Source organism: Oenanthe melanoleuca, chromosome 3 (assembly GCF_029582105.1).
Source record: "Oenanthe melanoleuca isolate GR-GAL-2019-014 chromosome 3, OMel1.0, whole genome shotgun sequence".
Taxonomy (NCBI): Eukaryota; Metazoa; Chordata; class Aves; order Passeriformes; family Muscicapidae; genus Oenanthe; species Oenanthe melanoleuca.
Window position 1 is genome coordinate 50,324,975 of NC_079336.1, and position 72,089 is coordinate 50,397,063.

The 72,089-nt window shown below is 39.2% G+C and overlaps 1 long non-coding RNA gene across 1 annotated transcript; it reads left to right on the forward strand.

The window, feature by feature from the left end:
* The first annotated feature begins 20,093 nt into the window (after window positions 1-20,093).
* LOC130251572 (uncharacterized) lies at window positions 20,094-58,053 on the forward strand. The gene is made up of 3 exons (XR_008840181.1): window positions 20,094-20,167; window positions 21,819-21,961; window positions 57,925-58,053. It is a non-coding gene; the product is annotated as an uncharacterized LOC130251572 (long non-coding RNA).
* Window positions 58,054-72,089: the final 14,036 nt, after the last annotated feature.

Genomic DNA, 72,089 nt, shown 5'->3' on the forward strand with positions numbered 1-72,089 from the left:
CTGACTCTGAGGGACTTAAAAGTACTTTACTTCCTTGTGTGGTGGTCTGTTTGTGAGACAGGCAACAACCTGTGGTGTGTTTTGTACTGGGAATCTTAAAGAGGACTAACAAATATCTGACTGCTCTGGCAGTCCAGCAAAACACTGGCAGTCTGAGAAAACACCACTGAAGGAGGTATGGATGTTGTGATTTTTTTCACTCATTCTGTGAACATAGAGGCTGTGAATGCTAGAAGGGTGTCTGCAAATAACATAAAATGGGGAACCATCAAATCTTTTCCATGGAAGGGCTGGGCTCTAGCTCTGCCACTGGCTCTCATAAGTGGGGGTAAGACTGTGACTCTGAGTTCTTAGCCCTGTGCCTGCAGCTGCTCTAAAGAGGACAAGTTTTTCAGCTCTGCAAGCATCGTGGCTTCTTTTTCTGCCCACTTCTGATTCAGCTGGTGGAAGAGACCTGTCTTTTTCAGGGTGAAAGGAGCTATGGAATCAATTCCTCTGTGGGAACAGTGACAAGATGGGCAGATCTAACCCTCAGGGCTTGCACCCAGCTGTATTGCAGATTACCAGATCAGCTTACCAGTTTGACTATGCATTGCTCAAAGCCTCACTGTAGAGAGATTTTCCCTTTATTTTTGTGGAAATTTATTTTTAAAAGTATTTGCTCTCAAGTTAAGACTTTGCCTGCCAAGTTTCGCCCAGAAAACATTTTTGCAGCCAAGTTATAAACCCAAGTAAGGGTACACAGGGTAGCAATGGAGAGAGCCTAAAGCATAATGGCACCAGTTAGCTCCCTGAGAATGCCACCTTTATGATCTGTTATCTTCTTTTGCCAGCTTCACTTTGACATTTCATGAGACCTGGGCTGGGCAATTAATTTTAAGCTTAGTTTTGGACTTAGTTATCAAAATAGGACAGTAAAGTTCTCAAACATGCTGTATGTTCTTGGAAAACATTGCAGAAAGACAAATATTTCACTTGGACTGAAAGGCGATATAAATCTCACATAGAACGCCTGTCAGCAAATTTAGCTAATATGCTAATTGTCTGAGGAGTGGACTGATGTGATATCCTATCTTAAGACCTTAATGTGGAAAAATATGCATCTGTCTTGTGCTATGAATGTCATGTTAGCAAGATTCATATACCCTCTGAAATGTTTGTCTAATCACAGAAATAGTTTTGGTATTTATTTATTTATTTTTAAAGCACCAATTTATTATCTGTGTCTGTTGGTTTGCCCACAGAGTTTTCAGAAACTGAGTTCTGACTGGGGTTAGCATGGGGACCATTAAATACTTTTGAGCATATTGTTTTAATTGATGATAGCTTGCTAGCAGAAGCAATATTTATCTAATATTTATCTAGTGATTATAGGGCCAATACTAAGGCATGGAGAATTCTGCAGTCCTGTTTCCATGGATTATACAAATGCATCCCAAGGGGTGCAGTGATCAGTCCCTGCTTGTGTAGCTGGAAGTAAGGACTCCACCAAAGGCTGTGGGATAGGCAGCACGTGCAGGTTAGCTCAGAGGAGATGCTCTTACTCTTGCTGGGTACACCCAGCCTGCTTCCAGCCAGACAGCTGCTGCTCTCTGAGTGCTGCAGAACTGGCTGTCTTTTCACCCCTGAGAGCTCACCTGTGATACACATAAACAGAATGTGATTGACCTTCAAAACATATACAAGGGCCCTGGATAAACCCTGCTGACAGTGTGTCTCTCAGGAGGCAACTTAGAGACAGGAGGTTAGGGCAATGCATCTACATGCATTTTTTAAATTCTGCAGTGGTGTCAGCATGGCACTCACTGGGGACTGGGGAGAAGCTGGCTGGGAGCTGAAGAGCTAACTATCCTGGTAGCAGTGGACCATATTTTTCAGTCACTTCATGTCCATTTTCACAGAATCACAGAAAACTCTGAGTTGGAAGGGCCCCACAAGGATCATTGAATCCAACTCTAAATTGAGTGGCCCGTACAGGGATCAAACCCTCAGCCTTGGTGTTACTAGCACCATGTTCAACCAACTAAGGTAAGGCATTCTGGCTGAAATTTAGAAGTTTTCAACATAAAGTCAGCAGAAAACATGGAAAGAATGTCATGCCACTCGCATGCCCAGTACTTCAGGAGCACCTTGTGTTGCAGAAATTTCTAGGTGTCTTATTTGCATGTCTTTCCCTTCAAGGACTGTGTATCAAACACTGTTTGGAGAATAAATGCCCAGGATCAGTGTGCTATCATTGTGCACTCCTCACAGATAGTTATATTTCTGTTGTAATTTCTTCTGATGGAGATAAGTCTGCATAGAAAACTCAGATTTCTCCCAAAGCATTGTGGAGATGACAACTTTGCCTAAGGGGATGGTGTTTAGAGCTCATAAGCAGTGCAAAAGGGAAGGCAATCTAAATATTACAGATGTACAAATCTCTTTTGCTGTGAGGACTTTAGGTCACTGGTCCCAAACAAACATGGCCAAAGTCTACTCTTTTTTGCCCTTGGTCAGTCACACTGATTTTACAGAGATAACTTCCAAACTGAAGTCATTCAAAGAAACCATTCCTCTTGGTGGCTTCAGCATCACTGTGTTAGCATCTTCAAATTTGTCTTTCCATAAAAACTGACTGCACACCTGAAGAAGAACCTAGAAATAAAATGTAGGAAGCCTAGTAGCTATAGGATAATTGCTGTACTGGATATTTTGCACAGCTGTGCTTTAGTTGTTGACTGGAAAATTCCTTGTAACATCCATTTTAATAATGGGGGAAAAAGGGTTATCTGTCGTACAATGGACTATATTTTTTGGCTCTGTGGATATGATAACTAGCTATAGTATTATTACTGTGATGGGGTTTTTCCACAGCTCCATGAAATTTTAAGAATTTTTCCATTTCTCAGAAAGAAATCCCTTATTTGATCAACTTTACTAATGTCTCTAAAGAATTTTTTTTTAAGTCAAGAGGTTTTTGTCTGAGGATATACAGAATATACTATCAATTGTTTTTCATTTATAATGCATAAATGTTTTCAAAGTACTTTTTTATTAGTACAGTGGGTCTACTTCAGTGAGAAACACAAAACTCTACATCTGATAAACAGACACCTTTCCCAAGCCTCAGCTATGACCAGTTTTGTGCAAGATTGGCAGAGAAATAGAAGGAATTAATTTCCTTTAGCTGTGGTGGAAAATGCTTTAGTTGTGTCATGTATGACTACTTCCAATATAGAAAGATTCTGAAAGTTTTAGGTTTTGTTTTGTTTTTGTGAAGAAAGCAATATAGGGTTGTATATGAGGCTTTCAGCCTAATTAGAATTTGTATTAAAATAAATTAAAATAAAGGTGGATGTCCTGCAGGACTGCCATTTCATTATATTTATTTCTTCTAAGTAGCCACCACATCTACTAGAGCAGACAGTAGATGTCAAATCCTTTTGTTGCTTCTTTTCTTTCCAGAACAATAATAGCAATGCGGAAACAGCACATGGTTTTTCTAAAGTTATATTAGACATATCTGATCTTCATGTTTGCAGTAATCTGACTTTGGCAGGCTTTTTAAAGACGGGTTAGGGAGTATTACATTAGACAGTGGTGCTAGGCAGCCAAACTTATGATATTTTGCAGTTCCAGAAAAGAAAGTCCAACACAGCCAAGATCTGAACAGAGCAGATATTGTATATTAAAACAGTCTGGAAAACCTAAGAGAGAAACATCCAAATGTTGCCCAACAAAGCGATTGCATTGGCAGCTTGCGTGGAGCTGAAGATCTAAATCAGATATGCAGAAAATGGGGAGATTGTAATCCCTTTAATAAGGGAAGTATGCCCTGTGGGGGACTACTCCTCCCAGCATGCAACTGCAAAATGTCATAGATCTCAGCTGCCCCTGAGCATTTCGGCTGAAAAGCATGCAAAATTGCTTTGACACAAATAATCCTATATACTAAGTGGAGGCCATTGCCTTAGATGCTGCTGGAAAACAAATCTCCTGTCCCTGTCCAAAAGAGATGGCAGAGATGTAAAATTATGCTAACAAATGTTTTTGTCTAGTTGCACAGCATTTATAAAGCTGTTTTGGAATCATAGTGCTATTTGAGTTATGATTTTCTCTGTAGGACAAATTTATTGCAAAAGGACTGACACTAGTCAGTAGAGAAAGTAATTTTTATTTTTGGAAGGGAGATCATTGCAGGAAATGGTATATTGTAAAAACAAAGACAAATAAATGGAATGGGCAACAGCTACACTTAAAATGGAAAATAGTTGATGTTTCTAAATAATAAATTGAAAATTAAGGGATGATTCAACAAATGCAAAACATTTAGGAGTGTAGATTTTCAAATTAAATTAAAATCTGTCAAAAATGCAAGAAAATTTTGAGCTGTATATCACCCTTTGGCTGAGGTAACATGCTGATGTCACCTTCCCAGATAACTGCAGGGACAGACACTGACTTCATGTAGAAATGTTTTGTGCAGTGAAGGCCTTCTCCAGATGCCTGTCTGCAAACACCTTTTTACAGGAAGAGATTGTAACTCCACTTTGATACTGAACATAAGTTTCCTGATGGCTGTTTAGCTGTTCTGCATCAAGTGACTGAATGCACACACATATTCCCAGATAAAATCTATAGTGAGGTTGAGAACATACATAGCAGTGATCTGGCATAAAATCCTTTTATGAGACTGTTATGATAATCCTAAAATAAACACTGTAAAATCAGAAAGTCTTATAAACTTATAAACTTATAAAGATTAAAAACACCAAAATAGAAACAAATATATTTTCACATGAAAAGTCACCAAACAACCTTACCTCAGCCTCAATGTAATACGATGTATTAGGTATGTAAAAGGCATCTTCTTAATTACAATCTGACCAATGATCTGACCAAAGGATTCTAATTTTTTCCTTTCTATGTGTCTGGAAAATTAGGTTTACCCTTCTAGGTGTTCTCACATAAAACAGATGCAGTCATATTAATTTCAACCCACTTTTGTAAAATGATTGAGATAATGTTGCTATTTTCCTTAATTAATTCTTACAATAACTCTAAAGTATGGTACCTTTTTTCACAAAAGAAAAAATAACAATAATAAAAAAGTAAACACAGCACAGCTTTAGATGCACTCTAGAGCTTCTTTTAAAAACACCTGTATTGCCACTTCATAGGAGAATGCTAGAGGATTTGTAGCAGAAGGCTTCAATGTCTGATTTCATGTTATTTGACATGCAGTGCTTTTGACTCCTTTATTAAACATTTATTTACTCTTCTAGATTTCTTTGAAGAAGGCAGCAGTCAGCAGCAATTGGCTTCAGGTTGGAGTGCTGCCAACATTTCTAGAGTCAGCTCCCTGCCCCTTGCATGGTCCCCTGTGCACCCACAGACCTCAGTGCTTCCCCTGGCAGGTTTTCCCCAGTTCTGCACTCCAGCTTCTGCCCTTCAGAGCAGAGCTGACTGAAGATTGCTTCCTTCGCTCACTGCTTTGTTAGCACGCAGAGGGAAGCTGCGGTCAGAGTTAAAAGAAACCCTTGGAACAGGTTTCCAAAAAAAAGGGGGGGAAAGCCTCCCTCTGCTGAAATGGCTGCCAGCTGAGGAATTTCCTGAGGAATGACAAGGACAGCCATTGTGGCAGCTCCTTGGGTATTGCCTCTACCCACAACACTGCCAGCTCTGTTGGTGAGGGAGGTTCACGGGGGCTGCTCCGTGACTGAAGCTGGTTTGGGCACCAGTGCTGTGCTGGGTTTAATTTCAGAAAATTGACTCTATGGGTAGGCAGCTTCTATAACTGTCAAGAGAAAGGCCATAGATTGGGCGTTTAGTCACCAAACCTTTCCATTTGAGAAAAACAAAGTCACCCTGAGTCATTATACAGAAGGTCCTGCGGTACTGAGTGCTTGCAGTCCTCCTGGGTTTTGCTGATGCTCATGGTTGGTAAGAAGGATTTTAGAAATATAAAAATGGAAAATTGATCTTCAAAATGTCATTTTTAAGTTATCTGATCTATAATTATGCCTTTCTTTTTGAATCCAGGAGCTGGTCAGCCTTTCTCTCTGTGGACTTTATGTGAGCATAAGTATTGAGCAGCCACTTCAGGCAGGGCAGACACACTCAAGCCAACCAAACTAAAGGGGAGATTTCACATTATAGACATCTTTGCTGGTGGTTCTAGATGTACTGCAAAGCTACAGGTAAGTTTCTGTTATAAACAACCTTTCAAGCAGCCCATCTTTCCACCTTTACTGAGAAAAACCCTTGGCAAGATATTTTTGTGACACTCTCCCAATTCTGGTATGCTCTGTATCATCTAAAGCCCTTAAATGCTTTTCTATAATGCATATCTACAATCCTATGAAGGCCTCAACTCAGATGCTATAAAGTTCAGTTGTTTGTCTCTTCTCTACTATCATGGTCCCAGGTGCTGTAAACTAAATGACTTTGAAAGTACAGAAGCTCACAGCTCTGAGGGAAAAAACCCCACAAGATTGCTAGGTTTTATCAAAATTCTAAGGATACAGAGATACATTTCAAGAGGAGTCTCATTTTTAGCTGGCTGTCAAAATTTTTGCTATATATCTGATGGTACTGAGTCCAGCATTAAAGACAACAGATACGGCTATTTTAATCTAAAAAAGCCCAAATGAATGTTGGTGATTAGAGTATATCAGTACTCCAAATCGTTGTCACACTCAAGCTGGAGGGATCCTCTGTGCATTTATGTCACTTAGGCATAGGTAAATCCCTCACTATAATTAATCACTTAATTTTTCATAAAGGCATTACAGTGTGAGTTTCCAGGGAAGGGCTGAGTATCAGCCATTTGCTGAAACACTCAGAAACAGAGGGGCAGGCAGCACAAGATAGCTGTGCTTTGTATTTTGTTCCAGAATAAGGGTGCTTCTTGAGAGGGACCCATAATAAGATTGCATGAAAGATAATTCATACTGTATATATGAAACACTTTGTTCATGAAAAGAAAATCAGTTAAATATTTTACCATGGTTCACTGCAGAGCCTGCCACATGGAATGAAGCTGAGAGAACAGTCAAACCTGTTCTTACTTCAGATGCAGAAAAGGCTGACTTAAACAGACTTTTCTGGAGGATCTTTAGTGTTTAAAAACAGGGCTTGAAATCACAATAGTAGCAAATGCAATGACTATATTTCCTTTGACTTTAATAAATGAAATTTTATCTCAAGGAAACTAGTCAGATACCACGATCTTACCTCACTCATCTGCAAAAAAAAGAATAAATGTTTCCCCATATATCATTATAATAAATATGAAAAATATGCACCACCTATTCAGATAAAGCTCTGAAGTAGGTTATCCTCTTGATAGCACTGAAGGTAAATTTCTCTTTTCACAGCAATCCAGTAGAAATGTTGCCAATACAATCTTTCCTTCTTATGGAGATAATAGTAATGAATGAAAGGTCTATTGTGACTATATAATATTTTAAAATACAGCTTTGTCTCTCTTGACATCTGCATAAACTAAATGAGTTGTTGAAGGATTTGAGGAGTTTTACAGAGTATATTAAGTTTCAGGACTTACACACAGAAAATATTCATTTGGTTGCATGTTGAAAACATGTAGAGCCAACAATAACTTTGGAATTTATTGAAAGCAGGCCACTGTTTTAATGGGAAAATATTTTTATGCTATGAGCAGTAATGACTTTTTTATAAGTCTTGTAAAAAACTCAAAGAAGAGCAGTGAAGATACTTGTGATGGATGAATTTTACTGCTCTTGAGTCAATTTGTATAATAAAATATTTGTTTTGAAATGGACACAGCACCTGTTTCATTTACTAGCAGGAAAGCTAGGAGTTCATTTACTATTTTAGTTGTAGAAAGAGGCTATAAAAAGTAAAGATGAGCAGGTGTTAATTGATGCTCTGTGACATGCTACTTGTGGGTATCCTGAAATTGTCCATTTCACCAGCTACCTGGCATGATTTTGGCAATACAGTTACTACACATTGTATTTCACTCAGTCTGTCACAATGCATTAGTCTGCCATTGTTGTGTCTCTTGGAACTGCCCTTTTGTCTGGATTTCAGGGGAAGAAAGGGAAGTTTCAGGGAAGTTTCAGGGAAGTTTCAGGGAAGGGAAGTTTCAGGGAAGGGAAGTTTCAGGGAAGGGAAGGGAAGGGAAGTTTCAGGGAAGGGAAGTTTCAGGGAAGTTTCAGGGAAGGGAAGTTTCAGGGAAGGTTCAGGGAAGGGAAGGGAAGTTTCAGGGAAGTTTCAGGGAAGTTTCAGGGAAGTTTTAGGGAAGTTTCAGGGAAGTTTCAGGGAAGGGAAGTTTCAGGGAAGGGAAGTTTCAGGGAAGGGAAGGGAAGGGAAGGGAAGTTTCAGGGAAGGGAAGGGAAGTTTCAGGGAAGGGAAGGGAAGGGAAGTTTCAGGGAAGGGAAGGGAAGTTTCAGGGAAGGGAAGTTTCAGGGAAGTTTCAGGGAAGTTTCAGGGAAGTTTCAGGGAAGTTTCAGGGAAGTTTCAGGGAAGTTTCAGGGAAGGGAAGGGAAGGGAAGGGAAGGGAAGGGAAGGGAAGGGAAGGGAAGGGAAGGGAAGGGAAGGGAAGTTTCAGGGAAGTTTCAGGGAAGTTTCAGGGAAGTTTCAGGGAAGTTTCAGGGAAGTTTCAGGGAAGGGAAGGGAAGGGAAGGGAAGGGAAGGGAAGGGAAGGGAAGGGAAGGGAAGGGAAGGGAAGGGAAGGGAAGGGAAGGGAAGGGAAGGGAAGGGAAGGGAAGGGAAGGGAAGGGAAGGGAAGGGAAGGGAAGGGAAGGGAAGGGAAGGGAAGGGAAGGGAAGGGAAGGGAAGGGAAGGGAAGGGAAGGGAAGGGAAGGGAAGGGAAGGGAAGGGAAGGGAAGGGAAGGGAAGGACCTATATTTTGGCAGGGGATTTGACTAATTATTGTTTTTACCTTAGCATTTTATACTCAAGGCATTTTGTTTCCTCATTTCTATCAGAATTTGACCATTCACCACAATATGTTTCTGTTGGGAGACAGTTATTTCATTACTTTGCTTGCTACTGCATATGAAATTTGGACTGTAATGTGATAAGCTTCTGTTTAGCTTTTGCTGGATCCATTCCACTGTTTTGTCCTCCATCTACACTCTAATGCTAACATGTCTGGAGAAATGTGGTATTCTGAAATTACAGAACACTACATTGTTGGTTTGGTTTTTTTCATATTTGTTGGAAAGATATTGAACTTCAGAAAAAGCTGCAGTTGTGGTGAGAACACTTAAAATAGAGCAGTGTCTGCTACAGCTTCTGCATGTGTGGGTGGTGTGGGTGGGAGTTCCCCAGTAACTGATGCTCTGTGCAGCCCTGAGGTGTTAACTCCTTCTCATATGGTGACCACTGTGTGCATCCTATTCTATACTGCAGCTCCTCCAGACAAATCCTCTTCTGCCAAACGAGCTTCTACCTTTTTCAGTGTTGAAATGTACTAGTTTCTGCCACCTTCTCTGCCCCATAGAATCTGTGTCTATGGCCATGTGGATATAGCACCTCAAATCTTTCATGTGCAGTTCCTATGGATGATCACTTAAACTGTGGCAGATGTTTAACTCACCTGAATCAAACAATCTAGTTCCACAACCAAATATTCACAATGGTCAGAACTGCTATACATCCAGCTATCAATTATGGGAAATTTTCCTAGCTTCTACTTCCATTCTCTTTGTCTCTTCAAGGTCCTTTGACTTGACTGTTAGCATTTTTTCCAATGTTTCTTTCATATTCCTGTACTTCCAAGGAGAACTATTGCAACATACACTTGTAACGCCTTTTGTCTATCTATAGCTCATCAGGGTAAATATTTCAGCTGTCCTTTAAATTCTAATTATGGCCTTCTCTCTCCTATCTGAAGCTACTGTAAAAAAATTGCCTTTTTTGGGAAGGGTAATTTTGAAACTCAGAGGGATCTCTCTTGCTCCTTATATTCCCTAAGGGACTTAGCAGGGTAAATTTATGTCATCACTTCCCAGAAAAATAATAAGTCTTATAGACTCTCTTAATTGATTCACCTCTTTCCATCTGACCACAAATCACTGGCACATCAACAAATATGGTAAGGTTAGATGGGAATTTTCCAAAAAAAAGGTATTCTTCCCAATAGCTGTTTATCAGTTTTGCACCTAGGGATAAATGTAGGATAAAAAACAGTGCATGCTTGTGAACAGCTCTTGCCAGGCAACTGATCTGAAATGCCACCATGGTGATTTGTTTGTTTTCTTGCATTTTTAAGATACCATTGCTACTTTCTATATGCAAACAGGGATAAATATTTAGTCGTGTCAGATGCCAGAACTGTTTCTTTAACAAAAGGCATTTCTCCTTCAGACTTTTTCAAAGACTTGATTTGTCTTCCTGTGGGAATGAATTTTGGCATATCTGCAAAATAGATAACTTTTGTACTCAGTGTAGTCTATTTGAAAATACCCAAAGAACTGGGCACATTTTAGCCTCCCTGCTCATTGCTACTGAACAGGAGAAGGACATGGACCTGGTGCCTGGGAGATGCTCTCTTGCTGCTTTCTCACTCAGAATTTATCTGAGAGAGAACAAACACCAGGATCAGTTTTTACAGCTACATTTTAAAGGCCTTTTGGACATTTACAGTTGCACACCAATACTCTGTATGCATAATATCCCGAGGCACATCATCTCTATTCATTTCAATGGAAGTTAGGAGATTTTGGAACTCCCTCTGCATCTGTTTACCCATACACCCCATGAAAAAATGCATTTTATTCAGGCCATTGGGCTAGGGGCACTGTCAATGCACTTACCTGTATCTAATCCTCCCCATGGCATATTAAAATTGCAAACTCACCTAATATTCCATTGTGTATGAAAATGTGTGGATTTATATAATGTCTGTGTTTGTGTATTTCATATAGAAATATGCTGAATGTTTTTTAGATTACAAAGTCACAAGCACAAAAATTAAGGCAAATCAGTTTTATTTAAACCTTTGCTACTCAGTGTATGACTCCAGACAATTGTTACAGCTTGTATTTGGAAGCCTGCATATCCGATGCAGAAAAAACTAGTTCTTGGACATCATGCAGTTCTCATCACCTTGAACTTCAGAAACTGAGATGAGGTAGCAGAAATAATATAATAATTATTATAATATTAGATTACAAAGAAATAACCAACATTCTTCTCATTTTTTGTTTGTTTATTTTTGTGTTGGATTTTTTTTTTGGTGGGGTTTTTTTTTTGTTGTTGTTTTGTTTGTTTTTGGGTTTTGGTATTGTTCTGTTTTTGGGTTTTGGGTTTTTTTTTGGTTGATTGCTTGGTTTTTTGGTGGAGTTTTATTGGTTTTTTTGGGTTGTTTTGTTTTTTTTGTGTTTTCTTCTTGGAATTAAGCAACACTGGGGAAAATGAGGGTCTGTTAAATAATTTTATTTTTTTTTTTAACTCGAGTATCACATTTGAATACCTTCATCACAGTTTATTTTATATTACAATGTATGGAGATACTCAATCTACAGAGAAGCTATAGCCAAAAGAAGTGTAGTAGAAACATGTAGGATAAGTAAATTTACAGTTAACTCCTATATTTTCACATGTTAATGTCTTTGGGATTCTTAAGCTTAACCTTAACTGTATTTTCTGAATTTAGAAAACTAGTTTAAGATAATTGCACCATCTATAGGATTAATTTTTTATTTCTCACTCTGTATTACTGATATATGCTTCTGCCCATATATCTTCAAAAGAGAAAGCAGCTGATTAGTTCTTGTTTTCTATTTAAACACAAATATGCTAACATTAACACTTGACCCATGTCAAGACAGAGTTAAGGTAGACTGCAGAGATGAATAAATATAAGGCAAAAACTATGTGCTTTGGGATCATGACATCTTTTCAATATTTGAAAAGAACTGCTGCCAGAACCTCCAGGCTGATTCTCAAGGGAGAGGTGTGGAGAAACTTCTGGCTCTTGATTGAGACTTCAGCTCAGTGAAAATTAAAACATTGAAGCCCACAAGGAAACTATTGCCAAAACCACAAAAATTGGACTTTTTTGCTGAATAGAGCCTATAGAAAGTAATCGTTCATTCTGAGTTTAGAATGCAACAAATAGTTTGTTTCAGCTGAACTCAAGTTTGGAGTTATACATATTGTATCTTTTTACCTGCTTGAAAAAGGAATCCTTAAATGACAAAAAACTTGGCGCCCTCTCTGTGACCTTCATGCTGTTTGGAACAGTTTCCCACTGGTGACAAATAAAACATACATTCACCCCATTACACCTGTATAGCCCTACTCAAAGTAATATACTTCTTTGTATATCCATAAAGGCCACAAGTGCACATGAGATCTAAAAAGAGGAGCTTAGCCAATGAAGTGTGGTAGGAGCCTATAGCTTACCAAACCAAATAAAATCTCCAGCAATTTGAACAAATCTTTTGCTGGGATCTTCAGAAGATAAATACTCATCCATCCAGCTCCCTTCCTGTTTTGTAATGTCTCCCTGTCTAATTTAATAAATGCTTTCTGGCTGTTTCTTGGCATCTTCCAGGACAAGGAATGTAAACTGAAGAGACCATGGAGACTAGGGTTGGCCCAGGACTGCACAATGAATAATATCAGGAGACACAGAGACAAGTCTGTCAGCCCTTACCTCTTGCCATGGCCTCTACGAGGGAAGGTTGCTCAGTGCTCCGTGAAACAAATTTTGTTATATTTAAGGCACACAAAAGCCAGAAGATAAATGCATGCTCTAACAGGTCAGCTGCTAAAACTACTGCAGCACAGGAAAAAAAATAATAATTCCAAAAGTAACAATAGGAAAGGTAATGCCAGAGAGAAAATAGTACAGCACAACAAGGATCACCAAAGAATTATTGACACTATTTTATGACCTTCAGTCAGGTAGAACATGCCAGGAAAGGACAGTAGCTGCTGGACAAATATATTTTACTTATTTATAGTCTGCAGTTGTCTATTATTATTTAAATTAATGAAACAGGATTTGTACTGTGGCAGTTGCTCTCCAAAATGAGCACCCAAACTTTTGATGTCTAAATTGTTTAAAGTTAAGATAATTCCTTTTTAAATAGTATATCTCAAAATATACATGAAATTCATCTCTATGTGAAGTGGACTTTCTACAGGAGACCTGAGATTTATTTTCTATTCATTCATGGAAGAGCCATTGCTGTAGATGCACATAAGAAGGTATACTTAAAACATTCATTAATTCTGCTTCTGGGTGGCCTTGGAAAATTATGAAAGCTCTTCAGACTCTAATATTTTGGCTCCATGCAGTTTTGCCTTTCAGAAATAGATCTCTATTGTCTACATGTCCATACAACCTATTACTGGATTTTTTAACTATCACAAGAAAGTATTGTATTTTTTAAAAAAAATCAATGTTGAATGGCAGACCAACAGCAGATTGCCACTGTGGACTGCCAGTCCTTTGGGAAATAGGTAGCTGGAGTTTATGAGGAAATCACTTGTATGATTGAAAGACCACTAAGAATAAGGTGAACAGCTTCTTTTATTGTGATATAATTAATTACAAAAATAACCAGCTTGAAAAATAAAAATAAATTGAGTTAAAACTAAAGGTTATATCTAGGGACATGGAGGTATCCACAGCCCTACTGACCCTGGCCAGCCCTCTCAGGTGCTCCCAAACTGTGCCCTCAGCCCAGGGCCCGATTCAGCCCCCCAGGGCCATCAGCCCCTGCCCCAGAAGTGCCCCAGCAGGGCAGTTTCCAGCTCCTCACAGCCCTGCCTTGCTCAGCTGTGCATCCACTGAGCCAGGCTCACCTGCAAGCTATTTGTTGCTATAAGTTGTTTATTGCAAAGGTGGGTTAGTCTTGAAAGGTAAAGAGTTACAAGCGTTAAAGTCCACGTTAAAAGTTTTTGATATAGAGTTTTAAAGAGAAATCCCAATTAGATTCAGAGAGACCCTTGATTTATAGACTCCAACAGTTTTCATTACTGTGACTGAATCAAAGGTCTTTTTTAATCTGTCCACATCACTCTACAGAATCTTTTCTTACATTTAGCAGTCTCCACAATGAGCTTGTGAATCAAACATTAATCTGTTGCATTTCTTGCGTTTCATTTTCATTTTGGTTGACTAAATAGTCAGGGGTTAGGTTTGGCACCATAAATGTTAATGATCTCCACACAGCAGGAGACCAGCATTTGTTTGGCCAGTACTTAAAAATCTGGTTTATTTTCTTATGTGTCATCCATTCACTGGTGTCTCTCACTGTAGAACTAAGTAATGGGGCTGTGGTAATACCTTGTACAGACACATTAATAACTACACCAAACCCACGGATGAAAACAGGTTCAGGTGATTTTCAGTTCTTTGGTGTTTTAAGGGCTTTCCTGGTTATTTCTTTCTTTTGAATGTTAATCTTTTCCATTCAGCACTTCTAATCCTGATCTAAATTTTAGGAAATTATTTCCCACAATGGCTCATGTTTTACTGAAGTATGCACGCTTTGTTTTCTCATATTGTTCTTTCTGACTGTGGGAAAAGCACCAACCTATTAATTTCTGAAGAAACATTGTGACTTCATGAATTACATTATTTGTCACTTTTTTGTGAGAAAACAACAACCTAGGTCTTCCCTTCCAGGTCTACTGTATCCCTATGAGATGGGAATCTGTGAAGTTCATGTTGAAGGAATAACTTTGTTGTTTATCTAACTTTAGGCAGTAATTTTGCATCCCATTTAACATTTTCCATACCCATATACTGGCCTCTTAGATATTCTGAATGCTTTTTGCAGAGAAACAAATAAATAAACAAGTAATTACAAAGCAAAAAACTATGAAACTGAGATCAACCTTCCTCAAACTGTGGTAATTTCCACCAAACTGAGGACTCCAGCAACATGTAGGAATATTAGACCTGTATAACATGAGATTCCCTCATCTGGATCTTGGTAAACTTGAAACAGATGAGGAAACACATCAAGAAAACATCCAAACTTTCCCAAAGAATGCTAACCAACAGCCTTTACAGCCTCCCAGGTCACACTATCAAGTATTAGATATAAAAATCCCAAATTTTAAAATTTTGCTTTGAAACATCACTGTGGGAATTATTGGATTGGACTTTAAAAAAACTTTGGGTATCATTCACACTTAATTATCCTCAAAATAGGTGTTTGATGCTCTGTGAGTGTTGATAGTACCCTCTGGGTTCAATGTAATATGGCTTATTCCTGGGTAGACATGGACTTTAATATCTTGTGATAAGTCAGAAATACTCTTAAATTTTTCCTTGTTTCTTCTTCCGATGGACTTCCCAAAAGCCCTTTAAAATTATTACATATTTGCTGTGGGAAAAGCTAGTGACCTAAACAGACCTGTAACACACAAAAATGAAAAAACATTTAAGGAAGAAAATTTAAAAATGAAGCTTAAACAATGAGCTGGATTTATAGATGAATTTGTTTAATATATTTAGAGTTCGTAGATGTTCAGAACCAACATGTAACTTCATGAAAAATGGCTAGTAGCTTTCATTTAACTCTGAATAAGGAACAATATTTAACAATAACAGTAGAGTTATTCTACATCTTGTATTCTGTTTCAAACCATGCCTTTTGCCTAAAACATTCTCTTGCTCCTACTGCTTAGCTTCCTTATTGCTTGTTATCCAAACAGTGCAGTTCTGCTTGAGGATGAGGGATGGATTAAAGAGTAAGACTGCACTGAGGTTAAAGATGTTTGAGAAGAGTGGTGTGTCATATGGGTGACATTTATCAGGACTCAGGTGCTGGGGCAGTTGGAGCTTTCTGAGCCAACTTCACAAAATACATCTTTCCATCCACTTGATGTTTCAGCTAACACAGAGGGCAGAGGAGGAAGTGTTCTCTTCCCATCTTATCTGTGCCTTCCCCTGGAGCTTGCCAGCAGTCACCTAGCACGTACCACCTACTGCAAACACACAGGGCAGAGATTTGACTACAGTTTCATTAAAAACCAATATTCATCAGTCAGTGCTGCCTCCCATTTTATGTGTACTCCACCCTGAAAAGCCTCCACTCCCTTGGGGATTTGGTATATCTCATCATTTTTTACGCAGACTAATTTACACCTAAAGGATGACTTTGGTATGACTTGGCAATGCTATGAAGCCATTTTAAAAGGATGCACTTTACAGGCATTTGTACTTCAGTACTGAATCCTATTCAGCACTGATGAAAGATTCCTACCTATTGTGGAAATATCCATATGTTTTCCCTTTTCTTTTAACAGGGGACAGATTCTGCACCTCTGCTCAGAGAAATACCAAATCTTCTTCCAAGTCCTTCAAGATCTTTTCACAGTGGGCACTGTGATACCAGCTATAAAACAGCTGAGGTTTTGTTGGTGGGAGTTTTGTTCTTCCTGACAACAGATATAGGAAGCAAGTTTCCTTCTTTACTTTTTAGTCTGTCCTTTTTGGTCTTCCATCTTTTCAGCTGGCCTCAATTTTTCTTCTTCTGCTCCATGGTATCCTTTGATTTCTTGTAATATTCTGTTCTAAGCTTCAGTGGTACTTAAGACAAATCTTGCCTCTTTCCTTCTGAAATAAATGGCTAGGGCTTTTCCTTTTGGCAAGAGGGAATGGTTGAAAGCAAAAATGAACTGGGAATTACACATTTTTCTTTTCTTTGTGTGCCTCAGAGAAAATGTTTGCCAGATTGTGTCATCACAATCTCTAAAGCATTTTATCAGTTGTCAGTGAACAACTGACAATTAAAATATGCAATTTTCCTTAAATAGGAGGCATATTGTCAGGCAATCAAAAAACCAGAAATATGATGCCAGTGCATTCAACACCTTCAAGTTGTAGATTTGAGCCTTCTTAAATCCTGCAGCCTTAAAAATAAGTGTTTTTAGCCTCTATCACAATACCTGGGTGAACACTACAATCTGTGAGAAAGCTCTGTAATTTTTGTATATTTTTATTTCTCATTGATGCTTTCAGATTTCTGGCTTCACACCTGACAAATATGTGACCTTCTAGGAAAGTCTGCTAGGGTTGTCTGGCTTCCAGCCTTCCAAGCAGATACCACTAGGGTCAGGTTATGAACCTAAGTCTGCAGGACTAAGCAAACAAGGTTTGCTCCTTACTTCCCTCTTTTCCTCCTTCCTATCCTTCCTTTTTAATTTTGGAGTTAACTTCTTTACAAGTGTGATTCGACCCATAGCTTTAGTTTGATTAACAGTAGGAACTCCTTCAAAGGCTGTTTCTCTGGGTAAATTGTTAGAGCAAGGCAGCCTCAGAAATGACATGGGTTTTCTGACTCATAAAACCAGTTACACTTATGGTACAGTGTAGAGTGTACAGATCTTCTCTCAACTGAGGGCATTTATTTTACAATGTAATAACAGGCATCTTAGAGCCTTAGAGAGAAAGAAATCACAAAATGGTGCTGCTGAAATACAGCTTTTGTTATTTCTAAATTTATACACTAAGTTCATGGTAGTTAATAACCTGCTGTATCTAATTAGGAATAATGAGAGAAGGAGGAAAAAGCTTCCACAACAAAACCCCCATCCCCCCAAATAAAAAAGAAGGCAGTTTTGCCAATCTTGCACAGTTGTCTCAAAGCAGGAACTGAAAGGACATAATACAAGTGACTGAATGGTTTGGGGATTTATAATGTTTCAATGGGAAACAGGGAGTTCCCATTCCACTTAGAACTTATCAGTTTTAGTCCTTGCCATGCAAAGAGGTGTGGACAGGCTGGAGAAGGATCATGAAGATGATCAAATGACTGGGAAATCCCTCATATAAGAAAGGATGAGAATGCTCTCAGCCTTGAGAAAATAAGGCTTATGGGAGACTAGGACCAGCATTTAAATGGGTGACTAATTTAATGCTTTAATTTAAATTTAACATTTAATTTTATTAAACATTAATTTAACATTACCATTTGATGTTCCAGCATTTAAAAGGGTGGCTACATGGAAGATGGAGAGTCCATTTTACAAGGAGTCACATGGAAAGAGAAAGAGTAAAGGTTGCAAGTTAATCCTGGGAAGATTCACATGAGACATTAGATGATTTTTTATTTTGCAATGAGAACAATCAACCACTGAAATCTCTCCAGGGAACTGGTGGGCTCCCAGTGTTGGACACTTTTAAGATTCAGCTGTACAGGGTGCTGAGCCATCTTGCCTAGACTGTGCTTTTTCAGGAAAGGCTGGACCAGATGATGCTTGAGGTCCCCTTCCAGGTTCTATGACTCTATGTTATTTTTCAGTATAAGTTTATCTGTTGCCTTTTTATGGCTTGTTTGTGACATGACAGTTGTTATTCTCTCTTGCCTTTGACTTTAGTAATGGTTACACTGGCATCAAGGCATATGTGTGCATTAGTTTAAAATAATACATGTCCATTTTATAATTGTGCTTTTCTGTTTCAATACAATGTAAACAATCCATACGAAAAAAAATTAGGAAGACTGTATGATTAGCCATACAAAAGTATAATTTTTATATATTTCAGTTTTCCAGTGATGGGAAGAAGATAACAGTGGTCTTTCTGTAAATAGGTAAATCTATCAGGTTACAAAACCTTTCCTATTTTTAAATGTTGCAGGGAGAGAGAGGGAGTCAGGGAAGTAAAGCTTTAACCAGAACAGATTTATATCTATATCATGAAGAATAAACAGTTGAAATTACAGAAACTGAAGAGCAGTATTAGAGAAAGTATTTTCAACATCAAATTGCAGCTAGCTGTGTTCTTATGGAATTGAGGAAAAAGAACCCAGACAGAGTGAACTAGAAAAACATAAACAAGGAACTTATAACAACTTTAACAATATTTTTGGAATGAATACCTTAATTTAGGCTCTCAGTAGTCAGAAGTTAAGGCAATTAAACATTCTGAATGCCATTGGTAGGTGTTGCTGGTTTTAAGCAGCTCTGCAAAATCAAGTTGAGTTTTTTCTATATACTGCAGAGCCTAATTTTAGGCATTCAGTTTAGGAAACTGTTCAAATATACGAAATAAATTAAAACTGTATTTTATTATAATAAATGAAATGTAATCTTTAATTCCTGTCCTAAATTTTCATTTTATTAAGCTATTACAGAGTAAGCAGTGAAATATAACTTGTACTAAAATCAATTAAGAAATTCCAGAGCTGCATTCTAGGACAAGAAATGACTGATACTACTCTTTTATGAAACAAACAAACACACAAAGCCCAAAACCCAACAAACCCACAGTTTTCTTGAATTCAGTGTTCTGTGCTGACAAACTTTGTTGACTGTCTGCTAAACTGAATAACCAGTGCTGAAAACACTCTCCAGTTAATCTACTAAGCTTCATTTTATTGTAATTTGACCTGTAATTTACTTTGGTTTTCTTTTTCATTTCCAACAGTAGCTGAGATTCCCTATACTACTGAGACTCAGATTTTTGTTTGTTCATAAGAAGATTTTTAAACAGTGCTTACAAGTGTGGTAGCTGAGGGTTTCTGCAAAGAAATGAATGTTGACACAACACACGACTTAATGCAAAGTTTCTTGCTGCACCAAATATACTGATTCAGCTGTTGTTGCACTTCTCCACAATTCCTGTTCTGCAATGTTTGGAAAATTTGGATTACTATGAAACATAATCTCTGTGCCTTCTGAGAGAAAAGGGCTGCAGGTAAACTTTACAGTTTTCCTTTAGAGAAAACCCAAAAGAAAAAAAAAAAAGGTAAAAATGGTAAAAAGGGTAAAATACAGCAGAAAGCCGTTTCTTGTTGGGCTTGGATGTGATGCCAGGGGGTAGTCTTGCTGTGCTCCTTGAAAGGGCTGCACCTGAGAGCCAGGAGGAGTGATGCCTGCTCCCTGCTCCTGGTGGTGACTGTGGGGATCAGACAGGGAGAAGGGAGATGGGAGGACTGGAATATTCCCTCCAGAACAGCCAATCCAAGCCGTGCCAGGGCAGAAGTGTGGCTGTGCTGGGCTGCTGTGAGGAGCACAGGCTGCAGGCCAGTGGCATGGGATCCGCTGGTCCCCAGAGGAGCAGTGGGCAGAGCCACAGCCTTGCCTCAGGCATGATGGAACAAGGCTGACGTTATCCAGGGTTATGTGTGGAGTATATTGCATGCCAGGAAGCTGCTAAACATTCTTGAGCTGAAAGAAGACTGGGGGAAAGGATCCTTCCCCTGCAATGGCACAGTAGGTAAGGGGAAAATGAGAGATTTCCTTTATTTTTACATTTCCAGCAGGTTGGAATTTTTACTGTTCCAAGGGTGACCTTTTCTTCAGTACACAGTCAAATGTAATGTAGTTGTAGACTTTAAAAATCCCCTTTGTATGCCTATTCTGACTAAAGTGTGCAGCCAGAACCACCTCAAAACTTAGCTGACCCAGGGTCAAAAATAAAAATTATGTTGTCATTGCTACAGATATTTAATGATACACCCTGCCACTCAGCTTCTCTTTAGACTGACACTGGTTAGAATTCTTTGGAATACCTTACAAAAAGAAAGACCATTTCCCTTAGGTGGTTCTTGTTTTCTTAAAGTATGCTAAAAAATCTGCCAATATTTTTGTGAGCCCTTTTTAACTATCTCTTTAACCCACTGCAGGAACAGCTGCATTACCAGAAAGGGCAGGCTCAGCCTTCATAATCTTTCACGTCAATTTGTTCCAGGACTTCACACTGGTTCTTGTTAGAAAGTTCTCTCTGATTTCAGGCTGAAATCCTCCTTGCTGTGAGTTTACCTTGCAGCCCCTTTTCTCATCTTTACTGAACATGGAGAACAGTATATTACCCCTCTCTTCACAGCTGTAATGTGTAGCTACCTGTATTTTACCTTTCATCACGTTTCTCCTAGTTGTTTCTTCTCCATATAATATAGCCCAAATTCCTTTGCTATTTCTGTATGCTTAAAAACCTCTGATCATTCTTGCTGCTGCTCTCAATATGCTCTTTAGTCAATCCACAACCTTCTTTAATTTGGGTCCAAGAGACAAATGCTTTTACTTCCACTGCAGCTTTGTGAACAGAGTGAAAAGCAGAAGAACCAAAGCCAAAGAATTACAGGCATTATCTTTCTTTGTACAGCTCAGGAATAAAATTATGCTTTGCCACAACAGGAAAAGACTATTGAGTTGTGTTCACTAATGATCTGTGATAAATCTTGTATGGATTTTTGTCCATAGATAGATGCAGTGTAGATTGCATATGCAATCTACTACAAGATTCTGTTCAACAACTCAGCAGCCTTGTCATTTCTTCCATCTTACATTTGTGCAGTTGTTCATCCCTACACAGGAGAAGAGCCTGGAAAAAAACTTAATAAAACCAAGAAATTACTTCTTTTTTCCTCCACTAACAGCGCAATTCTTGGCAACATCTCTCAGTATATGGCTGAACCTTTATTCCTAGTGGGAACCTGGTTGGCACAGAACAAGCTCTATTGAGTATGCAATTGCATATTGATCTCTACTTGCTATTCCTTGCATGGTTAGGATTTTAATAATGGTCTGCTCTTCAAGGTTGAGTGGGAGTTGTTTGTCCCTTGCTCCTTCATAAATGCTATCGCAATAACAGATTGACAAGAATTTTCCCTTCAATTAGATTCAAGTATTTTAGGGAAGCAAGCTTGCTACAGAGTACATATGCAAATGCATGGTGGGAAGTAGGAAATGGTAAGAGTCTGGAGCTGCTTCTTCAACACTGTGATTGACAGATTCAATAGGCACATCTGGTAAGCAACTTCATGGCAGGGCCTGCATAAGCACACTGTAAAATTGTAAATGTGGTCTGTGGAGGATAAGGGCTCCTTAGATCTGACATTATGTTTACCAGGCTCACACTTTTCTAGCAGGAGAGGCCCTTCACCATCTACTGTAAACAGAAAGAAATCAGAGGCTCTCACATGCAGGGCTGTTGGCAGATCACCATGAACTTGTTTCAGCCAGAGCACACTTCGTCGTCATGGTCAGTGAAAGCCTCCGAGCTTCAAAGGTAAGTCCTGTGCTCAAAGAGAGACATTGCCATGACCCATGACTCCTGGCAGATTTGGTTTCAGTTACTGGAAGATTCTCAAAAAATTCAAAGGCACTTCAGCTCCCTTCAAACTTCAGCAAAGAGCAGCAGACCTCCTAGACAAAGCGCAAAGTGTAGCACTAGCAGTCCAGCGAGAGTCTGCATCTTGATTTTACTAGAGCAGATGTTATCTGCAAGCAATTAACATACTTGTCATCACCAGTAAAATAGATACAGGATTCTTCGAGCTTTTTTTTTATCCACCCTAAAGAAAAGTGTTTGTGCACAAAGCAAAATTTCCACATTAGTATTGAAATAACATTCAGCGAGGCAAGCGGCATGTGTCACTTTTTTAGTTTCTTCCAGTTCCTTTTTTTTTTTTTTCAAAGAGCAATGCTGTAACACTTAGACCAGAGCTAGAGAACACATTTCATCACTGAGCTATATCTTTTAACAAGAGAATCTTTGATGTCTGTAGTTTTTTACTTCACTGTTTTTATTTTCAAATGTTACTGTTTGTTTTGTGTGGAACCAGAGTGAGTATGTATCCCACTCTTATGAGTGTGGTGGGTTGACCCTGGGTGGACACCAGGTGACCACCAAAGCTGCTGCATCACTCCCCTCCTCAGCTGGGCAGGAAAAAATATAACTGAAGTCTTGTGGGTTGAGATCAGGACAGGGAGAGGTCCCTCACCACTTGCCATCACGAGCAAAGCAGACCTGACTTGGGGAAATCAGCTTAATTTATTGCCATTCAAATCTGAGTAGGGTAAAGAGAAATAAAATCAATTTTTTTAAAAACACCTTCCAACTACCTCTGTCTTCTGTCTGGGCTTAATTTAACTCTCCATTTTCTCTACCTCCTCCCACCCGGTGGTATAGGGGGACAGGAAATGGGAGCTGCAGTCAGTTCATCACATGTTGTTTCTGCCACTCCTTCCTCCCCAGGAGGAGAACTCCTACACAGTTCCTCTGCTCCAGAGTGTGGTCCCTCTCACAGGAGATACTCTCCAACCAGCTTCTTGTGTGTGAGTCCTTCCCATGGGCTGCAGTTCTTCATGAACTTCATGAAGTTCTTCTTGGGGCTCAGTCCTTCAGGAACAGCCTGCTCCAGCTCCTCAGGGTCCCAAGTCCTGCCAGCAAACCTGCTCTGCTGTGGGCTCCTCTCTCATGGTCCATAGCCCTGCCAGGAGCCAGCACAGGCTGTCACAGGGTCACAGCCTCCTCTGGGCCCTGCTCTGCTGTGGGCTCCTCTCTCATGGTCCACAGCCCTGCCAGGAGCCAGCACAGGCTGTCACAGGGTCACAGCCTCCTCTGGGCCCTGCTCTGCCCTGGGTGGGTCTCTGCTCCCCATGGACCCGCTGGGCTGCAGGGGCACAGCTGCCTCCTCTGCTCTGCACCAGGGGCTGCAGGGATCTCTGATCCGTGCCTGCAGCACCTCCTCATCCTTCACTCACCTTGGGGTTTGCAGAGCTGTTGTTCTCACTTATTGTCATACCTTTCTCACAGTTGCAGTTGAAATTATGCAGGGTGCTTTTTTCCTTCTTACATGCATTATCCCAGAGGACGTTGTTGACAGGCTGAGCCTTGGCCAGTGGAGCTCTGTCTTGGAGCTGGTTGGTGTTGGCTCTAGAAGACACAGCAGAAGCTTCTGGCAGCTTCTCACAAAAGCCACCCCTGTAGACCCTCCACTATCAAAACTTGGCTACACAATTCCAGTACAACAATTTTCACACAACATAACCAAAGAGCTGTTTTCTGTTTATATGGATGTCTGAGGAACCCAGGAACGTAGCTGTGTATCATCAGTGTACCTGTTTTTAAAATTCTGAATGTGCTTTGCAGCAGTCACATCCCTCATAAATATACTACCTTGTTAAAATAACTGTTTTAAAGGTTCTGTGCTAACCTGTCTTCCAAAGAATCTTTTAATTAGCTTACAAGCTTTGAAGACAAAATCTACTCCACAATTTCTCTGTACTCTCAGTTAGTTTTTCCTATGTCTAGGATTTCTGTAAAAACTTACTCCACCAGAAGCGCTTCACCTCCCTCACCTTCACCAAACTCTAGGCCTTTATTTGTGAGATTTAAAAAAAAATAACAATTGGAAGTTCCTCGGGAATATTGAGTTTGTTAAAGGATTGAAAATTAAAATGTTTTCCTGGTCTGTTTTTTTCCGAGTTATTTTCTTCACCCTGATACATAAAGGGATGATTTCCTTCACACTGCTTCATCTCAATAAGTTCATTTGAGTTGCTGCTGTCTTAGAGTAGTGAAATGATTTTGTGCCTCTTTGGTGTTGTAGGAGGGGGAAAGTGGTCTCAGCTCTCAGAACTGCCACAGGTTCCTTCTTTAATCTTGGCCAAATCATTTGATGCTGAGATGTTTTATCTCTAACAGAAGCCTGCTAGTGACTTATCTCAGTAACATCTTCAGTGAAAAAAAAAGTCCCATATTTCTGACATGCCAGAAGTAATGGGATAGCTCTTGACTGGGGCTTATGTGTGACACAAATAATTATAATTTATGCATAGAAGTAAGAAACTTGAAGTCCTCCATATCCCTTATGAAGGGTTATTTAACATCTTAGCTCATCAGCTCAACGTGCTTCTTGAAATAAGCAGTGTTAACCTAATTTACAGAAGGAATTTGCTTTTAGAAGGTCAAAAGCAGGCAGCAAGCTGTAGTATAAAGAGCTAGCAGAAGAAATTGAACGTGAAACCAAGCTGCTCTGATTCTACTTTATTTAATCTGTTCTTCCTAAATATCCCCAAGCTCTGCAGCAGCTTCTGTGTTGATTAGTGACAGGAGTTGAGTAGAAAGTGACTATCATGCCAGAAGGACTTGGGGGCACTGAATCTGGAATGAACCACACATACTTAAAACTAGCTAATATAGTGACATCTTGAAGCAGCCTAGGGCAGAGAAGTTTCCTCTAAACAGAGGTTTCTAGCCCACAAGTCCTTGAATACTCTTGGTGACTAAATGATCCTGTGGCATGAGCTCTAATTAAAATCATATCTGGCCTGTTCCATATTACCCAGCACAATCTTTGGAGCTTGCTTCTGTACCTTCCTCTGCCTCACCCTCCAAGCTCTCCTTGCTGACATTCCAGATGCACAGACTGTTAATGCAGCCGAGCCCATGCAGAATGAATGCATGGATGGGATGGGGAGCACCTGAAAGAAGGAAGTTTGTGTACTGCAATCTGTGTCAGACATTACAATCCAAAGATGGTGTGGCAAAAGAAGTCCTGCCTTTATGTACTGTGGTGGTGGGTGGAAATGGAAGATTAAATGATGGCTCCTGATGTTCTAATAAAAAAGTGATGGCTCCCCTTCAACCGAGAGTGATGGGGTCATGACAAGGGTTCTGGTTATAAAGCTGCAAATTTGATGCAGGATCTCTGCAAAACATCCCTTTGTTCAACCAAGAGTTCTCTCAAAGAATTCTTAATCTTCTGCAGACATCTACTTAGAGAATAAAAAGATAATATGAATCAATTATTTCAGTGGATATCTCCTTATTTACATGTTGAAATGCAAAAAGCTCTGCTTCTCTGACGAAGGACAAGGTGAACAATTCAGAGACCATCTACTTTCTTACAGCACCAACCCTCCTTTCAGCACTTCCCCAAAATTCCCTATAATTTTTTATTATGTTGCATTCCAGAAAAGCTATGCTGCACATTTATCCTCCTCTTTCCATAGCTTCCTTTTGCATCTAGACACTGTTGTTTCCATCCTGAGTAAAAAAAGTATAGAAAACAAACCATATAAGTAAAATTAACCTTTTTTTTTTTTTACTGTCTTCACCATGTAGTTTTTGCTGATGCAAAAATATTATTAGAAATGCTTTTACTCTGCAGAGCTACTGAAAAGAAAAAAAAAGTTATTATTGGACTAATGCCAATAAACAAAACAAAGAAGTAAAAAGACATTTTGGATGGGCATTTTGAGAGCCTCAGTGACAGGTATTTGTGGAACTGAGGGTTTTATATCAGTGGAAACTTTAATAATTGAGGATGCCAATGATGTACTTGTTTGATGGCTGTCTACAATATTAATCCTTTGAAGACTGAAGTCAAAAATGGTTTATTCAGTGCTGACATGACATTTTGTGCCAGGTAATCCAGGTTGCCAAAAGCAAGTGGTTAGTTGTTATTGAACAGCCAAGCTTCAGAGTGTTACCGTGGCCCACTCTATGCCAGTGGTAGTACAAAAAGAAAAATTCATTTGGAGATGGCAGAAAAATAAAATAGATGGGGAATAGATGTCATTAAATGAGGACATTTGAGAAATGCCTCTATGGAAGCAATCAGAGACCAGAATTAAGTTAAACTTTACAAGAGATTTCATCTGAAAATAGATGACAGAAGCAACTATGGAAAGTTTCCTGCTTAAAAGAATAATTTACTTTTCATAGCTGTGATTGAAAATTTTGTTTTCAACATTTTGTGTCTTGCAATCAGTCCTCTTTTATGGTCTCCAAGTTAGATGTAATTGAGAAAAAGCAAAAACGCTTAAAAACACTTCCAGCAAAGTTGCAGTAGGACTTCACATGGCTTTTGTTCTCTTCAGTTATGTTCAAGTTCAGAATCCTCCATCCTGACTAAAGATGATAGAAGCTGCTACATCAACCTGTCAGTGAGCTCCTGTATTCCTTCAGAATCCTTTTGATGAGACCTCTTCTCAAAAGGTGTGAAAAATGTGTGTTGATTCGGTGGAGTTTTCTTTCAAGTACAAACAGACTGAAATGAGTGAGGCCATGTCACCACACATAAAACCTATAATTTCCCTTTTCCTTTAAAAATGAGGATCAGTTGAATATTGGTGTGTATGCTACGGATGGTGCTTCTAGTAAGGCTGGTAATCATTTCTTTAAAATGCCTGTAGCAGACATTATCCTACTTTATGTAAAACTCTAATTAGTTGATTCAAATGATACTACCTTACAGCACAAAAATTAGTGATGCTGTGAAAAACTGAGACCTTCCTGTGTTGTTTGAAGCCTGTTCATTTAAACAACAGGGTTGTTTACATAGTTAAACAGAAAGTCTTATTAGGGATAAAGGACATCCTGTAAAATGAGTGACTGTATTCTGGAAAAAATACAGAAAAGAGTTGATAAGAGGTTACCATGGCAATGGCCTGCCTGTGCTGACCAGAGGACATTACAATTGAATAAGAAATTGTATTACCTATGTAGACTATGTATTAGCTGAATTACTACCTGACCATTCTGCTCAGACTTTTATCATAGCAATGCTAGAAAGAAGTTGACACACTAAATGTAGTTGAAGAATAGCAACAAGAATTATGAGAACCTTAGAAATGCTCCTTAACAAAAAAGGGCCTGAGAAATGTCACCATTTTCACTCAGAAATTTGCTTGCACCACATTACTACTGGGAGAAGGCAGAGATTTTCAATAGGAAAGTTGATATAACAAGGTTAAGAGGCTAAATATTAAGTGAATTTAGACAAAATATACTCATTCTACATCTCACTTTGGCTCTTCTTTCTACGGATACCTCTGCATGTAAGTTCTTGGGTTTAAATGATTCTGGGCTTTTTCTGGGCTGTCATAAGAAAATACAAGTGATTGAAATTGTTTGGGAGTCTTTATGAAATAGTTTGATAATAAAATACTGATTTACTAAAGCTTTGTGAAAACAAATCTTTTGTAAAGACACCCCAGTTCCTGTGAGGAACTGTAACTGAGCCATGAACAAGGTTCCAGAAGAGCAGGAACAGCAGTTTCCCTGGACAAAATTTTCTGGTAAATTGTCTTTTTGGGGTCTTTCTCTGGCATTAAAGCCAACTGGCATGGAAGATCCCATATCCATATTGTGAAAATCTCTTTACTCTCTATTGCATGATAGCTATTTCCAATTTACCTATTGGAAACATTATGTAAAATTGCCTGTTTCCAGACCATAAAATGGAATTATGTGGGAAAATAGCAGCAGCCTCTGACAAAAATGATCCTGGGATTGTTCTACAACTTTGTGGACAATGCAACAACTCCTGGGACTACATAATTCACTAGAGTAAATGAAGTTGTAATATGCTGCTGGAGATCCCAAGCCATCACAATCAGTGGTTTCTTGCTTTCTCACACAGTGGACAGACACATGAACCAGCTGGGCTCCAGAACAAGAGACTCTAATGTCCAGCAGCAGTGTATGACTGAGAAACAGAAAACAGAACTTTGGTTGACATCCTCTAGTAGTCTTGGTGAGGCATTTCACTTCTTAAATGCTCTTCATCTCAGTTTCCAAAATGAAAACAAAACCAACCAAGCAACCAATCAAACAAAAAACCTGACATCAAAAGCCCAACAAAAGCCCTTGACTTCAAAAGTTTCATAGACCACCAAAAGTGACAACTCTTGAAAATCAAATCACAAGTTTGTCTTGAGAAACTTGGAGAAAAAAGAGCTTCAGTTGATGTTCAGAAGAGTCTTATGATCCAGGCTACTTTGGCTTTTGAGTGTCCAAACATAGACACTTGTGGAAACAAAGCCTTTCAGAATTACCAGTGTTTTTGGAAAATCCAGAAGGCATTAGTGTTTATACTCTGCAGGATCTGTGTTTTTCACTTTGGTTTGTGCCGCAGTGTCTTTGTGCAGCTTTTAAGTATAATTGGAATAAATTGAAGAATGTTAGAGACTCCTAAATGGACTATGCCTTAGATACAGGATAGCATTATAATATGAAAGTGGAGTGCTTGGCAGCTGAACACAGAAGTCCCAATGGGACCTGTGTCCTGTAGCCTAAGACAAGAGGTTACACTTGATATTTGCAGCTTACTTGCTGTCCCACACAAAATCCCAGCAAACTGCATTTTTCAACAAATAATTTTATATGCCACATCCTCACCATTGATCACACTGTCTGAGACTGTAAACAGATTCTGTTAACTTGTTTAGACTGGTTTCCCCATTGCTAAATAGCACTTGCTTTTTAATATTTGGTCTTTATAACTCTCATGGCTAAAGTGACAGAATGCTTTCATGTTATTTTTACATTAAAAATTATTTAGCGTTTGGGTTTTTGTTTTTCGTTTGCTTTTTTTTCAGTATGGAAGAAGGAAAATTAGGTAAGTAAGAATTTAAGGAAATTAAATTTTCACTTCCCCAAACTGGGCAGAGTAAACTACTAGGATTTTGTCTGGAAAATACTGATATTAAAAATTCTCATAAAATTCCATTGGGAGGGGTGTTAAAACACTTTTTAATACAGAGGATCTCTGTGTAAAAGAGCTGGTATTCTCTCTTAGGTCCCCTCCCCTTCAGAACTGTGTGGGCTGCCTCCCCTGTTATGTGCACTCATATAATACCCCTGTGGCAATGACAGTGGTTGCTTGCACAGAAAATTAATACTAGGAAAGTATTTATGCATTTGTTCTGTATTGAGTGTGATAAATGTTTTCCCTTTCTGAAAAACAAAACACTTGCATTTTCTGCTTTTGTTCTTCATCTCCTCCCATCTGCTTTGTTTCTCTTAGCTGGAAATGAGAATAACAGCTGACTCTCTGTGGATTGCCAGTGGTCTATGGAGGGTTTGAAGGCCTCTCTAATATCTTTGAAGCTCCTTTTTAAAAATAATTCTGTCCTAGTTCATGTGAAAAGCCGTATAATTCTTTCATCAGATCATAATTACTGCAGTGAAAGGACTAGACCTATTTTCTATCTTTGTCAATAGTGAGGGTTTTGTGGCCATGTGGCCCACTGGACATCCAACATTTTATGTCTCCAACCAAAAGCATTTGTCTAAATGCAGGCATGTTTTGAGGGTGATATAATGATTTCCTTCACCCGAAGTAGCACACCCAGTATATCTTTTCAGATTGCACTAAAAAATACCAAACATTGCCTGAGAAGCTTCTGAACATGGATCTAAAAGAAAGGCAAATTCAGATACTGCATTATTTAAATACCTTCCTCACTGTCTGAAATAGTGTGGGACTTTGCAGCTATAAGAACCACAAGGTTTTAAGTAGAAACCTGTGGTCTTTTGTTATTCCAAATGTAAAATCACCACAAGAAGGAACACTTAGGTTATGGCTCAGTACTGTAGACTACCCTGTAGAGCAAAGTTATAAAAAAATTGAGCTGTGCATCACAGCAAGTCAATCACAATTTCTTGGAAACTATGACAGAATGAAACTCATGAGCTACTTTGCCTTTAACCACAGGAAAAAACATGAAAATTCGCAGGTTGTTGGGGTCATAGGAAGAGAGTTATAATTAAAGTCTGCGAATTTTCACTGACACTAAGTAACTAAAGGCTTATAAAACAAATTTAAAGAACATAAGCTTTCTGGAGGTAATTAATTAATAATTTGCGTTTTGTTGTGGTGCTTTTTGTTTGGGGGTTTTTATTTGTTTTGGGATTATTTGGTTTTGTTTTTCTTTTTGGTGCTTTAGGTTTTTTTTTGAGGGGGACAGACCTGGAGAGATTCTGACAGAAGTATTTAAAAGACCCAAGTAAGATGATCCTTAGAGTAGCACATTTTACACTCACAGATGTTTGTGTTTTCACTTCATCATTTCTCAGTAGTGGATTTTCATTAGTAGACTGATTTGACATGATCATTAATGCAAATCAACTTAACTGCATCTGGCTAAATAAACATTGCAATCATTTACAGGGCAGTTACTACACAAATTGGAGGAAGGACCTTGACCATAAGGTAATCAAAGCATATGAAAGCAGAATGTCCCTTTTCCTTTCTATTATAACCAGAAGTGGGAAGAGAAGTTGGTGTATGACAGCTTGGCCAAGGAATAAAAACTTTTTCATTTTACATTGAAAACAGGTTTTTTTTTTTTATTTTTAGTTCATAAAAAAGAACATAGAGAAATATTGCCTATTTTATTAGTTGCACCAAAGTCATGTTGGCAAGTGAAAAAATAATACTAAGCTAAAATAGCTTCATGTGTTTCCCATTATATGATCAGCTGGTGATGCAAAGGACCAGCTTGCACTGCTTGCTAGTCAGCCTGGTGGTTACAGAGCTCAACCAGAACAGTGCTGCCCACTGGGAATGGCAGAGGCACAAGTGTCCAGAGTTCTATTTACCCCAGGTTAACAGTGAGGCTGCTGTGACTGGTATGTCCAAGAAAAGGTTTTTTCTGTACTTGATGACAAAAACTGGGTGTTCATGTACATCAGCTGTTACATGCTGTTGTGCTCTACATGTCTGGTGTAGGTCTATTGGCTACTAAGATGGAATTCAGAATGTGACTTTTCTGAAGCTTAGTTTAATCTGATGAAAGTATATTTAAGTACATTTCTTTTCTTTACAGTGCGTTATTTAATTGTCATGCTTCAATTGTAATGATGTCTTTTTCAAAAAGGTTCTGAAGGAACACAGTTACCATAAGAGAAAGATCTTCACTCAGAATAAAAAAAAAAACCAAAACCTAGTTAAAAGTTAGGAAGAAATGGATGGGAACAGAAGGTGAATTTTCCTACCAAACAAGTGTATAGAGTAGTGCCACACTCATACATTCTTGGGCCTTAGCAGCATAGGCCCCTGGAATGGAATTCATAGATAATTTAGGGAAGAGGTGAACAGAGAAGTGACAAAGTTAATTGATGATCCTGAGTTACTTAATGTAGTAAAGCTGTCTGAAATAGACTAAAAAGGATTTATTTATTTATATAGTTATTTATATATATTTACATATTGTATATGCACTGTGTGATGGAGAAGTGAACAGCAGCAAAAAATTCAACATAAGTAAACAAAAAGCGACACAGAAAAAAATTGCCCTAACTTTATTTAAAGAAAGATAACCTTCAAGTTGGCTATTTCTCTTCAGAAATGAAATCTTGAGAGATCTTGACATCTTGAGAAAGAAAACTATCAATTCAGTGCTCACTCATGGGAGTAGAGAGACTACTGTGCTAGACAGTTTTAATCATCAAATCTTATTCCAAGGTGTTGAGTCATGTCAATGTTCAGCTACAACTATGAGCATGCTGCATCAGAAAACCTAAGCTACAGAGTCAAGAGATAAGTATATAAAATACATAATACTCACTAACATAGACCCTATTACTGTAGAAGGCTTGCCCAAAAATTTCTTTTATGAAAGGGAAAATTGAATAGGTTTTTTTTTTTTGTGGTTATTTATCTTTGTTCAATGTGAGTACATTTAAGTAGCCTGCAGAATAGGTGTAATATTTACCTGCTTTTGCATAAGTATATATGTGTGTGTGTGTTTGTATCTGCAAATATTAATCCTATCTATGGAGTAGTTTATTATCTTCCATATCCTGTGTATAAATACCTATGTTCAGTATATTCTGTCACATTAATTAGATGGAATGTATCATAAAATTTAGCAGCACTAACTCATATTCATGGCATAAGCTATTTTAAACCATATGTTTTTCATTTTCCTTGGATGTAGACTTTTTTCTGCAGACGGAAAAACAAGTTAATGTAACTTGAAAGATAAGTTAAAAAATTCAGTTTTATATTTTTCTCTTTTGAGTTATTATCAGAGAAAATGTCATTATTAGGCTCATTATTTTCTGCTCTAAAAGAAAAATGGGTACATTTGTTGCTTAGTTCCTAGAATAAGAATCTATAATAGAAAAAGTGCCTAACTTTCAAGTTAGAGAAATACCAGTTTGTTCTATGCAGTCATCACATGCCTTTAAGTTTTAATAATAGCTGCAGCATTATGTCAGTTATATGCAAATATTATATGCTGATATTTCCCTGGGCAGTTTGCACACCCCTATCTCTAAATCTGTCTGTTGTCTGAGACCTCAAGATGACTTGTTCCTTAGAAACTGGGTTTGCCCAGCTGTCACACAGCTCTCCCCTCCTTCTCCTGACCCTATCAATATTAAGGACAGGAAATTGTCCTCTCACATGCCTTTTTGCTTATAAGGAGTCAGATTTTGTGCTTAGGTTTAAAACAAATAACATGGAAGGCATTGAGAATAAAGCAGAAAACTTCAAGAATTTAAAGGACTTAAAAGTTCTGATTGGCTTTTAAGCTTGAGAACTTTTGGATGTTAAAAGATAAGGGATAAGTTTTGTCATCCAGAGCACTAGCCTAAAACCTCAAGCTCATTATTAGCATGGGTTTTGGAAGGGCTCTCCCATGTGGTACACAGCCAAGTGGCTCTTCTGACTACAGCCAGCAAACCCATCTCTTTTTTCTCCAGTGATAGCAGTGACTGTGTTATTGCAAAGCAGCCATGGGGCCTCCTTTTCTGTCTTCAAAACCACAAAGCACAAATGTTAAAGACATTGTGAGATTTGAATGGACTGTTTCTTTTGGGCTTTTTTCACTCTTCTTCACTTCCCATGTCTGATCAGGATTGGAAACGGAAGTGTTGAAAGACTATACTTAGTATTATTTATTGAGCACTGACACTGTGCTTGGAGTTTAACCACTTTGTGAAATACCACAAAAAGAAACTACTTTTACTGTATTTCAAGCCCAACCAGAATGAGAAATTACTGGAAGTTTCACAAGAATACTCTGTTTTTGCAAGTCTTCCAGGCTAGTTCTGCAGATCAAAGATGGTCAGGCAGTCTTGGATGAAACCCAAACGAACATTCAAACTTTGGTGCTTAGCCAAACCAGAGTGAAACTCTGAATTGTAAGGTTTGCTCACTCTTCTGTCCTTCAGTGTTGATAATATGCAGGTTAAGCCTGCCTGATGCAACTTGAAGGTTCTGTTTGTTCCATAGATAACACTTTGGGTCCTCTGTGTATGCTTTTTATGGTTTGCTAACAGGCTTTCTAATACCATTTTTAAGTGATTTGGTGTAAAATCCAGTGGCCCACAGTCAGATCCAGAGCTAATTCATACCTGAGGGAACGTGAGCCGTCCCTACAAAAGCAGGTATTAGAAGGAATAATTACACTATTCTGTTACAGGAAAGAGATTAATTTTAACAGACCATGAGCAAGGCTCATGTGTTGTACCTTATATGTTAGAGCTGGTGTACTACTCCACACCAGTGAAGTGATAAAACTTGAGCCCTTGTGCTCTGGGTGTCTTTTTTTAAAGCCATCACCCCCTTATGGAGTAAGCACTTGCAGAGAATTACCATGGTGTTTCAACTAAATCTAATTTTGTGCCCAAACTTGTCTGATTAGCTGCGCCTATATTTTTGTTATGAAAATAATGAATTATAAAGTAAGTAAATAAATAAATATAAAAGTATAGATAAAGTCTCCATAAGATATGTCCTGACCTCATTTGCAGCCCTCTTGAATTTCTGTCCTTGGCTGGTTGTTCCATGGTAGAATTTTCCATATTGCTTCTCCTGTGGACCAGCATTTGGACATATGGACACAAGGACCATGATCCTTAAGTGTTGTCATCCATGTCTCCCTGTCATCCCTTCAGGGCTTCCATCACATGCTTTAACACGTAACAAAAACATGGTTACCTGTTTTGAAGACAGTGCTACCCATGTTTTTGGCACCCCTGAGTCTCACAGACACTAGGATATGTGAAAAGATGCTCTGCTACTAGCTTTGTGTCAGTTTGCTCTGTGGCTTGCAACAGGCCTGCTGGATTTGCATGACAAAATTTCTCCAAAAAAAAAAATTTTGTGAAGGATAGGCAAGTACACTCCCTATGTCAAAATATTCTGAAGGCTGTATCTGCAAGAGCTCTAGGAAAGATGCAACAAGTATTTAAAGTTACAGAGAAAGAATCATCCTGGTTAGAAAAAAATCTAATCTAGGTTCCTGGCATCAGACACAAACTTCGGGGAAGGGAAAACATTTAAACTCTTAATAATGGCTACTTTATGATACTCATAACAGCAATGTCAAATACTTATAAATACTTGGACTGTGCTGTTAATAATTCAGTGGAAATCTACAGACATAACTCCAACTTTAATGAAAATTAATATGAAGTGTGGATCTAGCTCCATATATATGTCACATAGTGTGCAGTAAAAACTTACTCTTGCATAAAATCAATATTTAGTGGTCAAATTTCCCCTGTATCCCACTAATAAGGGATGGAGTCATATGGTTCAGCTGTAAATCTACCAGCTGGAAGTAATGAGATGAACTGTCCACAGCAATATGAAAGATATACATGCCTATTCAAAGGCAGACCATCTGTGGAGATCCATGGAGAAGGGCAGTAGAGAATTTTATATAGACATACAGTAAAACAGCCTCTCGTGATACTGCAGGAGCTGTGGGGGCCTAATCTTTACATTTGACTATTAAATTAAGAAGGGTAAAGCCTACACAATACCAATGGTATTAGTCATGTCTGGAGGGGCATCCAATACCAGATGTCACTTTTCTGATCTTTCATGCTCAGCTCTTACAGCTTTTGGCACGTCAGAGTTCGCATCTGAATACAATTTAAGTTATAACAATACAATCAGCATGTCTAACTATTTTTGCCTTTCTCTCTGCTATTTTGGGAGCTAGGCTATGGTGAGCCTCAGTTGTTTAATCTAAAAGCCTTCCTTGTCCCCATCTCCAGCCTCATGAGGTAATGCTGGGGGATGTCAGAGAGCAGTGTTAAGGAACAGTTGTTTGACAAGTGCTACTGGTTTTAAACTGAATTGCTTGTTTATTGGCTGCACAATTATTCATCTGCTAGCATAGCATAGAAAAAATAATGTTGACAGTAAAATAGTAGCTTTTCTTGGTAGAAATTATTTGTCTTAAGTGAACAAGTCGTTGTTTTAATGTGAATGCAATTTGTACAATATACAGGAAAGGTTTGTTTATTTATTTAACTGGCAAACAAAAGCTTTCATGATCAGACAAAAGAAAATATATGTAGGGAATTGTGTGTGGAGGAGCATAGTCTGCTCTTCTGACTTGTTATAAGATAAAGTCATCTCCCTTTATGCAGATTATTCATGTTTATTTATGACATTCTGTGAAAGGAAAGACACTCAAATGCCTCAGGGCTATGGCCCAAAGTAAATAACTTGTCATAATATACCTTGCAAATGATAATGTAAACCACGGGAAATCCAGGGAGGAGATGCACATACATTCCAAAGCTGGGAAGTTATTGAATGTTTAGGCTTAAGAAGCAGATAGTTTTGATTGGGGATATTTCCCTTGTTTCTGTATGTTAGATGGATTGCTCTGTGTGAGTGATATCCATTGTACTGTGTTTATTCTTTTCCGCTTTTGTTCACCAATCACTGTGATGTCTGGTCCTTTCCCAAAGATGGTCTGTATAATAAATATGTTAAGTCTGACAAGGAATGGATGGTAATGCAGCATCAATGCCCTCTGGGGTTAGGGAGTGTTCTGGTTATTTTTGTGTCTCTGTAAGCTTACTATCCAGGCATTTGTATAGACAAAATCTTGACTCAAGTTCAATGCAGAAATCTTTCCACTGGGGGAGCTGGCAGCCTGGGTTTGAGCAGCAACACCAGCAGATGCATCTTTGCATTTCTGGTTGCATCCAGGCCTGCTGCTTTGTGTGCAGTGTTTGGACCAAAAAAGGACTTAATGAGTTAATTCAGCATTTCAGTATGGATTATGTGTATAAAGAACCCTGGACTTAGGTAGAGGTAAGGTAGCTGCTATGCAAGGTGCTCTGCAGTAAGACTGTTTTTGGGAATCTTGGGGGCTGTTCTCTATGCTGTCATGTGCCAGTGCTATAGCTGAATGACTTGCTTAAAAGCTTGACTCCCGAGCCAGATGTAGGTAAATCACTTGTAACCAGTTTGGCTCTCTCTGAACTATTAGATTGGACAGTGCCAGAATACTGCCACATGACCACTTCTACTGTTAATTTGTTATTCTGCTTTTTAGCCCAGTTTTGGCCTGTGCCAAAAAACACTCTTCCAAACAGTTCCCAGACACAGTTCAGGAGTCAGCAGGAATGAGCAAGAGACAGCTACCAATAGGAAGTTTGGATACAAAGCACTTCGCTATCACAGCTGGAAAGAACAGTCTCTAGCCCTTTTTATTTAGCAAGGAAAAATAGTTGTGAGTGGACCATTGGTAGTTAATATCTATTGCATAAAACACACCCTTTTTTTTTTCCCTTTTGAGAGTTTGCAGTTAGCTATTGCTAGAAATGTTTCTCTTCTGACTCTCAAACTTCAATATTTTTAATGTATTTTCATTATAATTTGTTTTCCTGTCAGAAATAAATTAACCCAAAATTTAGTTTTGCTTTTAAATTGTATTTTGATTATTGTTTTCACATGTAATGTATATTTTTATTTTTTTCTTATAGATGGATAATGGTCTATCAAGTCTAGGTTGGCCTTCATTAGCATTATCCTCCAAAGGCATTTCAATTAATATAACATCTGAATTATCTCATGAATGTGCTCTTCTCTCTCTGGGAGAAGAGCATATTCTCATAGGCAAACTGTGCTTCAAATTTAGATAGTGGCATTTCACATGTTGAATCTGAATTTAATTGTTGTTACTGCCTTTCACTGGTGCAGTAAGTACAATAAGATCTTGAACTTTTCTGCAATTTGTAGGCATTTCCAGTCAACAAGCTTTTAATAGTTGGATTTTTAGGCAATATTTAGTCGAAATTTCTTGAGGGTTTTTACCTTTTGTTTTTTCTTTTTTGTTTTGTTTCTTTTTTGTTTTTGTTTTGGGTTTTTTTATGCTAGTTTGGTTGGGTTTTTTGTCATCTTGTCTTCTTATAATGAAAGTTTTTGGAGCTGGTACCTGGCTGTGCAGAGCTGCTACCTGTTATAAGGTGCCTAGTATATGGAGAGACCAACTTGTGGTCCAAATTCATTGTTGATGTACCACATCCAAACCTCTAGCACTTCACTGCCAGGTTGCAGTGACACCTTGTAGGTTGCAATATGTGTAAAATAAGCATCACAATGAAGATTTACCCAGCTTCCTTCTCTTCCTGGGTACCTCCAGTAAAGAAGTATGAAATGAAACAAGGGAGTTTATCAACATAACAAAATAGCATGCTAAAGAAAACAACAGTGGCTGATAAAGTGGCTTGCAGAACAATTGTGTCAGGAAAACAATGACACAGTTGGGCTGGGCCTGACCTTCTACAAAGCCCAGAGGAGGCTGCATCTGGCATTTTGATTCTGACCCCCTTCTGAAGGCAGTAAAACAGTAAGTCTTAACTAAAAGTGGGGGTTTTTTTTGCTTTTTTTTGCTTTTTTTTTTTTTTTTTTTTTTTTTTTTTTACTAAAAAGAAATTACCTCACTGGGTCCTGAGAATTAGAAGCCAGGATAAATTTCTTCCAGTGCACTGTGCAATTTTTCACCCCTTCCCTGAAGAGGTAGGATTATGTAACCTAATAAATTGGTCTCATTACAGAGCCACTGACAGACAGACATAGAGGTTGCTGCCAACTGGCATGTGTGCTGAGGGTGAGCACGCCCAGGGGCTGGTGCAGTCAGCAGAGGATGCAGCACTCAGAAACCATCTGGCTGAAGCAGGTCATGCCTGTTGCATAAAGCAGGGGAAGATAAGGATGTCAGCAGCATAGAGGGCGACATCCATCAATCAGCTTCTTCATTATAGCAAGAATGAGCACTGAGGGTCCTTGGGAGGAAGAAGGACCTCGTGATCCCTCATCTCACAGGTGGCAAGCCTAAAAAAGTCTAACCTTTCACATTTCTAGGGGCAGGCAGGATGAAGAATGTGTTTTTAATGAATTGCCCATAATCACACACACAGAGACCTACACTATATTCTACTTTCACATATATTTCCCCTTCAGGATAAAATAATTAAATAGAAAAGTCTCATTATTTATTTTAAAAAATCATAAAAGTGTGTCTTAGTGGAAAGCAAATTTTAAAGTCTCTGATCAAGTAAATAATTCTCTGTAATAAAAATGCAGAGAATTATTTTCTACATCTGCTTTTCACTCTGAAGGATAGAAAAATGGTAGAAGAAAGAAATATGCCAGAAGGTAACATGATGAAATGAACACTCATTGCATTTTTACTCATCTGAGCTAAGAATCAGATGATTAATTAAATCTCAAACTAAGAATTAGATGATTAATTAAATCTCAGGCTTCAGGGACTGAAATATGAAAGAGCCTGTTTCTTCTGCACAGTCAAATATATGCCAGAGTACATGGGGGAAGATTTGCATTCCACTCGGAAATGTCACTAACCATCAGAGGCATAATTTGTAAAGGCCAGAAAAAGTACAAAATGCTCGGAAAATTGTCCTTACACTCAGTTAACCAATACAAAGTTAACCAACAGAATACAATTGAGAGCAGGAAGACTCTGGAAGGTTTTATTCATCAGTATCATACTGCAAAGGGAAGAACAGATCTGCATACCAATAGGTGCGTAAGTCTAACCTGGCAGGTTGATTAATATCCATTACTTCAGCATACAGAAACTGAGAGTAAGTGCTTCTAGAGGAGGAAGAGGCCATAAATACCCTGAGCTACCTACTGAATTTCCCTTTATGCCACCAAAGATAGTAGATGGAAGCTGACCATTTCCTAAATTCAGAGAGGTCTAAATCTCCATGTGTTTCTTGATCATGCAGGGACCCTTTAGAAAGACCCTTATTTAGAAATAGAGACAAGCTCAGGTGAACTGGACTGCATGGGTCACAACATCCTAAAATAAGATTTGGTGTTAGCACTTAGCTTAGATAATGCTAAGTGATTTTACAAGGATTGCTGCTCTGTAATACTGCAGGGTTTAAAGAAAATCAAATCTGCTGTCATTTTTCTCACTAAGCATTCACCAATGTCAACTTTCTCCTTCGGGGAAATTGGGATTTGGCCCTGCCTGCAAATGAACTCCCTAAAGTCCCAAAGTAGGCAGACAAAGGGAAAAATGTTTGTAGGATGAGGAGGACTTTTTTCCACTCACTTCTCAAATGATAGCCATGTTTTGACACTTGTAATGAAGCCAATGAGGAAAACTATTACTGAGAAAAAGGCCTCTCTAACAGGGAGCACGTATGATTATGATCTGGCTGTTCACCTCAGAGTTTGCAGTAGATTAGGTTCACCTTTCTTCCCCCAAAAGCATCAGAAATCAATCAGGTGAGAATGAGAAAGAGCTAACAAGGCCTTTATTTTTGTAGATCATTAAAAATGGCCCAAGGGACCAATTTTCTGTACTTCTGCTCAGTTTCCTTTTGATTCCAGTCATTAAGAGTGAGATACTGTATGGTCAGACAATGAACAAAATTCTCCTCTTGCTTGTGTCGATGCGTTCTGTTAAAGCAGAACTCGAATAAATGAGAGGAACATGCCTGACTTCTCTTGGCAGCTTTACTCAAGCACACATGAAACTAAATTCCTTTCTCAGTGAAAAGTACCTCACATGAAGCCTGAAGTGACTGAATTAAATTGCATTATAACCCTGCAGAGGTCAGGAGGTCAAATTCAGATTTGGTGCAAGCAGTGGTAATGAAGTTGCCCTCTTTGTCGCAGGGCTCTATCTAAACTAAAGTATAATATCATTAATAAGTGATATAAGCTTTTTTGTATCAGTGATATTTAACTAAAATTTAACTGTTCACTAACTGAAGTACTAGGAAATTACCTGGCCATACATCTGCAAAGGTGTAAAGAGAAATATTAAACCTCTGAAAATATAAAAATAGTATGGCTTAAGCAGGCAATAGTTTTTTATTGATACTTTCATTGGCAGAGAAACAACAGAAGAACATGCATCAGCTGAGTTACCAAATGTGTAAGAATTCTTTTTCAGCTGTGCGTGCTACAATACAGTACAGCCTACATATGAAGAGAGCCATCTGCACATGGAAGTCTATTTATTTAAAATTCTATTTATTTAACCAAACCTCAGATTAATAAATCACACTCTGCATGCTGAATTCTGCAACATCAGAGAGCCCTGAAATGATCTGTAGACTTGGCCATTTGGGTGAATGTATTGGTCATGAGTCAGATCTGATAATGTATTCCTCTACTCACCTGCAAATTGTCATACAAGAATCTCCTAAGTATCTATCATGTGCTAAAGGCTGATAGCAAGGGTAAGGACACAAGTACACAAAAAATTTCATGTCTTATTTATGTATCTCCGATGACAGAAGCACAAAATATTAACTCTATCAAAAAAACTGTATTTTTCTTCTTCCCCACCCCCCCCCCCCCCCCAGCCTCTAGTCTTCTAGTATAGGAAAAGAAGGGAATTGTAGCAGATATATTTTAATTTTATTTAGAAGTTTTCTGTGAGAATTCATTCATTTCATAGTCCAGGGCAACCACAACAATGCAGACCACTGCTTCACAAAAAGCAGTGGAAAAAATGTGCTGGGACAAATACAAAAACAGACCTGCATAGTACCCCCTGTGCATGGGCACCATCATCTTTGGCTGTATGGAGCACACTGCTGTTTCAGGAGCTGTTTATTTTAAAATTGCACTTCTAGAATCACAGTAGGACACAGTGAATGTGGTGGTCCATTACTCTTTCTTAGCACTGTTTTGCCAATCATCAAAATTGTATCTGCCCTGAAAACTCTCTACAGCTTAGTAGGAACCATGGCTGCAAAACAGGGTGTTCAAACTCTAAAAAAATAAAAAAATCTTTTACTCATAGTGTGGTCCTTGACAATGTGAAGTAGTAATGAAGAGGCTCTTACTGCTCTAATAATAGCTGTTATGTTGTCCCAGATGCTCCCAGACACTCATCTGGCTTCCTGTTCCATTTTTACCTAGGACTCGATGTCAAAATCTCTAAAGGCAGTGTAAATATCCAGTGGGCTCTGTTTCCTAAATTCTAGTTAACATGTTTCAAAAAGAGTTGTGTAAGCTGACCTAGTTATAGAGTGTGATATGTGATCTCTCTCTCTTCTCTTATTTATTCAAAGAAATACAGTGAGGGTTCATCTGTGTAACTTGCCAAGCATCCTAAGAAATGAAATAGTGATGACACACCAAGGAATCTGAAAACACTCAGAGCTGTCTTATTCTGAGGTAGAAATAAAACTTAAATTTATTCTGAAAGGAGATAAAGCCTCTGAAAATGTTTGGGGTTTTCCTGATCAAACAGAATTCATGCTTCACATATAGGAATAAAATGTGACTATTTCAAGTTTGCAAATTTTTAAAAAAGTAAGTGGTGTTTTCTACAGAAACTAGTGGACAAACAGTGTAACTTGCTGGCTTAGCAGTGCTGTTCTAAGCCATTCATGTTACACATTAGATTTTTGGCAATAACTGACCTGCTGTGAGTTTCCTGGGAAGTGATAAGTTTGTCCACTTCCTTATTTATCAAAAGATCAAAACTTTTATCTGAATTACTATCATACATGCTTTAAAATCCAGTCTCTTGTGCTAATTAGTTGTGTAATCACATCTAACACTTTTGGGAATGGAGTAGAACAGGATTGACTTGGTAGGTGAGAAAGGATCAAAGCAATGCTCTAACAAATTATTATGGTAATTAGTGTTAGTCTTGTAGTTTATCTCCAGGGGGGCTTTTAATAGAAGCAGTGAGAGCTTGGGAAAACCTGTGTGCAGGATAAGCATGCACTTGAAGAAACAAAGCTTGCCAAGCTCACAGGGCAGTCTGGCAGGGGGACTAGAGATGAGTGGCATGAGAGGAAATTGAAAGGCATATCAGGTAATGCACTCAGTGATCTGAGTGTGCTACACAGTTTTCAAGATGCAAGAGACGTACTGTATCCCTGTGCTCCCCTTCAGCCTTGAAAAAAAACAGTCTCTAAGGCTCTAGTAACTCTTAGGTTTGCTGAGTCTTAGCCAAAAGAGCAGCTTTGTTGCTCGAGCACAAATGTTAGAGATGGACAGTAGTCTTCTGCAGTATGGCTCCATGAGCTGGGGAATATGGAAAGCGTAGGTGTCAGTGTGTAGACTCCCTGAAAATGTTTTTCCTCTGGATGTTGCTCAAAAAATGCTCCAGATGTGACCATCAGTGCATGGAGTATGCCAAGGCAGGGTAGGAACAGACTTTGCCACCAAGCCTGTGTTGTGACGGTCTTTTGCCCACAGAGAAGGGAGTAATGAAAGCCCTGGGTGATCCTTCCATTTGCACCCCAGACTCCTAATTCAAAGCCTAATTGCTCCCCACTCTAATTAATCCATGGGGATACGTGTGGGCAGGGTTCCAGTCCTTTTCATGCTGCCGCTTGTTTCATTGTGGGGTCTGTAGAGGTCCCCTGAGATGACCCCCTCAGTGATAAAAATATTTCTTGGGGCTCCCAGGGGGAAGGAGGCTGATGTTGCTCTCTGCTTTGGAAGGGCAGTGCTAACGCTGGTGACAAGGACAGCCCTGTGAGGTCTACTGGGGCTGGCCTGCTGCCAGGACAGCAATCTGCCCGCCCTGGGCAGCCGCAGCCTGGCTGCCACCCCCAGATTGGCAGGGCTCCCCTGCCAGCACGGAACTGTCTCTAGCCAGCAGCTCGTCATTAGTGCTCTACTCTTCGCAGCAATTAAGTCAAGAACCATGGCACCTGTTCATCTCACCTCCCTGGTGGGAATTGACATGCCGTATGGGAAAGAGATTTGCTCGGGGGTGGGGGCGGGGGGAGAGAGCTGCTCGTGTCTGTTAAAGGCAAATAGCAATGCATCTGAGGTTCTTCGGGGAATAGCAGGCTTGATCAATCTACAAGAATTTTGAGGAGAACTGCTTTTACCCTGGGGGTGGTGAAAATGTCCCAGATAATTTGATTTTAAGTAGATGTTCACTTTGTGTTGTTAGTTCCCTCCCCACGCCTGAGTGAAAACCACTGAAGAGACCCTGACGACACCTCAAATCTCTCTGATAATGAGAACATAACTGCTTCAGTTTGGGTGAACAATGTTTTAATCTACGCTGCTTGTATGTACAAAGGCTCTGAAATGGACCTCGGGTTTGCCTAGGGATTTGCTGTGTGTATTTACTTAAGCAGTGAACCTGAAAAACGGCGTAATTGTTCATCTTGCAAAGAATTACCTCATTCTGTCTAATCAACCTGACAGGACAAAACAAATCAATCTTTTAAAAAGAAGTATTTTTTTCCAGGAAGATGTGGATATTAAGAGGGTATGTAGATGCTGTTGGCTCCAATTAAAATCAATATCTGTCCTGATTTGCGGCTGTTGTCTCTGTGACAGCGAGGGGGCTGGATAAGGGGACCCATCTGCTCAGCTTTCCCAAAGGGGCTCCAAACAAGTGAATGACCTGCAGTGTTTATTATTAAGTTTTCAAAGGGAAACTTGTTTTGGTCTAATTGAAGGAATAATACGGGAGAGGTTATTTCTGGTCAGTTCCCTGCTGTTTTCACTCCAGAGAATATATTCCAGGTGTTAGCTAGGCAATGCTATGATACAGTATTGACTTTCCCTTGTGTTTAGGCATGCTGGTGCCAATGGACCAATAAACTGCAGTCATGAATGTAAAGCCAACTCTTTCAGAGGAACTTTTTGCTAACTATTTAGTAAGCCAGATGGTTAATGACTGCATTAATTTTCAAAAGCTCCATTCCCTAGGAGCGAAGTAATTGTAATTTTTCAACACCCTTGTCCTTCTTTTTCATCTATTTTATTTTGCTTCTTTTCTTTCTCTCTGTTAACAAAAGATTGGTTGTGAGACACTGCAGTTTTGTGTCACATTTTTTGTAGCTAACAGCTCTTTCTCCTTCTTATGACAACAGATTTCACGCGTAAAGTCTAAATAATAGAGGAAAATACAGACCTATAATTTTCATGTGGAATATGATAGATAAGCCTTATTCTTTAAAATAGCATGTGATGTCATCCCTGGATCATGCATGTGTTAGATATTGTGTGTATGTGTCTTTAGAAAGGCAAACAGAAAAAGTAAAAGCTGTGCAGAGCAGTGACTCAGCCCAAGTCTGGAAAATGAAACAGCAGCTGGCTCTGGCTTTATGTCTTTAGGCTGGGCCATCCAGATAGTGGAGTAATATGCTCAGGAAAGTAATCTCAGGCTACAAATTATTTTGTTTTATATTAATTTCTGGGAGGAACAAGGTTGTTCAATTTGATTGCAGGACTAAAAAGCTAGGAAAAGATTTTCAGTTTAGGTGGAATTTAAATAAAAAATCTTAGAACTTTTTGAACAAAACTCTAAACCCACCTTTGAAGACACTTTCAAATGTTTTGTTTGACCTTTGTTTTCTTTTAGAATACTATTTGATATATCTTAAAGAAAAAAAATCGACCATTTAAAATAATATATTCTGACTTCTAAAAAATCCTCCTCACTTTTCAAAGTCAATCCTGCATCCCTTTATTTGGGATTCTGCATATCTTAAATGTGTGTGATTTGATTTCAAAAATGCACTTGAGTCTTGCATTTGATTCAAAATACATGTAATGTGGGCTGCAAAAAAAAAATGAATTCTCTGCATAAGGAGTTTATAAGAACTTGATTATAACTAAATTTATATAAACAGCAGAACAAGGAATAGTGTTTGTAATAGTAAATATATCTTCAAATACATATATATATTTAGTCATCCTAAAGCTATTTAGGAACTTGGGTCTCTGCTGTTTTCTCATTGGGAGTACAGATGATCAAGACACAAAACTGCAGAAGAACTTGCCTGTCCTGTATCTTCAGTTCCAAAACCAAAATTGAGACCATACTTCAGTCCTGTCTTTGTTTGGCTTTGATCCCAGCTACCAGCCCCAGAAAGTGCAGAAAGCAGTGGGCTGTAGACAGCTGAGGAGAGCTGTTCTCATTGTCTCCTGGTGACACTTCTTGCAACCACTGAAGCAGCGACTGGAACCCGCGTTCAGCCCTTGTGTGGGTAAGGTCATCCTGGGCGAGAGCAGCCACCCATGAGCTCTTGGGTGAAACAGAGATGCCAACATCTCCTCCTTCTCCAGTGGGGTGGTGAATACTGGGTTTTGCTTCCCTTGCTTTTAATTTGACTTCAAACCAACTTCCACCCTTCTTTCTTTTTTTTATGCGGGTGCCAAGCTGAAAACTTTGTTGTTCACACGGACCAAACTCGGCTGCTAAATCTAACCCATTAAATTGTTTCAGTTCTTTATTAGAGGGTGGGGTGTGGGTCCGTGTAAAGATTCTTTTGGCTTTTAAGCAGCGTTTTTCTTGAACCAGGCATGTTGCACTGCACTAAAAAGTCTTTACTAATCAAGAAAAAAATTCCCTAATTCTCAGCTGTGCTAGTGTGAGGAGATGGGGAGAAGCTGTGATCCAGGGCCAGCCATTGTTTCGGAGCAGAATGCTGAGGTGATTGACAGTTGCAAATTAATGGGAATGATTTTTAGACAGGGCTTGTCACATGAGGGCCTGGCCATCCTGGACATGCTGTCTGTGCTTTAACTTTCTAGTTCCATCTGGAGTTTAGACAAAGAGGCCTGGATGAATCCTGCTCTCTGTCCATTTGGCTGTCATCGTTTTGATTAACCTGATTCTTCAGCAGGAGCAAAAAGTAGTTGGCTTCAGTCCACACAGACATCAGGAAAATAGCTTCTGTAATGGCCCCATGATCTCCACACAAGATCCTGGGGCTAATCTGCTTTTTCTCCTATGTCTAATTAAAAATGTCTCTTCCTGTTTACATTAACAATTTTTACAATATTTTCATTAAATAATTGCTTTTGGAACTGTGGCATGGTCGGAACATTATTTTTTTCCAGCACAGGTGTTGCATAAGTAGGGATAAAATGAGAGAAAGAGAGCAGATGTGGAAGGAAAAAATAGTTGTGGGGTGGAAGGAAGGAAGGAAGGAAGGAAGGAAGGAAGGAAGGAAGAAAGAAAGAAAGAAAGAAAGAAAGAAAGAAAGAAAGAAAGAAAGAAAGAAAGAAAGAAAGAAAGAAAATATGACTTCCACTGATGAGCTTCAGGAGGGAACTACACAAGCCTGGGGACCTCACCTTGCTACTTTATGTCTCTGTAGTGTTGTCCCCTGCCCTTTCTCTATAATATATGGGATCTAGGGCAAGTTTAATGTGCTTAATTTATTACAACTGAGCTTAATTTAAAAATACATGTAAAATAAAATTACTGTGTTTCCATTTTTCACATCAGTACTTTTAAATACATTTATATTTTCTACCCTCTGGTCTGGTTTTCTTAGTTCTTTTTTTTTTTACTTCTATGTTGGCTGGTCAGGCCAAAGTGTTGACTACAAAAGCTAATCCTCCTCAGCCCTTTCATGACTGAAAATACTGATGGGCCTTTCTTGGTAACCAGCCAGAGGTTGGGTTCTCCACATGACTCATGCCCTGGTCAATTTGAGGAAAAAAAAAGAACAAAAGTAGGCACTTAAATGTAATTCTGTCCCCTTCAAGTTCAGAGTGCAGCCCTCAGGTCACTGTATTTAAAATAAGGACTTTCAGTGATTTTTCCAGTGCACAATCCCTCTCCAGTACTCATAGGAAGTGATTCTATCTACCCTTTGCCTTGGGGCTGGGGGATGGATGTACAGCCCTGTGCAGGAAAAGGGCATCCATCTTTGACCCAGGAAATTGGAGGAACCTGCTATTCTACCTGGTCAGAATGCTTATGCCTGCCCACAGGGTCAGCCGTGCTTCCTTGCTGCCCCCATTCTTTCACAGCCCCCTGGGCCTTGCCTCCCAGCCTCCATGGACAAGAACCAAGGCCACCTGGGACATGCTCCTGGCCTGCAGCCAGCTCTGACATCTGTGCTCATGCACTAAGATGCATCAGCCAGAAAAGCAGGGGGAAAGCATAGGTGCACTCGAGTAATGCTGATCAGAGATGGCTCTGCTCTGCTTCCTGGTCTCAGTCCAGAGGAGGAAAGTTCTGCACTCCTTATGAAGGCAGCTTCTGTGTGTCTTTCTTCTTTCCTCTTCTTTTCTCTCCTCTTCCCACAGCTCCTCACTCTTGCTTCAACCCCACCAGCAGATTTTCTACTGAAGTGCACTGTCATTTATTGAGCCTAATTACACAGCAGCAAACTGAAATCCCTCTTGTCTACTTTGGACAACTTGGATTCTGTGTGGATCATGCAAGGATTTGACACAGAGCCATGAAGAAGAGTAAATTAATACGGTCACTTCAGGTCATGGTCATAAAAGCCATAGCTCCTCTGCTGCAGATGTGTCAAGGCTTTGGCTCTTTTGTACAGGTTTCAGTGGAGAAAAAAAAAACCACAACTGATCTTTAGTGAGCCAGGCAATGAGTGATATGTTACAGAGGAAAGCTATGGTCTGTTTTAAGCTGAAGTGAACAGCTGCTAGCTTTGGGATGGTGTGTCAGCCTTAAAAGTTTGTTCTGACAGGGAAAACAGGGAATTGATGAGAAGAGAGGTCATCAACATCTCATCCTTATTTATCTCTGACCTAAAGAGTCACAAACATGGATGAGATGTGGATGATTGCTTTCAACAATCTGCTCTTGCAGATAAAATGGCCATGCTTGGGCAAGCAAATGAGAGAAAGAGAGAGATAAGGTTTCTAGTTTCATTGCAAGTGAACAACCTAAACCCCATTTCTGATTTTTTTCCTGCATGGGGTGTGTTTGTTGCTCTGTATAAGGTAAATAGCTGGAAATGTGGCCAGAAGTCTTCTCTTGGACCATCATCCAAAATGTGTTTTTTCTTGTCTTTGCTGCACTGAGACAAGTAGGCTTAATGGATGGAGCTAGAGTGACATGCCTTTTACTAGTCAAACACCTCCTGAGGGTCCTGGTTGTTGAACAGCCCAGGGTGACGGGCTCCTGACAGGATGCTGGCTTAGCAGGCTGGGCTGCAGCCAGTGTGAGCATCTCTTGCTGCAAGGTGGTCATGCCTGAGGTATATGATCACCATCCACCTGGGCCTTCATAGAAGAATTTTCACTTGGGGCTCAGGAGAGATACAAAGGGCATGTTTGGTGACATTCTTAGGCAGATTGTTATGGCTGGAAGAGAAGAAACAGAGATTGCAGCACTTTGCACTGGGAAGAGGCCGGGGGAAAGCTGTTTGACCCACAAAATGTAGGTCACTGTGGAGCAGAGACGTTTCCCCTAGGCATGAACCTGAACCAAGACACAGTTTAGAACACACCACACATGCAAGGGAAGTTTACCATCAGAATCTCTCTTCCTTGGATAGCTTTCACATTTCACTAGTGTGCTGGAAAAAAACAAATAAAAAGGAACCAGATCCAAACAGACATTCGGATTTAAAACTATTTGCATTTGGGTAAAGACCATATTCCATTGTCTGCAAAGTACCTGCTTCAGAGCCCCACTGATGAGCACTCCTGAGGTTTGGAAACCTTCACTTCCAGCTCCGAGCTGTAGCACACTGGCCCAGACATAATGTTGACACATTCTTAAGTGAAGTTCATTGAGTAATGCCACTTCATAAAAGTCCCATAAAGGTACAGTCTTGTGCTCAGAGGAGATTTCATTTATGGAGACACAGAAAGCTGCGTGTGTGTGTGTGTATGTGCTCTGTAAAAAGTCCATTAGCCAAGGTGTAAGTGAAATGAATCTGACCTCTGTGTCATTAACGTGCTGTCTGCAAAGGTGCTGCTTCAGAGCATTCCCAGCCTCACCCCAAATCCTCAGTGAGAACTGAAAGCGAGAACAGAGTTAGAGGATTATTTTTTTAAAGCGAATCAAGCAGTGTTTTGTCTGAGAAAAATAAGAATAATGAAGTAGAAAAAAAATATAAAAAAGCCAACGCGGACCCATGATAAATCTTGGGTTTTTTCCAAGTCTTACTGAAGGCTGTAGCCAAAAAGTAAGAAACAGTATCTGAAATGTTTGTGAGGGAAGGCGGCTGTGCCAGCACTCATCCAGCAACATCTGAGAGAAGAGAGAATTTTATATGTGATTGCCTTAGACTTGTTGTCATTATCAATTAAGCTTAGAAAGCTCATTTGATATGCTCGGCCATCCTGCACACTTGCCAAAAAGGCAAGATTTCTCCACAGCTGCGGCCCTGAAGAGCTCTGAAACACTGTGAGAAGAAGTGAATGAATGTATCCAGCGAGGTGATACTGGATGCACTGAATTTCCTTTGAGGAAAACCACTTTGGATGGTGGCCCAGAGCTGGCACTTGGTGCACACCATCGTGCGCTGCTTGTCACTTGTAAATCCTCATCCCTCCTGTGAGTACAATGCAGTCTGGGAACAAACTGATTTTTTGCTGCATCTTCTTCTGTAGCTAAGGGCATGCTCCTTTAGCACTAGCTGTGCAAACCAGCCCTGCTGTGTGTGACTTCCATCTCAGTTGAATACCAAGATGCTTTACACACCGGGTAACTGTGGCACTGTGGAAGCAGTGGCAGCCCCAAACCTGGTTTTGGTCAGTGGCTCTGTTAGTGTGAGCACTCACTGGCAGCTCAAGCAGAGCTGCACTGGGCAGTAGGGTGAGGTGCAAGCCCCACGCTCACAAGCATCATTAGCTTCACACTCTCCATCTCCCTCTTCTAGCAAACAAGCTCATGAGGAGCCCAAAGAACTCTCTGCCACCACTTTCAGTCCAGAAGGAAGTAAAGGATGCCTGCTTAGTGCCCTTTACACAGAGGTCATATTTGGCCTTACTGTTGAATAGAAATAAAGTTGCCTGTTGCATAAGTAAGGTTGAGGAATGAGCTTTCCCATTGTAGCTAAGCCTGCTTCATTCTAATCAAAACTGACCTCTGTGGACTTAAATGGAAAAAAAAATAGGTTAATACAGTTTCTACCATATTCACAAACCCCATCTTGTAAGGGTTAATTCACACCTTAGGTTACTCCAGCTTAGTCTCTTGAGTGGAACCTATATCTAGCATGGTTAAAATGAATCTTTTGTTAAGAGTTTGACTATACAACTGAACTCTTAAATTGCTAAATTCTGAATTAGCCTCACTTGGACTGAAAAAGAAAGAAACCCCCTTTACAGAGAGGAAGACAAAAGTCTTCACTAAAATCCCCTGTAGGTGAGCCCAGGATTGGATATAGCTGCAGCAGGAGGGAAGTGAAGGGTGGGAGGGATCTTGTGGTGACTGAGCTGCCTCCTGGGACAGGCTGTGGAAATGCTCCACCAAGACAAGGAGCTAAAGGTGTTCCATAAATCCACCCCAGAATGTCCCTCAATGTGAAGGCTAGCAGTAACAAAACACTTGTATGAGGGGAATTTTCAGGCCCTTCCTTTGGGAGCCTGCTATGGGCAGAGGGTAGAACAGCCCCTCCAGGCTTCTTTTAGTGGTGTCACCATGTTTCTGCCACTGAAATGAGCAGGGATTTTTGACCCAGAAACTCTGGAGCCAAGGAAACATTCAGGATGCTGCAACTACAGCCAATACTTCAGAGGGACAGTGTCCATTTCAGAGAGCCACCATCAGCAGTTCCAACAAGAGCCTTATTTTGAGCACTGTGTCTGGCTCTCTCCCAGAGCTGTGCACCCCAGAGGGCACCTAGGAGTGGGATGATATCATTCCAAGAAGCATCCCTGCAAAGGTCACCTTCCCAAAAGATGTGGTGACTGTAACCTAATGGTGTTGCAGACTAATGCCAGAGGAAATTCAGTCTCAGTTCCAGGCTTTGCAAGGAAAGTGATACTCACCCCTCACAACACCTCTATCCCTCTTTGTTTTCCATTTTATTTTTTTTTCCTGTTTTCCTGTAAGCCCCAGTGAAGCCTGTGGATATAATAAAAAAACAGAGACAGAGTCTCCTGAATTAATTGATCCTTGAACTTTGTTAATACAAGTCTGATCTTGCATCAATTAAAACATCCATTTCATTCATATTCAGCCAGCATTTTCAGGGGCTGACGCAGTGGAACATGTTCAGGTCAGCCTCAGAGTGAGCCTGAGATGTGAACTCCAGAAACCCTATCCCAGACACATAGGTCCTAAAATAAAAAATATGTGATGTGTTATCAGCAGGCAGCCTCCCCTCTGCTTTTTCCAGGCAACTGAGCTATAAGAGTAGAGATAAATTCCCTGTAGATAAATGCCAGTCATATTTTATAAATAGATAAATGGATTCAGCAATACAAAGGGTCCTGCTTTTGAATGAGAATTTCTGAGCATAGGTCCCAGCAACAGGATTTTGTGCTTAAACACTAGCATTAAATCCCTATAGAGACTGAAAGAAAGAATGAAAATGAAAGGAAGGGAAAGCATTTTAAAAAATTACAATAATAACTAGCATCAGCATAATCCCATCATCTTTCCTTAAGACTGACTTACAGAATGTTGTTTTTCTGAACTCTTCCATAAGCAGAAAGGAAAACAAAATAAATCTGCTAGTTTCATATATACTTTAGACCATCACAAACCAGCAGCACCACCACTATCTCTGTGCTGCCAGACTCTGTCCTGTGATTTAATGACCAAGTTAATGATCCCCTTCACATGTGCTTGAACAAGTTAAACTTCCAGAGCCATTTGGAGGGTAAGGAATTCATCACTTGAAAATACCTTCCAGAGCTCTGCTGATAATGAGCCAATCTGCACTGGGGACACATCAGTTTAAAGATGATCCTACCTAGAGCTGGAAAGCAAAGCACATGCAACTTCTCTGCCTTAGTTGGTTTTAGAATTTTGGCAGTTTTTCTCATTAAGGAAGACAGTAACTATCATAAAATATCCAAAATCCCACATATTTAAATGTGAAGTAAAGAAAGTTTCCCTCTGAGCTGATAGTGAAAAATGTGTGTGATGAATATCTGTGTGCAAAGAGAATAAGTAAGAAATGGGATTAATTTGGGAGAAACCATGCAGACAGGCTGCTTGTCTGCAGACAAAACGTCCTATGTGAGTGGCTGCACAGGAAGCAGAAGGTCTCTGTTGTGACCCCCTCTGGCACTAATACATCATGCACAATAGGAAGATCAAATTGTAAGAAGCAGGTCCTTAAAAAGTATGATGTCTTCATTTTGAGCAGTTTTATTCAGAATCTGGCTTCCAAAGATGATTATGTTTATTTCCTTTAGCTGACATCAGAGATACAAGTCAAAGAGCCTAATCTTTAGCATCCCTGTGCTTCACCTTGCCTTCTTTTAGGGCTGATGCAGGAATGCTATCATACTTTACTGGCAGAGATACTATATCTCTTTTAAGCAGAATAGCATCACATTTCTGGAAGAAAAAAGTAATATTCTCCCTACACAATTAATGGATCATTGCATTAAAATCCTAAGTACTAATATTAAGTTGAATAATGTTTCCCCTCTGTTTTAGAATTTCCCTTTTAAAGTTTGTTCCTTGGCTTTGAAAATCTTTACATTAACAAAACTTCAGGTACACTGACTATCATGCTTTCCTTTGGAAGGTTTTATTTCATGCCATGCTTATATTATTGCTAATAATTTCTTTGTGGAGGTTACAGTAAATTATCTTGTTTCTGTTAATGGCAGTATGCAATAGGGAGGAGATTTGCTTATATGTATTGCACATTGCCTTGATAATAGGCCACTTTTTAAAAATAATGTTTCTTCACAGCCATATTGAAATTTCAGTAGACAGGAACCATTTTGCAGTCTCTTAAATCTCTGAACAGCTAAAAGATGATGATCAGAAACAGCTTGGAAAAGAAACTGAAATAAAATGTCAAGAAACCCAGACTTAAATAAATTTGTACTTTTTAGCTGAAAAGAAATATTCTAGTTCAGAATTTTCCCCAAACCACTAATGCTTAGAATAATATACTTATCCTTTGCTTGTCCTGTCTGTGTAATACACTTGTGAGAGGTTTGTGCTGTCCTTGCTATGCTTTTTCTTCCTCTGAAAAGAGAATAGGCTGCAGTGTTAGCACAGGCTCTGAGTACTGTAGCTACTGAGTCTTGGTTTTTGCTTAAATCATCTGTACTTGTTTATTTCCTTGGATCTTTCCACTGGGAGAAAGTCACAGATAGTCTGCATGTTCCTACTTATGCCAATTAGGATCCTCAAGCCCACACTTTCTTCTTTTCCTTGCTTTTTGATTTGAACAGATTTTTCTGCCTGGAAGCTTCCCTGTGGGCTTGGGAGGCAGATTACACTTTTCTCCATGGGATGCTTTCAGCTGGCTGCAGGAGATCTGGATCCTATCTTTATTTCTGCCACTAACCTACTTTGGGCAAGCTGCTTCCTTTCTCTGTGCCTTTGTGCCCTTGCTCACCAGCTGAGATTAGAAATGGTACAGGGCAGAGCATGCCTGTAAAAATTACAGTGAGTTTGTGCAGTGCTTTTAGCACAGTGGGGTCCCTCAGTCAGGGATGTTATTGAACTCTTGCTAAAGGACAGATAAGAGTGACAGCTGCTTTTGATCCAAATTTCTCAATGACTCCTACATCTTATCCCATATCTTCCTGCAATTCCTGTACCATCTCATTTTGTTCTTTTCTTTTGTCCAGACCATCTTACAGATGTTTTTATATGCTTTCCTTCCCACAGCTCTAAATCCCTCAGAATACCTGAACTAACATTGGCACATTTTCACACCAAATAGATTCCCTAAAAAATGCAGTGTCACTGTATTGGGAGCTCAAACAGGTACCTGCCATAGATTATGGCAATGAAAAGTGTTAATTCTTGGCTTTTAATGCATTTTTTACAGAGTGAGATTTTTCAATGGGTTTTCTTGTTTGGCTTCAGGCAGGATCACTTTCTACTTGCAATAGGCAGCGCTGCATGGCTGTGGAGCACCCTGAGACTCTGACAGTATCACCCCATTTTGCATGGAAGTAGGGGGTCACAACCAGCCTCCTTCCTTGTAAAAGGGAGTGGAGCCAGTCCTTTGGCACAAGGATAGTTATAAATCAATGTCTGAACTCCTGCAGAAAGCTGCGTTGATGATGTTTTATCATAGAATCGCAGAGTGGTTTGAGTTAAGGGGACCTTAAAAGATCACTCAGTTCCAACCCACCTGCCATGGTCAAAGACACCTTGATCAGGTTGCTCAAAGCCCAGTCCAACATGGCCCTGATCTTCCTCAGACAGAGAACAAGGTCCGTTCATAGCCAGAAAGCACATGAGTCAGGAGTAAGCAAAGGAGGATTCTAGCAAACTGGACCCAAACTGTCTCTGTTCTCGTGGTGCATGTGTTTGAAGGAGAGATGTGACTGGCCTTTGCACATGGTGCTTCAGGGGTCAGTTCAATCTAATCCTGTTTTCACACTCTCAGCCATTTTAGGAGACCTAGGATTGTACTTCCTAGGATGGTCAGGTGAGTCAATTTTAAAATAAAGTTGAATATACAAAATATACCAAGCAAAACTGGCCAAATATTTTCATTCAAATACTGATAGCTATTTGTTGATTTCAACAGACTTTGCATCATGACAAAAAAAGTGTCTTTTTTTGATGCCTAAAATGATGTTCCTGCACACACAGTTAATGTAGTCAATTGTTCTTTATATTTAGAGCTGTTCTGCAAACAACTAAAGGCCTCCTGACAGGCTGCATGAGTAAAAATTAGCACAAGATTATTGGAGACACCAAATCACGCCATGGACTTGTTGTTTGGATAATAAAGTTCAGAGGTACAGAGGATAATCTCATGAGAGAGAGGGTGACCAACTCTGAGTTATCATCCCTCTGTACACTTCCTTTATAGCTAATTAAACCTTAATTCTTCACAGGAAGTAGTTTCTGCACATTCTGCAATAACTTGGCTTCATATTATTTGACATATCTCTCTTGTTTTTTTTATCTGGAGAAACAGGAAAAGTACAGTTCCAACATGTAGACCTAAACCATTGCTTTATCTTTCCATTAGTGTATTAGCAGTTCTCATATGACGTGCTCCATTCTTCAAGAATAAAGATATATTTTTTTAAACAACTTCTCCAGGATAAAAATGTGGATGAGCTTTGAAGCTGTGTAGTTTCACTATACATGCTATTTCTTCTCTTTAGAAGGATAGAGGAAGTACTCTGACTCTTAGGATTTTACTTTCACATCATTATTCACTGCCTTCTTTGTTTGAATAACATTATTTCAGTGTTCTCAACTTCAGGCCTTCATAAACCATCACATTCCTTAAAATACTGGTGACTTTTTGTCATCTGGTGGTCCCAGCTACTGGATTTATATTTTGAACTTTTCTTCACAACCACAAAAGTTAGAAACTATTTCTTCTGAAAGAATGAAACATGACAGTTTCCTGTAATCATACGACCTGAGGAGCTCAGGTTTTAAGAAAAGTGATCTCTCTCCTAATAAAATCACAAGTGTTGGCAATTCTGTTCCTGCTCTTGACCACTTAATTTTTGTAGCAGAATCTCAGAGCACAGTATCAAAACATAGCTGAGTTCTTTTCAGAAATAAAATTTATTTACATGTTCAGCATTAAAATTTATGGAAGAATCAGTCCCAGCCGCTCACCAATTTCCTGTGAACCCCAGTCCATCAATACTTTTGGTATCTGGTGACATGAAGAGTCAGTTTATGGCATTAATCTAGTTGGAAATCATGAACTTGTTACATATGTGAATGTGAGACAGGAACTCCTTTTTATCATTTTTGTCTTATGATTTTATCAGTATCTGCTGTAGGATTCCCCACATTAGTGTCACAAGAATAACAAGTTAACAAGATTTTCTGATGTGCTCTCAAAATTGATTTTCTTAAAAAGATAAGGTGTTTCTCCCAAGTAAATAATTAATCGAAGAGAAAATTGCCTGCCAATGGTACACCTGAGACCAGACCTTGACCACCTCCAGGGGCTGATTGAAAACTAATGACAAAAGAGGGATACTTATGGAGATCAATTTGCTTTAGATAAGCACAACCAGCGTAGGAACTCAGGATATCAGGTGCTCTCCTGATTGTGATGTCCTGTACAGATGGTGCCTCAGTGGAAGAATGAATTACAGAGAATTTGTATTTATTCAGCTCATTTGCTTATTGGCTTTTAATCTCTCTTCTTCTTTGCCTGTTAAGAGCTATGTTGTCTTTAGGAACTGTGGAAATCTTGAAGGTGATTATATTGCACATCACGCCCAGGGATTAAACAGGAAAGGATCTGCTTGGCTTCTGGGTGATCATTTGTGTTAACTGTGAGAGCCTGCAGAAAGAAAATGTGGAGATCCAAAGACTGGCTGTTGGATGGTGGTCCCAAACCTCAGGAATGAGGACAAGGCAGAGACCTGAGCTACAGAACCTTGATTTCCCCAGAGCTCTTCCAGAGATTCACCAAGGCTAGAGGTGGACTCTTCACACAACACATGAATGCACCCAGTAAGAAGGGAAGCACAAATACATATAGAGTTCAACAATAAACACATTTAAAGTTTTGTTAAAACAAATCTTAGACGTTTACTACAACATCAACAGAAACAGTGCATGATCTCCCCATAACTTCAAAGTTGTATAAACTAAACTGGAAGGTGAATCCTTGTTCACCAAAGCTGTCTCTCAGTTGTGGTTCATGTTTAAATTCCAATTTTAATCCTTAATCCTTTAACCCTTAATGTTGTAATTTAATAGCATATGCAGAAAGCACTTTTGTAACATGAAAGGAAGACATTTTTCACAAAAGCAGTTTGCCCAAAACCCATAAAAATAATTTAAAAATTCAATGAAATCTACCTGTGACAAATGTAAGGAAAACTGGGTATCATCTAATTCCTCATTTGATGAGTTTGAGTATTTGAAACTTGGGAACTTCTTCAAATAGTCATTAAGAAGCTGAAGAACTATGTTTTTTAAAATGTCAAGATGATAAAGACAGAAATGTGGCCTACTAGTTGTTTCATTGCTACCTTATAGTAGCAGTACTCGAGTGGTTGGAACATTTCAGGTGGGATCAGGCAGTTCAAAGTGCTAGCATGGCATAATGGTAAACTGAAGGATGACATGGGAAATCACAGCTGCCATGACTTCATCTGAACTTCATCCAAATTGTGCCAAACAAAAGAATCAGGAAAAGCTGAATTATGCTTTTTCATGTGTGTACATCAATGAATTGGTTAAACTCAAGCATAAAAGTTCAGATCTTTCTAATAAAAATAATATTTTCAAATTTTTCTGTAAAAGGGTCTTTAGATCATATTCATAAAGCAGTTGGCTTCCTCTCTGGTCTTTCAACTCTCCATGTGTCTTCTCTACCAGTAAATTAAAATTATCTTCCTTTAGGGTCCTGTCCTGGAAGCTGTCCTGGAAGGATATGACTCTCATTCAGCCACTGGAACAAGATTAGATTATTAATAAAACAAGTTTATTATGGAATTACTTATCTCTCTTAATAAACACAGGTTATAAACACAGCTTTGGCTCCGTTCTATTATTGTACAGAAAAAAAGTCCCACACTACTCTAAAAATTAGTAGACTAAAAATGAAGTCAAGATAAGATGTTTGCTTTGGAACTATGAAGGGAAATAAACATAGTATTCTTACACTGTAGGCTAAAAATAAAGTTACTTGAAATCTTCACATTTTTTCATGAAAGATCAAAAATAGATAGGATGTAAAACATAAATAACTTTCCTAAGAAATCCTGAGCAAAATATTTTTTTCAAATTTTGGTTGGAAATAATTTGACATTCTGCTGAAATAAAGAATTTTATCTAGATTTTATTGTTTATTGATATTCATTGGATATGCTTTGATTTTTAGTTATCTATAAAACAATTTTTACACTCATTTTAAAAAATATGAAATCTAGTATCTTTGTTTTGGTGGAAAGACAACTCATCATAAAAAATTAGGAAGATTATGTCTCTGCATTAGTCATTAAATTCAACCTTTTTATAGTTTTTTTTTTTTTTTTTTCTGGAGCTCTACCACCAGGAAAATATTTTCTCACTTTAAATCTAAGAATGAAAAAAATATTGATTTGTTTGCAGCTTATTGGTATTCCTGAGTCAGAGCAAGACTCAAACTCCTTGCCTATGCCAACAATCTTAACACTTCCACACTAAATTTATTATTATGTTTCTATTTGACATGAGAGAAACAAGATTTGTTTCTGGATATATATTACATATATTTTACCACGAGAAGAATTTTCAAATGAAAATAATAATATTTTTATTATATTAATGACAATTCTATTCCATTGCTGTTGCCAAAAACACTCCCACTATCTCTGGGACTCAGACTTTTCCAGTCATCTCCAATTACTTTAGGATTACCAAACTGCTGCCTCACATTCAATCAAATAAAAATAAATAAATAAATAAATAAATAAATAAATAAATAAATAAATAAATAGATATCTTATTTCTCAAAAATTCATGCTCTTCATTTTCCTGCCCCAGATTTAGATAATTCCCTGTATGTCTCAGGAAACCATTTACTATTTTATTATATAGATACAATTATTATGGATTCACATGCAAATAAATATTTTAAAAAGTCTCCCATGCAGAAAAGAATTAATAACAATATCTGATGTAGGGTCTTTCTAATTGCTAATAAATTTTTAGACTATGTCTTATTTCACCACTCTTTAATTCGTAATCCAGATCAGTACTGACACAAATTGGACCTGGTATCATTGAAAAAGGTTGCTTATCTAATGTCTTTCACATGCCTGAAAGCAGAAATTATTTTTAACATATAAAATGTTGTTTCCAGCACTTTTCTTCTTCTTCTCTATTTAAATCTAAAGGTCGTGTTACAGCAGTTAAAAACTGACCACTGTGGAATCTATGAGGAAATAAATCAGTGAGCAAAATTTCTTCCACTGGCACTGAACGTATCAGGTGAGGCTGGCAATGAGCTCTCAGACAGACTTGCATTTATATACTACACCACAGAACAGAAACTGACTCAGGAGAGTCATGACTGAGTTTCTTCTTTCTAACACATGAACCTGATTCTTGATCCCACCTCTGTTATGGTGTGCTCAGGAGATGTGGACTAATAATAGCTCTGAAGCCTCATGTGTCTCTAAGTTTATGAATTTAAAATTAACATACAGAGAGTAACACTAAATCTAGTGCTATTTTAATGGTGTTCCTCCTCATGACCACAAACATAATGATACTCAGCCCCAAAAAAATTTAATAAATTAAAAAGGCCAAGGTAGAAAAGCTGAATGCCATTTCCAGTGCATTTAAAGAATGTAAATAGGAAAATACGAATAAACCAGAAGATTGAGACTCTTTTTCTCTTAGACTACTGAAAGTTTATTCAGCTGTTTCTGATGTCTCTAAACTAATTTTTCCTTCAACCATCTGTTCTAACTTTTTTCTTCTATGAAAATACACCTCTCCTGAATGCCACACTTTGCTGAAATACATATTTTAACGTCTTGTTGATTTCATGCAAAGAGAATGTAGGCTTTATATGAAATAAGCATATCAACATATTCCTCCTTGACATATCGCTGTTCAAAGGCTTTCTTTTCTAAAACTGTTTTCTTTACCCCTTCAGAGCTGAAAATATTACTCCTCCACAAGCACCATTTAAGACCCAAGTGTCAATGAACCAGGCAGTAAAATGACAGTTGCTTAAACAGCACATGATTCAAGACAGTTTGAGGAAATTCCCAACACTTTGCGTCCTATTTCTTTCCTGGATACAAAGGGACAGATTGTGCCTGACCTTGGGGGATGCCCCAGAGCCGAGGTGGGAGGGAGAGGAGAACAACAGGCACATGGTGCTTTCCCTTTTGCTTTTCCTTCTCTTCCATGCATGCTATTCCCTTGCTGAGTATGGTCTTTTCTCTTCAGCTGTGAACACAAAGACTGTCTGCATTCAAGTGATGAAAAGCAGTGTAAGTTTTGCCACTGAGTACAACTGGGCATCATAAGTACAGAAATGATTAAAAGATAAGGAAAAAATTAATTTATAGGTCTATAATCTCAAGTTTCCTTCTGATACATCCTGGATAGGTCGGCTATTAACTCTTCATTAATTGTCTCCATTAAATTCTTGGACTGCAGAACTCAACCTATGGATAATTGTACAGTCTGAACAAAACCCTTTTAACCAGGAATAAGGAGTAAGGAATAAGGAATAAGGAATAAGGAATAAGGAATAAGGAATAAGGAATAAGGAATAAGGAGAAGCTTCCTATTGGGTTAGTGACTAGAAAATTCAGGAGGATGGGGCAGGTTTTAGGTTTATCTGTCATGTTTTGTCGGCAAAGGAAGAGCTTCTGAGATCATCTACTTCTCTCTTACCTTAGGGAGGAACTGGTTAAATTCAAAGTGTATCCTTTACCTCTCTCATTTTCCAGCTACCACAAAGTTCCCATTCATTCTGAATACACCAAAACCTCAAACATCCTGGAACTGTTTTTTTAAGATACATGTTTTTCTCTTCACTGTTAAAGGATGGCTTTGGCTAAACACAGAGGTGAAGAAAAAGTCCTGCCTACTGTTAGTCAGCTGTCTTCAATAACTTTGGATTCCTCAGTGGTCCATTTTGGTTCAGAAATTGGGAGGGTAGGGCAATGTGCAGCAGGTGTTTCACCTGTGCTTGCAAGGTCATCTTGCTGCAATTTGAGCCCTGTGGACACAGATTGCAGTATTTCCTGTATGCAATGAATGCCAGTTTTCTGTCATACCTTCACTCATTGCAGCTGAATTAGGGTCTAGTGGAAACTGGTCTACAAACACTATGGATGTGAAAGGTGGTAAAAAATTATTTTCTCCCTGGTACAACTTAGTTCCCTTGTACAGTAGGATACCCCTGAAGTTTATAGAAAACTACAACTGATACAACATTGTATCAATTGTTAAACTTCTATGGTTTTTGCCTTGTAGGCAGTTGCTTTACAGAGTTTTCTCTTTTTTCTGCCTAGCAGCTTTTTCCATTCAGCTGCTGTTCTGGATGGTATGTGGTGCCAAACAAATGGCACATTAAGGGCAGTTCAGTATACAATATAAGGGCTTTGTCCTCCTCCACACCTGCCTGTGGGAACTGAGAGCTTTGTCCTTTCACACTTAATAGTGTGGCTTGAGTCCCCCTGCTTGAGGTAAAATGTTGGTGCCACATCAGCTGCAAGATCTGCCTTGGGGACATCAGGGTGAGGCACCATATTCATTATGGTTCATCTCCATGAGGAGACTATTGGCTGTGGAGTTACCCTGCTTTTCTTGTGCTAGGAGATTCAAGGTGAAGTTCAGAGATGTTTTTCTTTGTAGGAGAGAGGTAGTTATTAAAGGATTTTTTTGTGTTTTTTCGGTGAGAGATGGGTATTCCAGCAGTTTGTCCTTGGATTGCTAAGTGCAGGGACAGAGCTTTCCTCTGGTTCTGTTAGTGGTGTTTTGAGTCTTAAAAGGAATCTCAGTCCTGAGATAATAGGGGTTTGTATTGTCCACTGTTCAGACAAACACAGGTAGTGTGAATTTAGCAGTCAGCAAGTAGGTTGGTTCCCACCCAAGGTGTTTTCTTTTGCTGTGGCAACACTAAGCAGATATAATGAAAATGGTCAGGTCTCCCCTGACTGGCCATAAGCCAGTCCAAAATACATGCAGAAAAGTCTTTGATGGTTTAATGTATGGGAAAGGACTTTAAAGCCTTAGAATTTGCTATGAATTCACTCTGCCTTGAAGATCCAGTAATGAAAGGGGAATGTGCTTTGATTTAAACATTGCATTTAAAACACTCGGCTTTGTATTTAGATGCAATTAGGACCACAGCATGCTCCTCATCCAGTTTTCCCTGTAATTATTGTCTTAAACACAGGACTGTCTGCCCTTTTGTTCAAGACTGCTGATATGATTTCCAGGATGCTGCAGGTGTGCACCTTCCCCAGCAGCAGTTGATAACTATGTACATTTGCTCTGCTACATCACCCTATTTCCAAAACAGTTGCCTTCTTTCCTGAGTATTTAGTATTAGCTAATTCATGGTTTGATTTCTTGTATGGAAAATGAAGTCAAACATTTACAAACCTGATTATGTACACGTAGGAGCCCACAAATAAATTAGCCTTCAGGTTCCTGCTAATCCACTGAAGTGCCTAAGGATCTGAAATAATTTTTTTTTTCCACACAAGCTTCATAATGTTGGCCTAATTGCTTATCTAAAAGAGAGGTCTAAGACACTGACCCCATACCCCAACACATAGAACTGCTTCAGTCTCCCTGAAGTAACACTCCAGTCATCACACTTGTAGCTGAGGGATTGTAAATTAAGGAAAAAAGTAATTGTTCCCACTTCAGCTTGGCCTTACTTATGGCTTACTTATGACTGAAAGTATAATGCCTGAGAACCCTTAAGTGGCTGACAGCTCAGATAAGTTTTAATCTAAAGCAATATCAGTTGGGAGAGTTCTCTCTAATGAATGAAGAATAATAATTAATTATTTGAGCACAGTCATTTCAAGTGACTGTGGTGCTGGTGCTGCTGAGTGAAGCTTCAAGGCAGGTCACCAAAGAAAGAGATGTGAAAGGAGATGATGAAGGAAAGATGGAGAGAATGGATATGATGGTGCCAGAGATGCCAAGTGAAAGGTGGACTAATGTCTTATTGATTGCAAGGAAAGAGGAAAGGCACACCACAGAATGTCATACAACTATTTTGGCTCCATACAGGTCTTACCAAGCTGCCCAGACTTACTCACAGCTGAAATGAAAGTACTACTTTAATTTATCTTCCCCTCCAGAAACACGGTCTCTCAGGTGTGTCTGTATGAGGCAGCCTAGCACTGTGTAAAGAACTCCTGTTAAAGGAGCCTCCAGATAACAGGAGTGTCTATACAGGGTGCCACAGAGATACTGACTTAGACCTGGGAGCTGTGTTCTTGTGTCAGAACACCATTGCCACCCCTGGGGAAAATATTCTTGCTATACTTTGCCTACGCTATTTCCACATCTCTGCACAGCACTGCCTTCCAGCATGAACAGGAACCTCTGCATTCCTACTACAGCCCTTGGATGTGTCTCTTACAGCCTTTTCCCAGAAGAGCAAGTGGTACAGACCAGCTCTCCAGTGATCATCAGGCACCTTATGTTGTGAGATCTGGCTTACTGTTGAGAATGATGTGCTGACACCCAGATGTGTTGACATCTGTAGGACATTGGGCTAGATTCAGATCTTCTTAAGGGCTGAGTAATTCTATTGACATTGGTGGAATATTTCATAGTTATACAGTGAGATCAGACTGTGGACTAGTATTAAGGGATTTTTGGACTAACAGTTTACTCACTTCATTTTGGACTAATAATAGTGCTGTCTCGAAGGAGTGTTAGCAAATGCTAGCTGGAGAATTACAGTACTGCTACATTTGTGGTTGAGACTAGCTCTGGCAGAAGTGTCCTTGACTTCTTCATGGGCAAGATGCCCATCAGTCGACTTCTGACCTGAACTTGGAGGGGCAGAAATGATCCTCTCTCCAGTAGGAAGACATTCACTTTCTCTGAGAATCTGGCTCCTAGCTTTCAGCTACTGAGCCTGATGAATTAATGCACCACAGTTTTCTAATGCAGACTATTGTTCTCCCAGGAGTGGAACAGAGACTACTCATTTAACAGAGGGTTTGAGATTCAGCTGAAACCTGGATCTCAGAGGAACAAAGCCAGTACTCTATTCAACACATCACTCATCCTCCTCCCACATGCTATATGGTTACAGCAGGAACACTGTGGCTGCAGTCTTCATTTTCTCAGTAAAACAAGACCCAACCCTGCTGTGTGGCAGAGGAATGTCAGGCTATTTTGATGTTAAGAACCAAAAAGTCATGGATGAAAGAGCATGTCAAGATTTACAGTCTTGCTTTTAATTTACCTCAAGGTGCTGATTACCAGCAGCACTAAATCATGTTCTGTGCCCTGTCTGGACAGGGAACACCTGGGAAGGACAACCTTGGTCTGCAGCATGGCTGGGCAGGGTGGGAGGACACAGTAGCCCTGCAGTAGCCCTGCAGAGGCTGCACCCAAGCTGCTGCTGGAGGCATGGGGGAGTTGGTGGCCCAGTTATCAGCAGGCACTCATCCCTCAGTGACACAGATGCTGCAATGACCTGATAGCATGATCACTGACCTTTGTTTTAAAAACACAGATACTTTAGAAATACAAAGCTGCAGACAGCCTGCAAAAGCTGTCTACATCCCAGAACAATGCTGTTGCTCAATAAAAATCCCATTTTGTTTAAAGAAAACAAACAAAAATTCTAGCCCAGTTACTCAACAACTTCAGGGACTGCCAAATAGTTTTGGGGGAAAAAAGAATAAATTTTAGGCTAGAGCAAAGGACCTACCTAGATGTTGCTTCTGTGGTTACTTTGCAGGCCCATTTCCAATGTCCTCTCTATCCATGATGATGTGTTGGCTGCTAAGTGTGGCCATACTATGATAAAAGCAGCATGAGCCAGAGGAAAAAGAGGCTCTGAGTGACATTTCTGTTTCTCAGTACCAACCCAGAGCCCATTCTGGCACTCAGCCTGGGGACTGTCTCTGAACACTGAGATTGTTTATGTTCAGACATCCCTGTTCACCTGTAGTCTGCTGAAGCATCTCTCTCTGGAAACTGATGGTGCAGCTTCCAGAGCATGAGTCTCAGCCTCCCTGGGCTGCTTCCCTGGAATGCTGCAGAGCTGTAGTATTTGAGTGAGCAACTTAAGGGAAATTAGAAGAAACCAAAGATAATGCTAATACTAAGATGAGCTTTTCCAGTGTTGGACACAGAATAGAAATATATTTAATAAACCATAAAATATTTTCTTCATCTTTATGGGTCAGTTCTTTCATTCCTAGAAGTCAAAGCAAGGCAAATTATCACCTTTGCTACCTAGGGAAGACTTCAAGCCATAACAATTAATAGACTTTAAATATGAACACAATGCAGGGAATTTGGGGAGCCAGTTTAGACTGGTGGGCCAGTTTGATTCTTCATGTTAAGCAGCATAAGGTAGATGTTTCTCAATGGAACCTAACTTTCTCAAAATAGAGGGAATCCAGCATCCAGCTTCATCACAATCTATATGCTCCTCCAAGCAACTTTTGGCAAGTTTTACCTCCTAGTGAGTCTCCAAAATGCACACAGACAATACACACAATGTGACAAAGTTATGACAGGCAATTTACTCAAGCAAATTGCTGTGGGCTTGAATTCTGACAGAATGGATCTCCATATATTTGTTTGCAAACTTCCTGACTTTATCTAGCTCTCCTCTAGATTCTGGAGATTTCAAGGACTTTTCTTTTTTTTTTTTTTTTTTTTACAGAGAACAATTTGAAAGTGGTGATGAATGTAGAAAGGACACCTCCTTTTTGATTCATTTGCTCCCCAGCAGCTGTGTCACCAAAGCAGCAGAATTTCAGAGAATTTCATTTCCTATTTTGACCTTGCAAGTCAGTCTTTGGATCTTTCAATGCAGTAAACTGATAAGAATACATGAAATACATATCTATTCATTCATATAACCAAATATTTCTGAATCAGAAGATAACCTAAGCAGAGCTATTGAAAATGGAAGTGATTTCCCTACCAGTGCTCGCTCTGGTAAGCAGAATTTGTAAGACCTTTGTAACTATGTGTTGTGAGAGACTGAAAAGTTAATGGCTCAGCCATTTGCAAAAGCAGTGGGTGCTTTGTTGATGATGTTCAAGGTTACACCTTCAGAGGCCATGAGCATCATAGGATGATCATGACAGATCAACCTTTGCCAACAGCTGGGGTTTGAGCCACACAAGAGAAGGAGCCAATAAGAAGCAAATTCTTTGAGGTGGGGTAGTGCTTTTTATCATCATGCCAATGTTCTCCCTTGTACAACTGGCCCAGTTGTATGACACCCCTCTGGAAAAGGTATCAGGACATTCACATTATTCATCCCTTCTGATGGGACATAACTTGCTCAGGTGTAAAACTTCCTCCCACAGCCACTCCAGAGACATATTGTAACACTTACATGTAGACCTAAAGGCGTTCATCCCTTCTGATTTGGTATATTTGGCTCAACTATGCTGATGGGAGAGGCAGCTGTCATGTCTTAGAAAGAGTGATAAACCATCAAAAATCCCCGAAGTGCCCCCAGACTCATTTCTGGGGCCTTCCACCAGAGGACTGCACAAGATCCACAGTGTTACATCACAAGGTAAATCTCCACCCCAGGGGCAGTACCTGGGTGTTTCCACCTAGTCTGAGCTTATATTAACCCATTGAACCTTGTGTTTTGTGGGCTTCCCTTTGTGGATCAAGACTTCAACCAACAGCATCTAAATTGCAACAATTAAGTCTTGTCATTGGATCCATGGGCTGTGAGATGTTTCTACTCTTATCCTTCTATTCTCTTTGTTTCTTCTCCCAACTTCTTCTTCTCAAAGTGTATTGTATGCCAGTCAGTGCCTTAGTAAAAAAATTCCAGTCAGTGCCTTAGTAAGAGCCTTGTTGTGAAGTTTGTGAAGTGCTTTACCTTGTCTACATGATGTTTTAAAAATTGCCAAGTACCTTATCGTACCTTGATGTTTTAAAGTTTTCAAGTAAGAGTTTATTATTGAACCTTCTGAGAATTTTGTTGTTTCTCTCACTCAGCACCACCCAGAGTGAATCAAGCAACTTTCCCCTAAGCCAGCTGAATGGAATGGGATATGTGTACAAATGAATCAACCAGAAATGTACCAATTCGTCTGCCCATTCTGCTTAAATACACCAGGCAACCTCCTTTTTCAGGAAAGATAGAATTCTGACCTACTTTTAAGGCCAAGATTAGGTTTTGTACATTTCTTAATTATTTATATTCTCTTCATCTTTTATCAAGTAAGAACTCTGGTGATAATTTCTTTCCAACAAGATCTCTAATCTGATGTTGTCTCCTCAAAATGAAATGGTAAGTTTGGCCACAAAACACTGGTAATGCTAAAAAAGAAAAATACTTGGTACTCATTTGAGCTATGTTGATATATACAATTTGTAAGAACTTCATAGTCTAAATATCCCAAAGAAAAAGCATTTTTGTGGTATTTCTGTTGGAAGAAACTCAGCAACAAATTATGTGGCAATATTTCCAGTTGCAATAGTGCAAGGAGGCATTTCTAGTTGGGATAGTAGAAATAACATGACTGAATTCTTTGGCCTAAAAGACCCTTCTGGTATTCTTTCTGCTGTAAAGCAATAGGTGGGAACATTTTAATGGGACATGTGGGAATTTCCCCATAGTCAACTTTCAGGGGAATAAACTTCCCTAAAACATAAACGGGTTAAAACTTGGTCTTACAAACTTCTCTTCCTTGTAGTTAGTTCATTAATCTCAACATAGGCCACATCTTCCTCTTCCCAAGGAGAGGGTTCTATTGAAATGAGTTGTCTATGCTTGGTAGTTCCCATCAAATGTGTTCAAAGCAGTTATGTAAACACACAAAGAGCCACTGTCAACATCACAAAAACTCTTACAAAAATATTCAAGGAACCATAATCAATAATGTACAAAATCTATACAGAAATATTTAGACTCATTTTAAAATATTCTCAGCAGTGGGTTTGACCTGACCAGTCTTTATCTAGAAGGTAGTTGCTGGCAAGGTTGAAATCCTTCATAGCTCAAACTCTCTTGGAAACTGATTTTGCACTAAGACACTGAAGTAGCATCCACAATGATGCATGTGAGCTCCCTCTCCTCTGTTGTAAATAGCAGGAACTCATTTATTTCCATGGCTCCTAACAAATGAGGCTGAAAGGAAGACAACCAAGCTGGTCAAAATCAAGTAAAACTTACTGGGTTTACAGTGTAAGCAAGGCTGCTTATATGCTGTCAGTTTTTCTTTTCAGGAGCCCCTTCACAGTGTTGCCCTTAGGCACATTGAAGGCCAATGGTGAAACTTCCATTGACAGAAATGGGGAAAAAACAGACTTTAAGCCAGAACAACATACACACACAGTCCCTCTCTCTTTTCATTTCTTATTGCTGAGGTGAAATATTTGTTTGTTTGCATTTTGTTTTTCTTTATCATAAATTTCCAAGGTATAGCTTGGGCTGACTTCTCTCAAGTTTAGTTTCCACACACAGTATTGGTAAGTACAGTTCACTGGTGGTTACAATGTATTGTTTTTCTGTAAAACATTTACATTTCTGTAAAACAAGAATATAGTCCAAGCCCATTAGATGGGATATTTAACTATGGATGAGTCAGGTATTGCACCGGTCAGGAAATCAGACAAAGTAAAGAAGTTTTTGATAAGAAGGTCACATGTTACGTAGGAGTTTACCAGGATCTGCAGGAGGTGTTTGAAAAAGAGAAGTGACAAGGACTTGATTTGCAGCTATAAAGTGACAGGGGTCATACAGCCCCTAACTGCTGGTGAAAAACCAAAACCAGCTGCCCAGCCCTCCAGAGAGGTGAAGTGGGGGATACAAAGGTACAATAGAGTGTATGTGCCTGTATGTCCCTGGTCCCCATCAGGGCTCCAGCTTGTTTTCTACAGGTGCCACAAACAGGATTCCCCCAACACTGCAGTACAGGTGAGATGTATCTGCTGATAGCACTGGCTGGGACAGATCCCCTATCCCATCTGAAGAGCAGCTGGTAACACCAGGTCTTGTAGTGTGGCTCCTCAGGGAAGTCCTTTGCTTGCTAAAGCTGCTGGAAGGGAATATCTTCAAGTAACAGAATTATTCCATATAAGAATAGGAGATGTCTTGAAATTCTTTGAAATCTATAAAGCCAGAAGAAAGTTTTTGAGCATAACCACTGCATCTACTGTAAGCTGCAAATCTGACTTGGTTCAAATTAAGCTTTCTGCTTCTTAACTTTCTCTTGCAGAATTTTCCTTAGTCTTTTTCAATTAAAGCCTGCACTAAATTCCAAAACCATGGAAATACCTAGCTGATGACATTGGATCATCAGTACAACATCATTTTTGGAGAGCTGTTAAGTGATTATGCTGTGGCAAACATAAAATGAAGGCTACCCTAGCACAGTGAGAAGGAAAAGATGAGACAAACAGTCCACAGGACTGAGGACAGTTGCTTTCCTGGGAAGTGATTAATGGAAACTCAGAGTCACACGAAGTTAGTAAAAATGATGAGCCTTTGCTACAACAGTTAGAGAAAAGCCTTAGAAGATAGATTTTACAAGGAGCAGCAAGGACTCCTTATTTCCCAGTCATTTGGCATATGCCACTTGAACTCTTGTATCGATATTTTTTTTTTAAATCAATATGTTCCACAACATGAAAAATTTCAGCTCTAACTTCTTAAAAAGTCAGCATCCCTTCCAAGAGCAGAGAGTGCCTAATGGTTTTCTTGACACTTTGAAAAGACATTTCTCTGACACAGGAAAGCAGAGAAGGAAGAGTAGAAAACTCTTGGAGGGGGCTTGCTCAGTGACCACTCTTTGTTTGGATGTAGACAATTTAAGTAATGTTTCAAATCTGGCTGTAGAGTACAAACATTAGGACATTTAGATTGAATGCCAGAACTTAACCTATGATACCACTTAGCCTGACCTATACAAAATGCCAAGGTTCTCATTTTTTAAAGCCTACAGTTCAAACTGGGAAAAAATTCAGCAGCATGACTCAATTGCAGCATGCTTGCTCACCTGAAATGAAGCCAAATGTTAAATGTAATTTGAATATAACTTTCTGTACCTTAATTTTCACTTTGGATTACAACTGAGTGACTCAGTCATGACAAATTGAATGCTCTTTGCAGTTCCTGTCTATCTGGCCTCCTTCTTCTTTCAACAACTTGTCTGTGACATGGCTTATTTTCTGGAAATTATTCACAAGTCATTTTAAAAAATAATTGTTATCCTTTAGCTTGTCTAGAAAAGTTTCTCTGCCAATTTGTCTTCTTTCTAGAAAGATTTATTAGGAAAAATATGTAAATAGAGTAGGTAGGCAATTTTTTTTCCTTTTCTTGCTATTTTATGATCTTGTCATTTAGATACTGGGATAATCAGTCCCAAGGGCATGGACACACTTTAAGAGAATGTTAGTTATTAGTACAATTGTTAAGCTAGTTATCAGATTGCTGAGTTACTGGAAGACCCGGGCTAGCCTTTGTTGATTTACTCTTGTAGCACAATTGCTGAGAAAATAACAGTGATGTATTCAGGCAGCTTCAGCCTGTCACTGCAAATCTGAGAATCTACTTGCCAAAAGGACCTGATAAACTTGTAATGGAATACCCTGGGGGCATCTGGAGTGACTGTCAGGGATGACTGAAGTAGGGATGAAGCTGCTTGTCTCTCCCAAGCTTCCCTGGTGATATGGTTTGGATAAGACTCAAATACTTGTAGACTAGCAGTGAAAAGGTGTTCCCCTTCTCTTTGCCCACCCAGACTATGAACATCACTTACAACTTTATTTTAGGAGGCTGTGTGTTCCCCCACTTAGCTATGGGAGTCAGCTCTCCTGGAAGAGAGGCTTCTCTTGGAGAGGCAGCAGATCCCATAAGCCTTGTGAACACCTCCTGAGCTGGTGAATGCCAGCATCTCCAACCTGTGCAGTTCCTGGAGGGAAAGGGAAGGAAGTAACTCATCCATCACCACTGCACCACCAGTGGCTTTGCCTGCAGGAAAGTCCTGGCCATCATCCCATTTGGGGGATAGAAAATTGGGGTCGTGGGAGTTTACATCTGAAATTTGAAGGTCTGTTAGTAGGCACTGGTAGTGAACTGTGACTTTGGTCATTCTCCCTTCCTTTTCCAATGTGGGGGTCTACTCGTACATGTTCAACTCTAAACCTTCATGGAGAATTTTTCAGATTTTTATATTTCGTATGAATTTTAATCACACTAATGATATGGCCTAAGGTTATTGGTACTAAGTAAAGAACAAACTATAATGAATTACCTTACAATTTAGAGGTGAGACATTTTGTAGTGAAAAAGTAACTGACTGACAAAATTTCCTCCAAACCATTTTGGCTAGTATAACAATATTTTTTAGTTTAACACATTTCTCCCCTTGAGCACAGACACCAAAAGCCTTTGAGTGTTTTTCCTTCTGTGATGTCTTCTTGACAGCTGTGCTCAGGGAAGCTAGAAAGGAGCAGAATTACACTATTAGGTGCTCTCAAGGGTTTTACTTCTATTTTCATTTCATTTTGCTAATTCCTGACAGTTTCAATAATGTTCTGAAATAAGTCCCATCAAAATAATGTTGGACACCTGGGAAAAAAATACAAAACATAGATCTGACTTTCATCAGTGATTGCAAATATGTTTTTAAAACTGCTTCCAAGTGGTGGTGTAGGCAGTAATGCTCCATACTAATTTGGTACATAACCATATGACATAATTGAACAATTAGGATTTAGGAATTTTAACCACATGGAGAATTCTCCATCATTTTCAGAAATAATTTTCTTTTTTCGGTGAGATGTTGAAGGAAACAACTATATCCCGAGGGGTTGGTTTAATATGAAGATATATTGAGGCTCTATGTAATGTTTTTGTCTTC